We start from the raw sequence: 67,371 nt of genomic DNA on the forward strand, positions 1-67,371 counted from the left end.
GCAACGGCTGCTTCTGTATTAGGGATGGTCATTCTTGTAGTTGCATGTTTAGTATGTCACACCAAACAGAGAAAGAAGATCTCGAATGATTCAAGAAGGAAGGTATTGGAGGATTCAGCACAACAGTATCTAAAGACCATTATTCCACTGAAACATTATAGCTACGTCCAAGTAGAGAAAATTACAAAGTCATTCGCTGAAGTGGTGGGGAAAGGCGGATTTGGAACTGTTTATAGAGGAATCCTTCGTGATGGTCGTAGTGTTGCGGTAAAGATCTTAAAAGATTCTCAAGGTAATGGAGAAGACTTCATCAACGAAGTTGCGAGCATGAGTAAAACTTCTCATGTCAACATTGTTACCCTCCTAGGATTCTGCTCTGAAGGCATCAATAGAGCAATTATTTATGAATTCATGGAAAATGGGTCTCTTGATAAGTTCATATCTAGCAAGAGGTCATCAGTTATAGATTGGGGAGAACTATATAGAATCGCGCTAGGAGTTGCTCGTGGTTTAGAGTACTTGCACCATGGCTGCAGAACAAGGATTGTACATTTCGACATTAAACCACAAAATGTACTCTTAGATGACAATCTTTGCCCCAAAGTTTCAGACTTTGGCCTCGCGAAGCTGTGCGAGAAGAAAGAGAGTATTTTGTCATTGCTAGACACAAGAGGTACAATAGGGTACATTGCACCTGAGTTGTTTTCAAGAATGTACGGTAGAGTTTCCCATAAGTCGGATGTGTATAGCTATGGAATGCTGGTTCTTGAGATGATTGGAGCAAAGAACAAACCAACAAATGAAGACTCTGCATCAAACCAAAGCTCAATATACTTTCCTGAATGGATATATAAGGATCTTGAGAATCAAGATCACGGAAGACTTCTAGAGAATGTCATCAAAACCGGAGAAGAGGAGATAGCGAAGAAGAAGATGACATTGGTAGGTTTGTGGTGTATTCAGTCTTCTCCATCAGATCGTCCATCGATGGACAGAGTAGTAGAGATGATGCAAGGGAACCTCACTGCTCTTGAAGTCCCTCCTAGGCCTGTTTTTCAAATTCCCATAGCACCTTTTCAAGAATCTTCTACAATATCAGAGGATGTCTCGGCTTATACAGAGGTATGTTCTGTAAATATCACATAAAGAAAGTGACTTATGGATACTATTATAGATTGCGGCAAAAACACTCAACGGTAAGATCAAGAATTTGAGATTCATCTGCAAGTAAACTCTGTTTTGTTAAACGTCACTACTTGTACTTGAAATTCTTGAACTTAAAAAGTTCTAAACTGATCATTCACATACAAACACTTGGTTGCAAATAATTTAGTCTCTGATAACAGAAATGCACACAATGTTGACTTTCCGGTCTACAAGAAATCTTTAATCTTCTATGGTCCATAAGAAAAAGGTAGCTTTTTAATGCATGGAGTCATTTTTTATTTTGGTAATGGATAGGAGACAATGTCAACATAGGAGTCATTTAATGTCTCCTATGTTTTATTAAAAAAAAAAAATTACATACGGACATTCTGCGAAAAAGAAACACCGTTTACATCATCAAGCCATATCGAGTCACAAACCTACGGACAAGCTTCTAACAATTGAAAACCAAACGGTAAATTAAACGCATAGTTCGCTAATCTGTCTGCCTGACGGTTAGCTTCCCTATACACATGAATAACCCGAACTAACCAGTTTTTTGAGAGAAAGCCATGGAGTCATGGAGATAAATAAATTCTATTTAGGGGAAAGTATGGTATAAGTTTATCGACAAATCTCTCTCATTACCACTCAAAAATTAATTTCATGTTTTGGATATCTTTCTGAGAAAATTCTTACGAAAAGACTTGTCTTTGCTACTTCTTACTATTAGTGGAGAAATATATTCAAATAAAATTTATAAAATAGGAAATATTGCAAAAGAAGTATGATTATTTAATAAATAATTAATTAAAAAAAAAAAAGATAACCGGATTATGAAATGGTATAATTTTTTTTTGTGCAGTCTTTTTCTTTAATATTATTCCCCATCAAATAATTGAAGAGAATAGTTCAAGATCTAAATATTTCTGTAAAATATTTAATAACTTTTCAAATAAATTAAACAGAAATTACTAATATTAGGTTCTTAGAAAACTATTCCAGTCTTCTTAGAAAACTATTCCAGTCTCATTTCAATGCAATATTCTAATTAATATACTGTATTTTTTGTTTTACGTAATGCTTACTCAAATCATATGAGAAGAGCTTAAGGGCATGTGCATGGTGGGTATATTACTCAGTCCCCTACCAAAAAGGAAAAAAAAACACACAAATGAAACGGGACGTACGTCCAAGAGTGACGGTCCTTTGCCTTTGTATTTCATTATTCGCGAGCCCCACTAACACGTGCCGGCCTGGGATTAGTTATCTATGCTCGACTTTGGAAGCTAATTCGCGTGTAGGCAGCTGGAAAATATCATCTTGAGATATTTAGCTTTCGACCACGGGAAAAGAAGCTGAAATAGTAGGAGTTTACCTTATAGCAGGACACTCTTTTTTTAAATCTAATATATATATATATATATATATATATATATAAAATATAAAAAATTTCTGAGAGCAAAATGCAGTCCAACCGATGCATTTGCTCTAAGGACCGTGTTGGTGGATATGTGCTTGAAAAATGAAAACCACTAAGATTGCAGGATTACGTAAAAGATACAGTGTTGTTAACGTTCTTTACATATTCTTGATTTGATTATATTGAAAAAAACAAAATATTCTTCGCAAAACAATTACAATATTTTCTTCTTTCTAGAAAAAAGAGAGCAACAATAATGACCTCTCTATCTCAATTTCGTGTTTTTAAGGTAACTTAGCATCTCCAATAAAGGTTTATAGGAAGATTTTTCGATTAAATTTAACAAAAAATAAATCAATAATGGTGAATATGTTAAAGACATCCTTAATTATGAAGTTTAAGGACCAGCTCTTAGAACTATGTGGAAGCAAAATATTGGTGAAAGCTGTAAATTTAACAACCCCTAATGAAGTTTACCATTGGAGAAAGAACGAATTAAAGTTTTCTACATAGATTAAAAATTGTTAAGAACCTTTTTATGAGTACCATTGTTGATGTTCTTATAAAAAAAGACTTTAAGACTAATCTCAAAAGGCTTATCGATAATCGAGTCAACTGCAAAGATGATGATATAGCAAAGAAGAAGATGACATTGGTGGGTTTGTGGTGTATGCTATTGAAGTCCCTCCTAGACTTGTTTTCCAAATTCCATCAGCGCCTTTTGAAGAATCTTCTACGCTTTCAGAGGATACATCGGATTACGAAAGCAGCAAAATGCATGGATTAATTTAGTATACCATCTACAAAATTAGAGTGTTCTGGTTTTGAATGTAATATTCTTATATTCAAACCATGCTACCCTTTATATACTGACTAGAGACTAGAGAGAGTGCACTAAGATCACCAACTTCAAGACAAACAAAATGAAAGTTATACATCAATATGATGATGAACTTAACAGCATCATATCATTACCATATCATCATACATTATTCTCCTACATCATATCATCATATCATAGCATGTAATATCAATCAATAGACATATTCAATCACATAATTTTCAAGGCTATACATAGAATTCATGAAGAATCATTGTGTTTCCGCGATTACCATTTACAACCCTTGCCTTAGTCTTAAGACGCTACAGTCTAACACTGATTTCCAGCTTTCTTCTCCATAACCAAAGCATAGCTTCAGCCCCTCTATTACCACAGCTCCACAGCAACGATAGAACTTGTCACCATTTACTCTATAACGAACAGCCTCGGAAACGGATGAATAACACAACAACTAACCGTTCAAAAGACAATCCCACCATTGGATAGAGAGATGGTAGTGCCACGAAGAACTCCAAAGGTTTTCAGCTCGATCGGATTAGGTTAACACATCTAAGTGTACACTTAAAGAAAGCATCTCGGATCTGTTTTGCCAGCTTCATACTTGGTATAGATTTGGACAGTTTCTGCAGTTTCTTGGCTAATAAGCAATGCAAATAACTCCTTGAACATAAATCCGTGTAAAGATCAGTCAGTTTATCTGGACTCTTGGCTTGGTGGTGATCAATCAAGTCTCTTTAACCTTGCCATACCATCATCGATTACAGCACCGGAGAGCCTCCAAACATGCCTCCTCAAAACTGTTCCCACCTTTTCTGCTACAGCTCGATCTTGTTGATGTGTAACAATCAAATGATGAGTTTCCGAAGGCGAGTAATCGAAGTCTCTTTTATATCGACGAGCCCAAACTTAGGCTATGAACAGGATAAGTACAAAAGCAGATCGGTGACCTTAAGCGTACTGGCCAAGGGCGGGCTAACAAGAAACTAGACGAGATAATAATTCGCGAGTGTCGGGAGTGTGGGTTACTCGACTACTTCTACACAAAAAGTCTTGTCACAGAAAACCACACAAACTCATTTTTAAAGAAGATTAAACATTTATTACAACATCCTATTGTCATTAATTTTCGTTATTAGGTTAGATTTTCCACATAGGTGATGTTTCGTTTCATAGTCACATGCCTTAAACGGCTGAGATTGCGACTAAAAATTGTTCATTTTACAGTAACATAACCATGCGACTAGACACTGAGTTTAATTATTGCGATTGCGACTGAATGTTTTGATAGTAGGATAAAACAATGATGCGACTGTTTAAACTGCGATTACTTGTATATATATGTATATTGCCAACTTTTAGGGATCATCCAATATATATACATCATATTTGAAAATTGCTTGATCATTACATTATAAGTCATCATCATAATTTAAAAAATTGGTAAACCAAGCTTTGTAATATCAATGAGACTAGCCTGGAATCTATACCATATACAACAACAACAACAAACAAGGAACTACGATCTATTTCCCCCTCGGAACTTTCATATACGACCAATTCCACCCAAACTTTCAGCCTTTTTCCGCATCTCCCTAAAAAAAAACGTTCCACAATTATTTCCCCCCAAATCTAAAGTTCGAAACTTATTTCTCCATATAACTAAAGTTCGAAACTGATTTGCACATGGAGCTGGGTTATTATTGGTTTACTGTACACCAATCTCTTCTTAACCAAAAAAACAAATTAAACCAATTGTGAAGATTATTCACTCCGATTGAATTCTCACAACACGAATCGAACGCAAACCAAAAGAAATAGAATCGAAACAGAGAAAGAAGAAAGACACAACGATTTAACGAGTTCACGTCCCAAACCGGGAACGCTACGTCTCGCCGGAGTTTTCTCTCCGGAAATCCACTAAAACCGTGAAGAACACCGTACAGATTACAAAGCTCTCTTCTCTCTCTTTCTCTCCGATCAACTTCTTAATCTCTCTCTAATTTGATCTAACAAACCCAGAAAACAGATTAGGATCTAAATGATTAACAACGAGAGTAAGTATATATATCGGATTAGTTTCGTCGTTTGTTATAACGACTCAACGCCCTCACGTGACTCCCACGTGACTTCTTCTTCTTGAGCTTTTCTGTAACCCTCTCTATGCTCGAGAGTATTCTTCACACTTAGGCTATTCTTAGAATCTCATCTGATTCATACTTCACAATTCTCCACCTTGAATCTGATGATCTCACAAAGCCCTGACTTGTTTTAGTTCTTGGATCTCCCCCTCCGGTTCCTGAGCACATCAGCTCAGTCTTCAGTGATCCGGAGCATTTCAAGTGCTCCTTCCAACTTCTCCACTGGTAAAACCTTCGTGAAGATGTCTGCTGGATTGCATTCTGTTGCAATCTTCACCATCTTAACCTGACCTGCACTAATGATATCTCTGATGAAATGCAACCTGATATCAATATGCTTAGTCCTTTCATGATGAACTGAATTCCTTGTTAGTGCAATAGCACTTTGAGAATCACTATGAATCTCCACCTGTTTCTGTAGAAACCCAAGTTCACCTGCAAACCCCCTAAGCCAGAGAGCTTCTTTAACAGCTTCAGTTATTGCCATGTACTCAGCTTCTGTGGAAGATAAAGCCACAACCTTCTGCAATCTAGACTTCCAACTCACAGGATTACCTCCTACAGTGAATACATAGCCTGTAGTTGATCTTCTCTTATCAAAATTTCCTGCATAATCTGAGTCACAATAACCTCTGATCAGAAAATCCTTTTGCCTTCTATAGCAAATCTTCTTAGTCTCAGTTCCTCTAATATATCTCAATACCCACTTAACAGCTTGCCAATGAGTCTTGAGTGGTTTTCCCATGTATCTACTGATAACACCTACTGGATAAGCTAGATCAGGCCTAGTTCCAATCATAGAATACATTATGCTTCCCACAGCATTTGCATATGGAACCACTTTCATCCGATCTCGCTGTTCTTCATACTCCTTATCAGTCGCAGCTCTGAGCTTGAAATGTACTCCTAATGGAGTTAATACAGACCTAGCATTCTCCATGCCAAATGTCTTTAAAACCTTCTTCAAATAACCCTCCTGGGAAAGCGTCAAAACTCCAGCATCTCTATCTCTTGAAATCTCCATGCCTAAGATCTTCTTAGCTTCCCCCAGATCTTTCATTTCAAACTCAGTACTCAACAATCTCTTTAATTCCAATACCTGAGACTTATCTACTGATGCAATCAACATATCATCAACATATAAAAGCAGATAGATATGACCTCCCTCATCAAACTTCTTGTAGTAAACACAGCTATCATAGTTACTCCTTTTATAACCAATTCCCAACATGAACTCATCAAACCTAAGATTCCACTGTCTAGGTGACTGTTTAAGTCCATATAGGGATCTCTTGAGTAAACATACCTTATCAGGATACTTCTCATCTACAAAACCTTCAGGCTGCGCCATAACTATCTCCTCATCCAGAAAACCATGGAGAAAAGCTGTTTTGACATCCATTTGATGCAATTCCATGTTAAACTGTGCAACCATAGAGAGAATATACCTGATGGAAACATGTTTAACTACAGGTGCAAAGATTTCATTATAATCAACACCCTCCTTCTGAGAATAACCTTTTGCTACTAATCTCGCTTTAAACCTGGGAGCTTCAACACCTGGAATTCCTGCTTTCCTTGTGTAAATCCATCTGCAACCAATCACCTTTGAATTCTTTGGTTTATCTACCAAATCCCAGGTCTGATTCTTCTTCATAGACTTGTATTCTTCTTTCATGGCTTCATGCCACTTCTCCCAATCTGAATCCAAAACAGCATCCTTGTAGTTTCCAGGTTCAGATTTATCACCATCCTCAGTATAGTAGGCATAACCCACCATATTTGATTCACTGTACTTCTTATTAATCTTGATGGCTCTTTTAACTCGGTCCCTAACAAGCTGATAATCACTTAGATCTTCTTCATCAGACTCATCTTCCTGACCTTCTTCTTGTACAGCATCACCTTCCTGTGGTTGTGGTTCACCAGCATTCACATTTACTTGTTCTTGATCACCTTCTACTTCATTGTGATCTTCTTGTATCTGGTTTACTCCACCTTGATCAATAGACACTTGATCTACTCCACCTGAATTCATAACAAAATTCCTCAACTCAATATCAGTGATATCAACTTGTGAATCCTTCTTCACATCCTTATACATCACTTCTTCTCTGAAAAGAACATTTCTGCTTATGACACATTTTCCCTCATCTGGTAACCAGATTTTATACCCCTTAACTCCTTCTGGATAACTTGTAAAGAAACCCTTCTTAGCCCGTGGATTCAACTTTCCCTGATCAGAATGAATATAAGCAAGACATCCAAACTTTCTCAATGAACTCAAATCCGGTAAACCCGAGGTCCATCTCTCTTCTGGTAAATCAAAATCAATTGCAGTCGATGGTGACCGATTGATCAAATACACCGCAGTAGATGCTGCCTCAGCCCAGAACTTCTTCTCCATTCCACTCTCACTAAGCATGCTTCTCACTTTATCCATTATAGTCCTATTAAGTCGTTCTGCAACACCATTTTGCTGAGGGGTATAAGCCACTGTTCTATGTCTCACTACACCCTCATCTCTGCAAAATTTATCAAAGTATTGATTGCAGTATTCCAAGCCATTGTCAGTCCTAAGCTTCTTCACTTTCTTTTCTGTCTGAGTCTCAACCATCTTTTTCCAATCCACAAACTTTTGAAATGCTTCATCTTTCCTCTTAAGAAAGTAAATCCAAATCTTCCTTGAATAATCATCAATAAAAGAAATGAAGTACTGACAATTACCAAGAGACAAAGGATTGTGTGGTGATCCCCAAAGATCCGAGTGAACATATCCAAGCTTTTCCTTAGTTACATGCTGAGCTGGTGCAAAACTAACCCTGTGATGTTTTCCATATACACAGTCTTCACAGAACTTTAAATCCCTTATCACTTCTTTCTTTAAGCACCCTTTCTTAACCAGCATGTCTAAACCCTTCTGACTCATGTGACCTAGTCTGCTATGCCATAAAGCAGTTTCATCTTGAGTTGTCTCTGTTGAATTAGACTCAGCAATTTCAGAATTGCCCTGTAGAATGTACAATGCCTCCCTTTTAATACCTTTTAGAATCGTTGAGCATCCCATTACAACTTTGAGAATACCTTCCTGTGATTTGAACCAACACCCTTTGTCTTCCAAAGTCCCCAATGATATCAAATTCCTTGACATTGTTGGCATATACCTCACATCAGTTAAAATCACATTAGTACCATCATCATTCTTTATCTTGATACTCCCAATTCCTTTCACCTGAGACATTGTATCATTTCCCATCTTTACATAACCAGATTTCACTCCTTTGAAATCAAAGAACCAGTCTCTCCTTGGGGTCATGTGGAAAGAACAACCAGTATCAAGAATCCACTCTTCAGACTTGCTACCTGAAACAGAAAGACTAACTTCTTCAGCCATTAACACCATTGATGGATCACTACCAGACCCTGACTTAGCTATTCCTGCTTCTCCTTTTTCTGAACTTTGGTTTTTCCCTTTATTCTTCTCTAACCACTTGTAGCATTGTTTCTTGAAATGGCCTTCTTTCCCGCAGATCCAACAAATCTTCTTTCCATCTCTGGATTTAGATCTTCCCCTGCTCTTGCCTTTACTAGACTGACCAGTGTATTTCTCTTCAGATCTTCCTCTAGCAAAGTTACCTTCAGATACAGATTTATTATTCTGAGTCACTTCCCTTTCCTTGTCTCTTGCAGCAACCATCACATCATCAAGTCTAAGCTTCTCTCTACCAGTACTATATTTCAAGGTTTCTACCAGGCTATCAAATCTTGCAGGTAAAGAACTCAAAAGTATAATAGCTTGAACCTCATCTGATACCTCAATCTGCAAATGATTTAGATTAGCAACAATCTTCAAGAAATCATCAATGTTGTCATCTATTTTCTTATTTTCCTGCATCTTGAAGGTATAGAAGTTCAACTGTGAATAAACTCGATGTGGAAGAGACGTAGGCATAAACATCTTGTCCAATGTTGCCCAAGCTTCAGCTGCAGTCTCACAAAGCTCAATATTCCTCAAGACCTTGTCAGCACAGTTCAAGAAAATCACATGCTTAGCTTTCTCGCATCGCTCCAATCTTGCTGCTTCATCCGTCTCTCGTTTCTTGATTACTTCCGGATCAGCCGATTGCTCCGCCGTGAGAGGAGGTAACTCCGGTTTCGGCAATAGCACATCCTTCAAGCCGATCACGCTCAAATGTGCACGAATCCTTGTCTTCCACAAGGAGAAATCGCCCGATCCATCATACACCGCAATAGGAACACCAGACATTTCCGATTCCGCCGTCGCTCAAACTCAATCCGCCAGAACCTGGCTCTGATACCAATTTGTGAAGATTATTCACTCCGATTGAATTCTCACAACACGAATCGAACGCAAACCAAAAGAAATAGAATCGAAACAGAGAAAGAAGAAAGACACAACGATTTAACGAGTTCACGTCCCAAACCGGGAACGCTACGTCTCGCCGGAGTTTTCTCTCCGGAAATCCACTAAAACCGTGAAGAACACCGTACAGATTACAAAGCTCTCTTCTTTCTCTTTCTCTCCGATCAACTTCTTAATCTCTCTCTAATTTGATCTAACAAACCCAGAAAACAGATTAGGATCTAAATGATTAACAACGAGAGTAAGTATATATATCGGATTAGTTTCGTCGTTTGTTATAACGACTCAACGCCCTCACGTGACTCCCACGTGACTTCTTCTTCTTGAGCTTTTCTGTAACCCTCTCTATGCCCGAGAGTATTCTTCACACTTAGGCTATTCTTAGAATCTCATCTGATTCATACTTCACACCAATCATAAACAAATTACTGTAGACCATTCCCCAAATCATATTATCCCCAAATCGTTGAGAGTGGTGAAACCGAAATGGCACGAGACGATTGATTACATGGGAAGATGGTGACGGAGGTGGGGAAGTCAACGGCATTGACCAGTGGTTTCCGGAGATCAGAGACGTTCAGACTTGGCGCCGGCGATGTGAAACTTGTCTTGAGGAAAGAAGAGACGTCCAAGGACGTGACTAATAATCATCGGCAGTCGTCAACGACTATGACAGAGATGAAGATGCTGTCGCCGAGTAGAGATGAGCTTAATCGAAGAGTTGAAGCTTTTATAAAGAAGTGTAAGGAAGAGAGGTTGGAGTCGTTAAGATCGAATAAAGAGTTTGTGGCTTAAGATCGGAGAATGAATTAGCTTTTTCGTCTTTAATTTATCATCGTTTTAAATTTACTTAGATGACAGATAAGACAAATTATCTCAAATTACTTTTGCTTCGTATGAGAGTTTTTGACTTTTAAAATTTTTGAGCATTGAGCTGGTCTTGTTTTTGTATCGATTTGGAGATAATGGTTTGGGGATTTTTTTCTTGTTTTTGGGGTTTTAATTCGGTTAGATTAGAGTTAAATTTGTTTATGATTGGTTTAATTTTGTTTTTTTTTTGTTAAGAGGAGATTAGTCTACAGTAAACCAACAATAACCCAGCTCCATGTGTAAATCAGTTTCGTACTTTATTTCTATGGAGAAATAAGTTTCGAACTTTAGATTTGGGGGAAAATAATTGTGGAACTTTTTTTTGAGGGAGATACGGAAAGAGACTGAAAATTTGGGTGGAACTGGTCGTATACGAAAGTTCCGGGGGGAAATAGATCGTCATTCCAACAAGAAAAAGAAAAAATATTCTGGTTGTGGTCACTAAAGTGTTTCTATCTAATCCAAGTGAGAGCTACGACTAGTAGACTACCCAATTCGTGTGATGGCTGCATATATTTAGTCATTTTCAGATAGACTCTTTTCGATTTTGTCGTACTTATATACTGTTTTAGATCAATGGTTTTGGTGATCCAATTTTTACTTCTAAATAGGAAGAGAGTTGGGTCTGTGTATTTTTGGCTTAGGACATCAATGAGCTTTACCGCTTTGGGTTAGGTTCCTTTGCTAAAGCCCTCTTCATAGACCCATCATCTTTACCATTTTGTTTTGGACGTTGATCCAAAAATAAAAAACCTATATTCAATGACTATGTAACTAAGATTTATGGCTCGTTCCTCTAAATAATATGTAGATGAACTGATTTACAGACAAATATTAAACCATTGTCTTAAAGAACAAAAGAATGAAGAAGAGAGGCATATAACTCACCTCTGTTATCTTTTTACCAAATCCGTTAAGATCCGGATTTGAACCTAGTCACTTTAAAAAAAAATGTATAATTTGTAATGTTGTAAAACAAATGAAGAAGAAACTGAAATGCTAGTTTATAGTACAAGTTTATAATGTGTCCAGGACGGGTCGGCTGTAAAGCCCGTAACATAAGCAACATAAACAATGGTTTAGGACCCAAATTTTTTTATTATCCATTGAGATAAAAGAATTATCTTTTTATAGTTTTGGTATTTTTGTTTTACTAACAAGGAAAAATGAAAACTCTTGATCCTCCCAATAGTTTGTGATAGTTAGGGTTTCTATGAATAAAAATTATTCCACTTTGATAATTTTAGCTGAAGTGGTTCATCTGTGTTCTCAAGAGAAGACGAGAAGTTGTTCATTTGTGGTTTCTTCATTAATGCTTTGTATTTCTTGAATTTTTGAACTTGTGTTTCTTTTTCAAAAATCAATTTTTTATGTTTATAATATTTTTGAAAAATTAAAACTTTTGTGGTATTTTTGGAAATGAAAACAAATTATAGTATTTTTAGAAGAAAAACCTAAAATGATGGCATCTAAGAGAATTTCTCATTTATAAATGTCGAAGTGGTAACTCACTAAATACATCCAATACTTGGTTTATCGTAAATAAGCATGTCAATTAGGGTTAAAGCCCGCGGGCTAGTTTGGCCCGGCCCTGAAAAACATCGGGTTCGGGATTAAATATTTATGTCCAGAAAAAATCGGGTCTTTTGGGCTAAGCCCATTCGGTCTAAAGGGTTTTTTGGGCTTAACCCGATCAGGCTCGGGCCGGCCCAAAAAACTCTAAACAAATATAGTTTGAATTTTTTTAATATTTTAGTTTGATTAGAAAATTTGATTAATGAATTAGTTTTCATATTTACTTACTAGCCTTACTTATTACTTATAAATTTTTTATCTATAATATTTTTTATTATTTCTAAATGTCAAAACTGAACAAAGCTAAAACTAAATATATTAAAGTATCTTGATTTTGAAATCATCAAAATATATATTAAATTTTGACTCTATCATCTACTTTAAAGTATTTTAGTTCCATGTTTTATTGGGTTAAAGTGTAAACAATTTATTTGGTTTTCATTTTTTTCGCTTAAATTAAGTTAGTTTTATTGAATATTGATAAGTTATTTAAAATTTGATGCATTATTTTTATAGTAGACTTTTAAATATTGTTTTTGAAAAATTATTATGAACTTAGAAATTGATTATCTTTTATCGGTAAGTAAAGCCCGAAAAACCCCGTAGCCCTGTTAGGGCCGGGCCGGGCTTTGAAATATAGGCTCGGAAATTTTTCGGGCCGGACTCACATATATGAGGACTTTACGGGTTTCGGGCCGGTTCGGGCCGGGCTAGCCCGATTGACATGCCTAATCGTAAACGATGTCTTAAACGAAAGTGAAAAATAATTAAAATATTGATCTATCTACTTGCAAAATTATATCAATTTACAAATATATGTATATATACATAATAAATAACAAAACAAATATTTGTATACTAAAGTTTATACCATAGAAAAATAGCTAAACAGTTATTTTCTTCTTTATACTAAAGTTTATGTTGTATAAAAATATTATCATTAGGTAGTAATATAAATGTTCAATACCAAATCTGAATTAAAAATTTTAAAGACACAATCGACGGAAGCTCCGATGTGGGAGGAGGAGGGGACCATCTTCGAAACTGACACGTGTATATTCTTTTCTAAGTGATCTCCACAGACACAAACTTTGGAACCTCTGATTAGTTCCACTAATCTCCATAATTACTTGTGATTATTTTATAACAAAAGGATTAAGAATCCCAACCATCACTAACTTGAGTTCATTGGAATCAACTCCAAAATATTTATACACATGAATATTTTTGTATCAGTCTCTCGATTTTATTGGTTGGGTTAATTCAACTATCACTAGTTAATTATGTAACTCATGTTTTATGTCCATAGGTTCGAGGTTGTGGAGCTTAACTAGATATTGGTATGTCCAATTTATACTTTCTAGATTAAATGTAAACTACTTAGCTTGTTTTCACCAGTATCATGAGCTATATACTCAATTGATTATATTATAAACGATTTTTAAACACAATAATTAAACATATGATAAATGATATACAAAATGTAAATAACTCCGTTAGCCGATAAGGTATATTGACAAAAAAAATGTAAATCTGATGAAATTTCTTCGAGAAGTTTTTTGTCGTGTTTAAATTTTGTAATTATTGAAAAATTATGAGAATTATTACATAGATGATTCGACGATTATAAAAAAAATTATATAGTGTTTTTTCTAGATAATTATACTGTTAATTATCGATAAAACAATATCTAGATGCAAAAACTAATGTTGGAAACAAACATCTAAATATGTAGTTTGGATGTTGCATGTTGGATGTTGCATGTTGCATGTTGCATGTTGCATGTTGCATGTTGCATGTTGCATGTTGCATGTCGCATGTCGCATTTAAATATTGGGTCTAGATCAACGAGAGTTAAATATCACAAAACATATGTTAAAGCATTCATACATACATTAAATTTGTAACAAGAATTTTGATAAAGGTTTCAAGAATCTTAAAAGTATTATAACTTAATTTCACTCCTGTCGTCATGCATACGATAAGTGCACTAGCAAAATAAATATAAATCAAAAAGATCCATTCGTATGTATGATTATTCTTAAGATAACCTAACTAATGTTTAATGTTATATGCATCCTCTTAAGCATATAGTATGTGTGAGGCCAAGAAACAAACACGAAAATAATTTGGAAATGGCGAATAGATTTGAGAAAGATCATGAAAATGTGAATAAATCTACTTTTACTTTTTCCAATATAAATATTTGTATAGATTACGATCCTTTGATTAGTGTAGGTACTTTAAATAAGATGCTGGTAACTTGGATACATGTTTCTCGAATGAAATGATTTGTGAAATTAGTGCATAGCCTTATAGGAATTAGAATCAACTTAACTTTTCGTACATGTGATTAATTTTATGGACCACCAAATATAATATAACAAAGCAAAAACTTAGGACCATCCAATCAAAACATCAACTAAAATGATACATACATATCTATATCTATGTGTGTGTGTTTGCTAAATACCTAATAACATGTGCATTCCTATAGAACCTATATATGTTGTATAAAGGAAGATTTTGGTAGGGTTTTAGTGAGTGAAATGAACACATGAAATGACTTGTAAAGGTAAAGATAGTGAAGAAAATAGTAATAAGAGAGTGGGAATGTGTTGTTATATATGAATCTGAACTTGTATAACTCGTGCCAAAAGTGTCTTATATCTTTCAATCAATAATTGGAGTTTATGGCACTTAGTTTATTTCAAGTAAAGAAATCAATGATGTGGGTTTCAATTTCTTCTTCTTTTTTTATTTTGGTTTTATTGATCTTTACACATGTGATAAAAGTATCTTAACCTTTTGTTATGTGTTATAAAATTTCTTTTTTTCTTTTCTTGGCTCTATGCATTATAGAACATCTTGGTTTGTACTCTTCTTTTAGTTTGTTTATCCACTAACTTTAGGAAGTGGATTTTTCCTCTTTAATCATATTTGTTATAGTTGAAATTTGTGATATCTCCCCACATAAAAACTAGGTTTAATTTTGTAATAATTTTACGACTTCAACACAATAAAATTGATAAAATGAATCCGTTAAACAATTCTTACAAAAAAATGAATGTGTGGTTGACAAAAAAAACGAAATGTATGTAATTTAACTTTAAGAAAATTAAGGAGAGAAACATGACTCAATTACTTGAGATGAAAAGTGGTCAATCATATTGAGCTATATGAAATATTATAGAAAAGAATTAGAGTTGAGCTCACATGGTCACTAAACTACTTGTAATATCTTTTACATTCAAATGGGAGTATCCCCAAATCCCAACTGTTCAAAAATTTCGATAGCTTCACTATCTTTTGTTTTTGTTATCATCATTCCAACTTGTTAAAATTGTCTTGAGAACTCCATACACTTAAATAGTTCTTGCCTTGTACTTTCATGGCTTTACATTGGGATTTTCATCATATATACCTACTTCAACAGTTTAGATGATTAGAGATTGAGTTATAACTATTTATTTGATTTCTCTATTAAATTCCACTTGTTGATGCATGTCACCTGAAGCAAGCCATACTATAATATTTCTAGTGATAAAAAAATATCTAAAATTTACAAAAACATATGTTTATAAAGTTGGTGACATGGATGCTTGCAAGCTAAGGCTTGGGCAAGAGTCCAAGCTTTATTTTGACAAAGACTCTATTTTTCACGGCCTGCAAAAATCATTTTTATAAAGTATGTGTCAGTTTTTTTTTTTATATATATCAAAAAGCATTTTAGATACAATGCAATTTGTTTTATCTTATTCATTTGCTATATGTTGGTTGAAATAAAATATTTCTTAAGAAAGCTGCGTTCCTTTAGGTTCCAAAGTGTACCTCCACATGATATTGTGTATTTGGTAGGGTACATTTTCATCAATTTTCTCAGTATGTCTATTTAAGTGTTGTCAAGTCCAAATTCGAATAATATGTTAATTCGAGTATATATAGATGAGGATCTACCATTGAATTGTTTATACGAAGAAGAAACAATCACCATTGAATTATGCATTAAAGTTATTTTAAGAATAATTATAATTAAGCTTATTTGACATCAATTATAATTAATTTTCTAACGTACATCCGCGATACTAAAATTATAAATTATAACAATAGGAGAAATCAATAGAATACAATTATTATTATTTTTAATCTATTTTACGTAAATAATAAGCTATATATGTCATTTGAAATTAGATCTAATTAAAAAAAAATTACATCATATACTGTATATGATATGAAAAGACTAGACCAACAAGTCCGAAACAGAATTTCGTCAATTCAAGAACAAGGGACAACAAGTTTAATGGGTGTATGATCACTTGGTTTGCATCTAGATAACTTTGATATCTATTTAGTCTACTGTTATTTTTATTATAAACAGTTAAAGAAAACGTTGCACTAGATGTACAAAAATATATTTTTTTGAATAAATTTTATATTTTATTCAAAAAAAAGTATATGATATGAATTATATTCTTTTAATGGTTACATCTTCTAACATTGGGACTTAGTCAATGCGATGATTAATATCACTTCATGTATTTGCTATGTACTCTTAATTGGTTACTAAATGAACAACAAAGCTAGGATTGTTAAAAAGAGAATGCTTGAAATAGGATAGCAAACTTACATTTTTTTTTTAATTAAGAACGTTCCTATAAACTTACATTTGTTAATAAAAGAGTAAAATTCATGAAAATATATATATAAAAAAAGGAACAAAAAAAAAATACATCGATCATACAACAATTTTTGTTGCATGCAAAAGGTAATTAATTTATTTAATTAAAATAAACTATAGTCTTGAAATTGGCTATCTTCCTCTTAGTGACATTTGTTTCCATTCCACGAGCCGTCTCAAAAATTCTCCTACCTATTCATCAGAACATTATTCAAAAGAAAAAAAAATATTATTCCTCAAACAAAATATATATAATAAATAAGAGAGTATATAATAAACTAAAACTCAAAAAAATAAAATTATATAATTACCTCGGAAGGTTCTTGTAGAGAATATGTAGCACTCGTTTCCTTAGGAACTTTGGACACAAGTATACCAAAGCCTTGTCCTCTCTTTCTCAATACCTGAACACAACATAAACTCTAATTAATCATCTGTAAAAATAATAATTAAGATTAGGTTAGTTTTTAAAATAGTGTTTTGAAGATGTTTTACCTGAAAAGCATCCTCGTCGGTACGATCATCTCCAATATAGATAGGCAAAACATCTTTAGAGTTGGCAAACCCTAAAGATTCAAGCAAGAACTCAAGAGCTTTGCCTTTGTCCCATTTCACGGTTGGTCGAATCTCTAAGACTTTTCTTCCTTGTGTTAACCTTAGTTTCGGATACTCACTCAAGATTGTGGTTACGTGTTCGGCTACTAGTCCCCAGTTCTTTTGGTCGACGCAACGGTAATGAACCGAGACACAAAACTTGTTGTTCTCGACGCTTGCTCCTTGTACATCTCTCATTTTCTCGACTAGACACTTTGAGACCTGTTCAAAAACATATTTTGTTAGAGACCAGTATTATTAAGTAGCTTGAGTTTGACGTGTATGTAAAATAGAGAAAAGTAATGGACCTGGTCAATCATAGGCAAGAACTCATTGGCTGCTTGGAATAGAACACCTTTGTTGTTCTGTTTTGTCCGAAAAAAACTTGTTAGTCTCTATCAATCTACATATATGTTACATATGAGTGTTTATGATAAAGTACCTTGTTATGTTTTGTTTTCTTGGAAGGTCCTTTGATGTCCATACCATGGCTACCGGCATAGTAAAGTCCAGGGAGTTTAACAAATCTACGAACCTTATCGCGGCATCTTCCAGTGACAATCGCGGTTGGGAAGTATCTAGCCGCGCCTTTTACCGCGTCTCGCATCTGAGATAATGAAATGTTATTAGAAAACCAAGAAACCGCGAAAAACAGAGAAATCAAGAAGTAAGAAAGAGAAGCAAACCTCATCAGTCATGTAAGCTCGTTCCGGGTCTTCAACAATGGGAGATAATGTACCGTCGTAATCAAGAAACATGACGATTTGTTTCCCTTTCGAAGCTTCAGCTATTTCTTCAAACATCCTTAAAGCTGAAGGGTGTTGAGCCATCCAAGAAGAGTGTTCATCCTCCTCATCAGACTCTGGCAAGGAAGATATGTTTCCCGGTCGGGTTTTGGTAGGGGAAGAAGCCCTCATAGCTTCGATCCAAGTGTTGATCCGGGTTTGGCTAGGGTCAGCCTCAAGCTTTTGAACAAGTTTCTTCCGGGGAATGCTGATGTAACGGCCACCTCCGGGAGAAAAGAGAGATTGGTTTGAAACTCTAACCGCTACACCGATGCTGGCTTTCGCATCGGAGATTAAGGCATTATGGTTAGTCATTAGGGACTTAGAGAGAAAGAAAACTAAAATGAAACACAAAGAAGAGGAGATTAAAGAAACAGAGGAGAAGAAGGGTTTGGTGTGAGAAAGACAAGTTGTCAAAGTCTTAATACAATGTAATGAGAATAGACTTAATGGTGAGGTCAATTTATAAACTTCTCTCAACGAGTAAAAGAGCTTCCTTCTTGTACTTGTCCTGCCACATCATTTCTCATATATGTTAATTATTTTTTTTTCTAGTTAATTAAAGAAAAAATAATAAAATAAATTTATTCCTATTTTTTCTTTTCTTTGTGCGCATATTCCTAGTTTTAAGTTGAAGTTGATACAAATTTGATCAAATATAAGCCTATACCGATTTTGTTATAGAATTTATATCATTTTTACAAACATAGTATTTAAACTCAAATTCAAATTCGACAGCACTGAAATTATCATTTTAAAATCGTGTGTTTTTGAAATAAATATATCATTTCCTAAACCAAATTTGTTTTAGGTGTTATTGAGTTGTTGTTGTTGTTGTTTTGTGTGATATATTAATGTGTTGTTTTGAGGTTTTGGATGGTAATGTGATGTATAATAAAAAAATAAATGAGTGTTTACTAAAGTTGTAGCTTTTGGTGCAAGTTGCGTTCTCTGTGTATTCTCTTCTTTTCTTTGCTTAAATGATATTTTAATTTGTTATATGGTTAGAAGAAGTTAAAAGAGAATAATACTTTAAAGACTCCGAGCTTTGGTTCCATAGTGCATACACAAACCAAATATAATACACATGAAAGTGGATGTTAAAGCTAACCGTTTTATACCATGTTAGCATTTTTGTATATTCCTCACAAACTTTTGTTCATATGTTGTAGTATATATAAAGAGATCACAAAGAGATATTAAGAGATATCTATGTTGAAAGATTGATTAGTTAAAGAAATGAGATATGAGTCACAATTTTTTATTAATTTTAAGGTGTAAATATATGGACATAGAAAGATTAGTGGAATTTGATCTCTATATCTTGTTTAGGTACTCTAATTTCACAAGGTATATATTGTTAACTGCAAAGTGGATGTATATTGTTTTTGTGACTAGCATTGTTCACATTGACGAGGGAGTAAGTTTGGCAAATTTGGTTTTCGATCTTTTGAGCTTTTTAAAAGTTTTTTTGGGAATTCTTTCGTATTTTGTGGTTTGTATTACGATTTCAATTAGTTTCTCTCTAACTTTCTATAAAAATAGAATTTCGGGTTTGTAGGTATTACAATTTCAATTTTTTTTTTAATTTAGAGTTTCGTTTCGTTCTTTCGAGCTATCGTTTCCTTCTTTTGGGCTTGTAAACTTTCAATATATTAAATGTTTACACCAAAATATGTACCTCGACAATGTATCCTTCCATCGCGTTATTAGTAAAAGCTGATGACAAAAAAAAAAAAGCAACAATAACAAAAACATACAAACCTATTGTAAATTCAGTACTTGGTCCATTTTAAAGTATCCATTCTAACTAAATGCTCAAAAGAAGTATACTCTCTAGTCACTAGTCTCTAGCTTTGAAGTTAAAAAAGAACACTCTAGCTAAAGCCTTCACAGTTACTATCAACGAAACTAAACTGTTGGAATCATCTACACATATATGATTGCATAGATTATAACATCTCTTGGAACTATATTAGTGCTGTCATATCATAATTATACAACTGTTTTTATACAATATTGTTCTGCTGCGTTATATATATATGCACTAAATCAATATTTTCTCTTTTGGTATCCATGAAGGGCACTTACTTTAAGTTTGTGGACCATCTAGTTATTGGTTTATAACTCTCTCTTTTTGTTTTGTCATTATTTATAACTTTTGTATGAAGAATTCAAAAGAGGAAAAATTGAGTGTAAATGAGTCAGCACGTTTTGGCTTACTATGAAATATCACAAAACTATTCAAGAAAAATTTAACATCTCCGTCCATGAAAAAGACATACGAATGCGACATGTTAATTTCGTTTAGATAATCATATTTTTAAAACTATATAATAATCAATCATTTTCGATTTCTCTTTCGGCACACGGTTACAAATTTGTTAGGATATTAATGTATACATCAGTAAAATGTAACGAAGCTTCCTAACATTTATATTAATATCTAAAGAGAATGCAATTGTTGTTTAATTAGCTTTGACTTAGACTCCGAATGGTAACTGCGTTTTTTATTGCGAAGAAGTTTAGTGCGGTTTAAATAGTAACGAAAATACATAGATATATATGTATATGTAGATATTTTGATATTGTTACAGTATTGTTGCGGTGCGGTTTTGTAGTAGGATATAGTTACCACTCAGAACCTTAGTATATAATGTAGGTTTTACATGTGACAATATTCATTTGGATATATATATATAAGGTAAAAGAAGAAAAACAAAAAGGTGATCATGCACGCGTGAAAGTGTAAAACAAATACAAAAATACTAATAGTCAAACTATGAGGCATGCGTGTACATATTCATGTGTATGTAAACTTTGCTATATGATGAGAGAGATACATACAAGTCTTTAGTCTATACGCATATGATATCGAAATCCGAGTTCTATGTACATTTTTGTCAAAAAGGCGTTAGGCAAAGGTTTTATATAAAGTAAATTATTCTCAAATCGATTGTCATATGTATATATGTACATGTGCAACAAATGTAGCTTCCTAGTAACTTCACAAAAAGAAGACTTTTTAACGTCGGTCGGTCAAGGCAGACCAGTTTAGTTTCTCTTATTGGTCGATCGTATTAGTTTCGTAAACGGTCATAAGATTCTTACGGTCTAAGATTCGACAAAGGAATAATGTTCGTACAATAATCATGGGAACAAAAGCTTTTGTCTAAATACAAAGAATGGGGAAAGAAGGGGTCTCCGTGAAAGTATATATATTTTGTTACGTCATGTCGTGTTGCATGCATGGAGCCACGTTAGCATGGTCTTAATTCTAACTATGTACATATACCTATAACTATATAAGAACATCTTCATTGGGGGGGGGGGGGGGGGGTTTAGGTAGTATCTTAGGTAAATTAGAAAGTTAAATTATATCAAAAAGTTAATTAAAATATATGACACCATATCTTATATAAGATACAGACGAAGGATTAAGAGGCTATGACGTGAATATGATTGAGTACATGCGGAATCTTCTGGATTTTACCTATTATATATATATGCTTTCAAATCTTGTCGATATGATGGTCACTAGAACTCGAATTCGTGATCGAGCTATGCATAAACAATTGAAAAACGATTTGGTCGAGCACATATAGACAAAATATTCCACAAATTATGTTTAAATTAATTGTGTTTTATGTTATTTATGCAATAAACCGTATCTCATATATGTTTTCAAATTTTTATTTTGTAATTATTATTATGTTTTCAATAATGAAAATTGTTAATTTTTTTTTTATTATTATTTTTCCTTAAAATACCCAACTTAAGAAGCTACAATAATCATACATAAATCCGTAAAACAAAAATACATATCTTAAACTCTTTACTTACTAAATTAATTAACTAAATTAATCATAAGATACATTAACTAAATCCCCCAATAAAAATCTCAAAGAATCAACCTAAAAGAGAGACTTTATTGACAAAAAAAGATTATGCTATACGAGAAGGTATATAATTGGCCTTCGTTGAACTACTTGTCGTAACGCAATTTTAAAACTGTAGAATCCACGTGCGTTTTGATTTTACTATATTGTGTGTGTCGTGAGTATATATATGACTATTGACCATTTAGGTTTCTTTTACGTGTAGAATCATTTTATTGACTTCTCTATAGGAAGTGATGATGCTTCGATGGTCTTGACTCTTGAGTTTTGCTATTTGTAGTAGGTAACTAATTAACGAGAACAAGTGTCATTTTGTGAGGACGTGCTCGTCTTGGGTTACGTACCTAACCTCTCTAGGATCGATCTCTCTCGTGACTTTGTTGGGTTGTCCGAACACTTTTTCACACATCCCTAACTTATTGGTTAAAACGAATGGGAAAAGTAATGTAGTTAAAGAGACCATGGTCATTTAATATATGAGAAAATGATTCATTGGTTATGTTAATTGGTTACCTAGTTAATTTGTGGTTAGACCACCTCATTGAGGGTATTTTAGATGTATAATTTTTTTAAGAAAGTATCTTATATACGATACCTTCAATGAGGATGCCATTAGTTTCACGTTAGATAAAACCCAACTGTAAATTCAATTTGATATAATGGTCAATGGAAAACTATATATATATTCTAGTCATTTAGAGTTTTCTTGTTGTATAATAGTTTGAATTATTTGAGTTTAATTTGTTTGTTATGTTTAATCAGGTATGTTTTACATTCCACTATATGTTTTAATTAAATTTTATACATTCGTCTTTGAACATAGTTTTTTTTGCTGTCAACAATGTGAAATCAAAAGTTCCTGAATTTCATAAAATATCGTAAATGAACAATCTGAATCCAAAATTTTAGGTACATAATATGGTAAAACAATTATGCATTCTACAACACTACGGTTATATAAATCAACACTACAAAAATTATTAATTTGAGAAACTAAATGTATCTAAAAAGATCACCATTTAAAAGAAAAATTCATTAATTAAACAATTTTAGTATAATAAAAAAGAAAAAAGTCAAAATTCTCAAAAATCAAGCTTATTTCAACAAAATAATAATATCATTAAAAATATAATTTTTAATGAATTTTATTTCTAAACAATATACGGGTTTAAACAATATTATGATATACTTCAATCTTATTTACTAAGATACAATTCTACTAGTTAAGGCAACTTTTATGTGTATAAATACTACCTTTAGCATATGGAATAAACACACTCTTACATTCTATTTATTCTATTTCATGGTATTAGAGCTAACGATTCTGACCTAATTTTTTTTCTTTCTCTTTCGCTCTTCTTTCGCCGACGTTGCATCGTTTGTGACCGGCGTTTCTCTTCTCAATCAATACTTACTTCTATCTTATATATTGTTCTCTTCTTCATGTCAGGTATTCACGATGATGCCACCTCTGGTTCTAATCCTAACCCTCCCGCCGTGCCTCCCACGTCATCTAATCCTTACTCGTTGAGTCCTTTCGATAATCTGGGGTCTCTCATCTCTTATGTTGTCTTGAAGGAAAATAACTACCCTGAATGGGCTACTGAACTCCGCAATTCTCTTCAAGCAAAAATTAAACTGGGTTTCATTGATGGCACAATTCAGCTTCTGAACTCGAACTCTCACAATGGCTTGCGGCTAATTCCTTAATAATTAGTTGGATCCGAACCTCTATTGATCCACCAATCCGTTCTACTGTCTCCTTTATCGATGACGCTACAACACTATGGGAGAGTCTTCGTGTTCGTTTCTCTGTCGGGAACGGGGTTTGTAAGCAGGTTCTTAAAGACGAGACAGCCCTTTGTAAACAATACGACCAACCGGTTCTCGAATACTACAAATGTCTTTCTAAGTTATGGGAAGAGCTCCAGAATTATAACATAGGTCGGGTCTGTCGTTGTGAGACTGCTCCTGATCTAGCTAAAGAACGTGAGGATGAGAAGATTCACCAATTTCTTTTTTTTTTTTCTTGATCTTCCTCGGTTTTCTAGCATCCGTTCTAAAATCACAGATGAGGATCCTCTACCTTCTCTTAACCAAGTGTACTCTCGGGTATCCGAGAAGAACAAAACATTGAGGTTGCACGCACGAAAGAAACAACTCAACCCGACGCCATTTGTTTTTCTGTTCAATCTACACAACCATCGAAGGTTGCTGTTGTGGCTACTTCCAAACCTCGTGATCGTTCGTGCACCCATTGCCATTGTCAAGGACATGATATCACTAAGTGTTTCTTGTTTCACAGTTTTCCGGATTGGTATTATGAACAAAAAGGAGGCAACCGCAACGTATCTGACTCCAAAGATGCTCAGCCACGGTCTGACAGCAGGTCTTTTCAACGAAGTGGTCGTTCCAATAAGAGAAATAGGCCGTGTCCACAGTGCTCAGGCTAATGCTTCTTCTGGTTCTAGCGATGACGAAATTGCGCATTTGATTTATCTTCTTCAGGCCCAACTTCCAAACGTTTCTTCCGAACAATTATCGGATTATTGACACCAGTGCTTCGCATCATATGACCGGAGACTATTCTATTTTGCACAATGTTTGTGACATAATTCCATCGACGGTTACCAAGCATGATGACAGTTGACAGTTGTGATATTTGTTTTCAAGCTTAACAAATAAGAGAGGTGATTCCTATTAGTCTAATAAAACTTCCGAATGTTTTTCTCTGGTTCATTGTGATGTTTGGGGTCCATATCGCACTCCTTCTACAACTGGTGCTTTTTACTTCCTCACACTTGTTGACGATCACTCTCGTTCTATTTGGAAATACCTTATGTCTGCAAAGTTTGAGATCTCTCAATTACTCAAAACATTTTGCGCCATGACAGAGAGACAGCTGGTAAACCGCAACGCACGATTCGGAGTGATAATGGTACGAAATTTATGTGTCTCACTTCGTACTTCTAAGAACTTGGGTACTTCTAAAAAGTCGAGCCTAGGGTATAAAAACAATAGGAGACGAGTTGGATCTGTTTCGGATCGAATATGGGCCAAAATCTGCGTCAGAGGTAAGGGACCGATCGATCCAAATGTAGACCGATCGGTCTAATGCTCCCAGGTTTTACTTCTCCATCAGCTTCAACAACTCGTCAGAATGACCTCTCTTCACGAATCAGGTGTAACTCTTGAATGCACCGTTAGATTTTCTTGAAATCACTTTCAAATGAAAGCTAACATCTGTCTTGATCTTGTGTCAAAATATGAGAAAGATCTAACGGTGTAAAAGCATTCATATGATCCCAAACATCGGAAACTTCTACTTGAATCTGCATCTCCAAAAGTGTGTTTGCATCCCAAAACGGCTCATTTTATTCCAAAGCAACCTAAAACCTGTAAAGACTCTAAAACGTACTAAAGAAATCTAAAAACACACTTTGACTCAATAAAATTTATAAAATGAAAGAGAAAAGAAAGACTTAAAACCGATAAAAACACAATATATCAATCCACAATCAAACCTCTTGTGTTGATACTCAACAGAATGGCCGTGTAGAACGTAAGCATCGTCATATTTTGAATGTAACTAGAGCATGTCTCTTTCAAGGAAAATTACAAATGAAGTTATGGGGAGAGAGTATTCTAACTGCCCCCTATCTCATTAATCGCACTCCATCCTCAGTATTACAAGGCAAAACTCCTTATGAGATTTTGTTTGGTACACGACCTTCTTATGCCATGCTCTGTACCTTTGGTTGCTTGTGTTATGTGAGTATTCGACCACGGGATAAAGACAAATTTACAGCCTGCAGTAGTAAGTGTGTTACATGGATACCCCCATGGCAAGAAAGATTGGCGTGTATATGATCTTGAAACCGGAAAGATTTATGAGTCGAGACGTTCGTTTTCAAGAGGATCCTTCATGTTTGCTACTCTGGATCGTCCATCTATTTTACCTTCTCCACCTCTAGTTGTTGCTAATGATGATTGGTTCTCTCCAATTCTTCCTATTTCTCCTCCACATTTGGTTGAAAGTGCAACTCACATCTCTGGACCGACCACCCCTAAAGTTGGATCGATCGATCTGCACGCAGCTGTACCAGATTCTTCCCCTCTTTCTACCGGATCGATCGATCGGCTTTCTGGATCAACCGATCGATCTTTTTCTGATATACCCGCGACGAGTGGACCGATCGATCACTTTCCTTGACCGATCGATCCTCCTTCTCCGACAGCAGCTTCTACACCTACTCGACCGCAAAACCTCATACAGCCACCGATCAATCGTACTGTTCCTAAGGATGATTCTATGGATTCTACTCCTCTCCTTCACCTGGACTTCCTGAATTGCTTGGTCAAGGTCACCGTATCAAGAGACCCTCAGTTTTTCTCAAAGACTATGTTGTTCCTCCCAAAAGCTCTCTCAATTCTTCTCACATTCTTCTCACATTCTCACCCCTGATATGCCTCCTTCAAGTCCTTCGATATCTATTTCTAGTAAGATCTTGTATCCTCTCCCTGATTACTTAACCGACTCTGGTTTTTAGTAATTCATGTCGCTTTCGTCGCTGCCATCCTCGATAGCACGAAACCTAAGCATTTCAAAGATGCTATCCTTATTAAGGAATGATGTGATGCAAAGCAGAAGGAAATTCAAGCTCTAGAGGCTAATCATACGTGGGATCTAACGGACTTACCTACTGGGAAGAAAGCTATCAATAGCAAGTCGGTTTACAAACTTAAGTTCAACTCAAATGGGACACTTGAACGTCACAAAGCTCGCCTTGTTGTTATGGGTAATCACCAAAAGGAGGGTACCAACTTTAAAGAAAATTTTGCTCACGTAGCTAAAATGACAACGGTTCATTCTCTTTTGGCGGTTACTGCTGCAAAGGACTGGGAAGTACATCAAATGGATGTTCAAAACGCATTTCTCCATGGTGATCTTGAAGAAGAGGTATACATGAAGTTACCTCCTGGTTTTAAATGTCCTGATATGACTAAGGTTTGTCATCTTCGAAAGTCCTTATATGGTCTTAAGCAAGCCCCGCGGTGTTGGTTTGCCAAATTACCCATTGCTCTCCGCCAACTTAGTTTTACTCAAAGTTATGAAGATTACTCGTTATTTTCCTTTAAGGATGGCTGCACCTACATTCACGTTCTTGTCAACGTCAATGATTTTATTGTTGCTGGCAACAATCTTGATGCTATTAACCATTTCAAAACTCATTTACATAAGTGCTTTCATATGAAAGATCTCGGCAAGCTAAAATATTTTCTGGGCATTGAGGTATCTCGTGGTCTGGATGGTTTCTGTCTTTTTCAACGTAAGTACGCGCTGGATATTATTAACGAGGCTTGTATGCTTGGTTGTAAGCCTTCTGCTGTCCCCATGGAGCTCAATCACGAGCTCGTTTTGGTCACTGGTTCGGAATTCGATAACCCCGAGCAATATCATCATCTCGTTGGTCGGTTCATCTACCTCACTATTACCATACCTGATCTCACTTATGCGGTCTATATTCTCTCTCAATTTATGAAAACTCTGTTTGTTGCTCATTGGGAAGCTGCTCTTCGATTGGTAAGCTATCTAAAGGGGACTCAGGCACAAGGCATATTTCTTCGTTCTGATAGTCTTTTGTTTCTCACGGCGTACTATGACTCGGACCTAAGTGCTTGCCCACGTACACGTTGTTCTCTCTCTGCGTACGTTGTTTATCTTGGCGACTCCCACATTTCTTGGAAGACCAAGAAACAAGACATAATATCCTCCTCTTCCTCTTAAGCTGAATACCGCACCATGGCATATACTCTTACAGAAATCAAGTGGCTAAAGGCGCTTATATCAACTCTCGATGTCAACCATTCTCATCCCATCCCGTTGTTTTGTGATAGTCAGGCGGCTATCCATATTTCTGCTAATCAGGTGTTCCACGAGCGTACTAAACACATCGAACGTGACTGTCATCAAGTGCGTGATGTTGTACAAGATAAGCTTATTTCTAATGAACACATTTCTACCAGTGACCAAGTTGCTAACCTCTTGACGAATTCTCTGCCTTGTCCACAACTTGATTTTCCTATGTCCACGATAGGCATTCGGAATTACAACATACCAACGTGAGGAGGGGTATTAGGATATACTTCAATCTTATTTACTAAGATACCATTCTATCCAGTTAAGGCAACTTGTTTGTGTATAAATACTACCTTTAGCATATGGAATAAACACACTTTTACATTCTATTCATTCTGTTTCACTTAATTAGAACTTCTACAATTTTCTTTGAAATGTACCTAACATATATTCTTCCACATTTTGTAATTATATAAATGTAGTTATTCTTGAATATAGTATGTGTGTTCTATTTGCGATATCTATTTTTCCCCTTTAAGTATAACTAGGGATGGACCCGCACGTATGTGAGGGGTTGATTTCAGAACCTAAGTTTATCATAAAATTTACAATATTCGGATCGACATGATAAGAGACCCGGATCGAGTGTGAACCGGATTAGTGATAAGTTAGAAATCAATTTAATCCGCCTCGGCCAAGTCTGCCCAATAACAAAGTATTGTGTCAATCTAAATTCGCCTAAGAAAAAGATTAGTTTTGACGCGTTTTTAATTATTATTTTTGGTCGGAAAATTGATATTTATCTTTTTACTTGGTAGCTTATTTAGCAATTAGTATTATTTATTTTTCCTATAATGCCTTTTTTAATAAAAGACTCTCTTAAAATACTCGCCTACATATACTTTCAAGAATATTATAGATCATATTGATTATTAACTAACATTTGCCTTTTTCATTAATCCCTCAAAATTAAAATAAATCAAATCAAGTTGTGAAGTACTGTACATCCCTCAAAATTGCCTTTCTATATTAATTTGCTTGGTACAATTTTATTTAGCAATTAGTATTATTTACTTTTATTTCGAGATAATGCCTTTTACATATCTACTAGGGATGGACCCGCACGTACGTGCGGGGTTGATTTCAGAGCCTAAGTTTATCATAAAATTTACAATATTCGGATCGACATGATAAGAGACCCGGATCGAGTGTGAACCGGATTAGTGATAAGTTAGAAATCAATTAAATCGGTAAACTATCATATCACATAAAAACAATGAAAAAACATTTAATTTTTTTAATAAAATGATATAAATTTAGATGTCAAGAGTGTCAAACATGTTCACTATGCATGTCCTGCAACAAATTAAAATATCTTGGCCCACCCACATGAATAAGTAATAAGTATTATGCTTGCTCATTACCCGCAATTTCCTTATGTATACTATTAGAAATAGTTAAGATAATAATTTTTTATTTTTTTAAATTACCCGTTCTCTTTCCGTATCCGTTTCTTCTCTTGATATTTGAAATACATAAATAATTTGAAACTTAATTTTGCTATTTTAAAATTTCATATTCCTATATCATACCCGTCTTTTGATATTTGAAAGTTGAAATTGAATTTAAGTTTCCAATTTTCTTTATATCGTCTTGTTTTTTATGAGAAATAGTTTTTTTTTTTTTTTGAATTACACGTTTTCTTTTTATACCCGTTCTTTCCCTCTAAGATAAGATCATATTTTTTTTTATAAATGACATCATTTACATGTTTTTTATAAAAACAGAACATTATATAGCATATTATTAACAACATTAAAAAACCAATACAGTTAATTATTTGGCTGTAAAAACATATAACTTGTAATTAGAGTATAATGATCTATTTTTATTACCACAAAATTTAAAGAAATGTAACCAAAGAGTCATATTTATAAACTACGAACTTATCTCGATTTAAATCTTCAAAAATAAATGAATTCATTGAATAAAATATATATTAAACATTTTGGTAAGTAGCTATGGCAAAAATATATATTAAGTAATGTAAATTCAAATAACTATTTTATTCAGTTTTTAATCATAATTATTTGATTTTATTTATATATTTGTAACATACATAAACTGTTTAATTTTTTGTGTGGATTGTTAATTTTATATTATATGAAAAATATAATAATCGTGTGATATAGTTTCCCAAACCTTAAAATTAATAAATGTTTATTGCATATTAGTTAATATCTAGCGAGGTTGGTGGATTAATATATTATTAAATTGATGTTAATAATAAAGAATGTTTATTTGACTATTTATTTTTGGTCACATAATATTTTTTTAATAGTATATATTAACTTAATAACATAAGCTATATATTAGTGGAATGTGTTTTTGGTTGCCTTTTGATGTGATGTTACAATATCGTGCTAGTTTATAATTGGGGCCACGAAATTATGTTCGAGAAGTGCTAAGCCAACTTTTTCTTTAACATCCAAATTCGCACCTTTCATGTTTATACTTCGCATATCCCACCAATTTATTTTTCTCTTCTCATATAAACTAATCAACGAGTTCGATGTTAAGAAAAAGAATGAAAACCTATTACAAGAGTTTGCTCTTTTGTCTTATCTATTCATGTTAGTAGGTATATATACAAAGCTAAGTTATGAGATACGATAAAATCTTGAATTAAACTCTCTAATATAATGATATGGTCTAGCATGATATGAAACAACAAGTGAAAACAAGTTATTGTGTCTATAAGAAAATATATAATCAAAAATACTTTGGAAGCAAACTCTTTTCATTTTTATAAGAGAGTAAAACTAAAACCAATGCCATTGTATGTTAATTTGGAGAATTTGTTTACCATAGTGGATGTTATAGATCACAAGCGATGATAGTATTATTATGCAAAATATGGTTTTTATAACTTGGGCATAGATCTCGGATCATAAATCATTAATCATGCTTTGGTGAATATATTTTGCAATTTGATCAAATATGACATTAGTAATTTGGTTTGTATTTAAAAAAAAAAAAACAAACGACAACAAATTATCTATCGGCGATATCATAGACTACAATCTACGATTTGTTTTTATATATATATGAAAGATCTTGCATTTACTTATCGAAATAATTTTTTACTACATTACGGTAATAAATTGAATGGACATAGTAGAATTGGCTTCTCTTTGTATTCATAGTAGATTGATTAATATACAGTCTATCTTTCGATTAAAAATAAAATGTATTTTATGTCACTTATTTATTTTTGTATATGTGTTTATTATTTACAAGGGATGTAAATAATTCTAACATCAATATAAAAATGACTATGAAATTTATGATATAAACATATGTAATGGTTGAAGTAAATATATACATCAAGTTTTGTACAGTATTTGTTTATTTGTTAGCTAATTATTTATTGTTAGAAAACAATATATATACTACAGTTTTTGATTTATCCATGCATTGACACGAAAGTTAATGTTCCAATACAAAAGTTTTCTAAATATCCATAATGTGAAGCTTTAGATTTTATTTTACGTTGTTTATGTTGCAAGATTAGTATATACTATACTTTATTTGTTCTATACAAAATTTGTCGGTTATGAAGTTGAGGTTAAGATCTTAGGCCAGATAGGGACATTTATTTGATATGCTCTTGGATTTTTTCATTATTTAATTTTCCATCGAAACAGATTATTATGGCTCTTGAAATAAAAGAACCTTTGATGATCACCAAATTCCATACTCTTTTTTTTTTCATTCTACATGTATTTAGGAAGAAAAACTTTTTAGTTTGTTTGTTGCATTATTAAGTTTTTCATAATGTTAACATATTACTGGAAAACTCTCTTATATTATTTACAGAATTTGAGAAAAAATACTTGTCGTCTTCACATAAAAATTTGTTTCAAGTATTTTACAAATGAATATTTGACAAATAATTGAAAAAGAAGTTATATTGAAGTGATTATAATGACATTTTGCTATAATACTGCGACCTTAATTAGAGTCTTGGAGGAGGTTAAAAAAATGGTTTACTTGGAGGATGTTCGTAAAATGAAATATTTTAGTAGATACATTGTAATTGTAATCATGTCTCTAGCATATAACTATTGATATACAAAACACGCGATATACTAATTAATAAAGTTAAGTGTTCGGAAAATCTCAAAATAAATTTTTGAAGAGATTCAAAAATATGTGTCCATCAAAGTGATAAATATGAAATTTGTAGTAAACTACCAATATATATTTTTGAATCTCCAATTTACATAAAATTATTTATTTACCTTAAAATATCAACCATTAATTAGTTATAAATATCAATTCAATCAGTTAAATTTTACAAAAAAACCTTATTGAGATTTTTCATTTATATACATAATATTATATATATATATATGAATGTTAACTTAGTGTTTATGTTGTAATGGTATTTATTATTTTACAGAGAGACTGATTAGTTGAGCATGTGACTGCAAAATTGTTACTTTAAAATGTTGGATGAAGCAATTTTAGTTTTAAAAAAAAATCAATCCCTGATCATAAAACAAATTATCTATATTAACAAAAATAAGGTAACAAGAACAAAAAAAAAATGATATGAGAACTGTAATAGATTTTTTAGAAATTTTGATAAACTGAGAGAGAATATTAGGATATTTTAATTGTTCTCAATTTAGACAAAATTAAACGTTGTTCTCAATTTATCAAGAAGTGTAAGTTTGTGACCAATGTTTTTATTGTTTTCTTAATGAAAATAGAATATATTCAAATCTTACGTATTGTTCTTGTGCATGTTAATTGTTAAATTGGATATATTCTATGATAACAGAACTAATATATATATATATGCAAAAAAAAAAAAAAAAGAGAGTGGACACGGGAATCTTTTGTTCATGTAACCTTATTTTTGATTGGTTCCACACCATTATTTTTATATTTTAAATCAATGACATATATAATTTTTAATATAATATCATATATATAATATATTTATATACGATATAATTACATACTAAGACTTCTTTTAAAATGTTAACCACTAACTCGACTTTTAACAAACTTAGTAATATATCATTTTGTTGAAAAAGGCCTAAGGAAAAAAAGAATTTGACGGTAAAATTCATTAGTATCATCTGTATGTATGATTTCTTTTGTAAAAAGAATATGATTATTACTTTTTAGTGTGTTCTACATCTATTCTTGGTACAGTCAACCTCTGTTAATGGGTACTACGTGTACTCCTGGTTCGTGGATCCATTCATATCTGACTGTCGGTTTGTTATAAACTTGTTTACCAACTATACATATTATCACATTATCCTTCCCCGTATTTTCTTCTCACTTGAATAGTTCCAACCATTACTTTCAATAAAATCATGTATCCTAAAACTACTCTAACTCAAATACACTTAGATGTAGAGTTTTCTCGGAATAGTTGACCGAAAAAAATTAGTGCATTTTGATAATATAAGTGAACAAATGATTTCCTTTAGAAGTTTCTGCATACACCACTATATTGTCACAAAATCGACACTCTTGAAGTAAGGCCTTGAAAGTTTAGTAGATTTTGGAAGAGATTTTGGTTTTTGTTTTTTAAAAACTTATTTTCAAACAATTAAGATTTTAATTTTTGGATTTCCTAAAATTTAGTAAAACTATTTTGTTGTAATCTTCCATTCATGATTTTAAATTCTAGTTTTTAGTTTTTCTATGTTATTTTTATCAAAAACCAAAAACCATATTTTTGAGATTTTTAATACAAAAAACTAACAGAAAAATCTAAAACTAAAATCTATAATTCAAAAACTAAAAACCAAACCCAAAAACTGAATTAAAAAATCAGCATCCATTCATGGCCTAAAACATTCATGAGTTAAAAAAAAAAAAAAAGTAAAACCCCTAGGCCATAGTATTTTTTCATGGATCACATTTGGGCCTAGCCTGCTACTATAAAATTACGCAATATATGATCCAATTCAAAAAGCCTCTTAAGCTCTAGAAAGTTAAAGAAATCAAACGACGACGTTTACTCCAATAGAGGAAGACGGCAAAACACAAACGGGGTTACGTAAACCGTTACTCGCTACTCCGTCCGACGGAGAAGGAAGAAGCAAAAAACCAAACTTCTCCATCGATCAATCACTCTCTCCGGGATCTACATCGTCGGAAGAATCTCCCTTCCGACGACGTTTCTGCTCTATCCTTCATAATCATCGTTTCCGCCGAATAAACTCCGGTGCCGAATTTTGAATCCGGAGAATCGAATCTGAGAAAATCTCGTCTCCGGCGGTGTTAAATTATGGCCGGGATCTTGAATAAATTGCGGAATCTAGACGCTTATCCGAAGATCAATGAGGATTTTTACAGCCGTACGTTATCCGGCGGCGTTATCACTCTCCTCTCCTCCGTTGTTATGTTCCTTCTCTTCTTCTCCGAGCTTCGTACGTTTGACTATCCTCTAGATTTCGTTTCCGATTTGTATATGGTTTTGCATTGATGTATGTATTGATTTTGTTTAGGTTTGTATCTTCATACCGTCACGGAGACGAAGCTTATAGTGGATACTTCAAGGGGAGAGACGCTACGAATTAACGTAATGTTATTGCAGTTTCTTAAATAGTGATTTTGACTTGTCCTGTGTTCTCATAAGATTCATTGTTGATGCAGTTTGATATTACTTTTCCTGCACTAGCATGTTCGATTCTTAGTGTTGATGCTATGGATATTAGTGGAGAGCTTCATCTTGACGTGGTATGGTGAATTTTTGACTGCGTTAGTTCAGTGACTCTTAAGGTTTTTTGTGCTTGAAAGATGGTGTAAGGTTGTTTAATGTGTGGATTGCAGAAACATGATATCATAAAGAGAAGATTAGATTCTAATGGTAACACTATTGAGGCTAGACAGGACGGAATAGGCGCTACTAAGGTATGTTCTCTGTTTTTATGGACTGGTTAATGTGTGATTTCGTAAGTAGAAGATTGAAACTCTTTTGGTATGCTTTTCATTATATTCTCTGGGATTTTATAGTCATCACGCTAGAATATAAGGCTAGGATAAAGTTGCAGGAAAATGGCTATTTGACTATATAATGGAAAGGACTGAAACAAGTTTGTTTTTGCTTGTGCAGATTGAAAAACCATTGCAGAAACATGGAGGCAGGCTGGAACATAATGAGACTTACTGTGGTTCTTGCTATGGGGCTGAAGCGGTATCTTTCTCTGTCTCTCTGCGTATTTCCTTTGGAGCATGGTTTCTCCGGTCCATTTGCGGATTAGCCTTGATTTTTTAGTGCTAGAATGGGATGTCATAGTGGATCTTATTTTCTGTACAATATATATAGACTTATCATGTCAGGATAGGTGATGGTACCTTTTTAATTGGCTTTTTATCATGTCGGGATAGGTGATGGTAACTTTTTAATTGGCTTTCCTACTAGATCTTTTTGCTTTCATGTGACCTATGTTGTTTATCCTTACAGGAAGAGCATGACTGCTGCAATTCTTGTGAAGATGTTCGTGAAGCATACAGAAAGAAAGGTTGGGGGGTTACAAATCCAGATTTGATTGACCAGGTGAGTCACTGAGAAATAAGTTCCTCACCTTTTGAAATCTTGGCATATGTGTTTCATTGTAGTAGTAACAAGCTCAGTTTCATTTCTTTCTTTCTTTTTCCGTCTTCTTCATCCTCCCTGTTAGAGTCTTAAAGGCTTGTATTCATTTTTTTTTTATTTGGTATGCACTTGTAAAGCTCTAAACTGATATATGCGTCCAAGAGTTTCTAAATTTTCTATCTTCCCACAGTAAGCTGATAGTTTCACTTGTCTGTTTGTGATTCAGTGTAAACGAGAAGGGTTTCTACAAAGAGTAAAGGATGAAGAAGGTGAAGGCTGTAATATCTATGGGTTCTTGGAGGTAAATAAGGTGGCTGGAAACTTCCACTTTGCTCCTGGGAAAAGCTTTCATCAGTCGGGTGTGCACGTTCATGATCTCCTTGCGTTTCAGAAAGACAGTTTTAATGTAAGAAATGACTTGTCCTATTTGACTTCATTTCATTCGTTATGTTTCCAATTCTATATAATTCAGTATGTTGTGCCTCCCTGCAGATAAGTCACAAGATCAATAGACTGACTTATGGAGACTACTTTCCTGGTGTCGTTAATCCTCTTGACAAGTAATGACCATTCTGGTCTATTCCATTCATACTCTACTTATCTTGTCATGCTCTCTAACATACTTGAAATTGCAGAGTCCAGTGGAGTCAAGACACACCTAATGCTATGTACCAATACTTTATCAAGGTTTGTTCCGAGACAAGCATGATATGCTAACTACATTTATGTTTAAAATCCCTTCTTTACACCGTTCTACTTTGTCTGCTTTTATTAGGTTGTACCAACAGTATACACAGATATCAGAGGACACACAATTCAATCAAATCAGGTGAAGATAGACTTTCAAACTGTTCAAACTTATAATCTAAATATTCTCATCCTCGTATGATATTAACTTCAAAGTAAAATGTGCAGTTCTCAGTGACCGAACATGTAAAGAGCTCAGAAGCAGGTCAACTACAATCCTTACCAGGAGTTTTCTTCTTCTATGATCTTTCACCAATCAAGGTGAGTGTTTATTCCAACTCCAACTCAATAAACCGAAAAAAAAAAATATACATTCGTAATCCTAATAGAATTGTGTTATCTCTCGGCAGGTAACATTTACAGAGGAACATATATCGTTCTTACACTTCTTGACGAACGTTTGTGCCATCGTCGGAGGTACTATAACCTATCTCTCTCTCTCTATAAACACCCTAAGTCCATAAACCATAACATAAATCTGCAACGAAACATGTAAAAAACACGCAGGCGTATTCACGGTATCCGGGATCATAGACGCGTTTATATACCATGGACAAAAAGCTATCAAGAAGAAGATGGAAATTGGTAAATTTAACTGATCTCTTTTTTACATTTACAGTTAGTTGAAAGCCTTTTTTTGTGGGTTTGGTCTCTCTTTCATAAACCCTACGCGTCAAAATGTATTTTATTTAATTCTTTTTGGTTAAAACTGATATGACTATATAAAATATATACATATACGTTACGAGTCTTTATAATGAAGTTGAAGAGATAAGTCTTTGGTTGTATCAATCCAGCTGTGTGATAGCAAGTTCATGCGTGCGTTACAATTATCGTCTTTTGACTTTGTGTCTGTTGAAGATAGTATTATGGGTTTCGATCAGAAGTTAAGTAAGTATTGAGTCTGTCTTTGAATGGTGTGTATGGATTCAATGAATGGGTTATGGAAGAAAAAGAAGCAAAACAGTCTCCATAATAAACGCTAGTGCTAGTGTATAACATTGTTTCTTCCTTTGGTCTACCGAATTTGCATAGGGAATTTTGGAGAAATACCTCTTTTGGTGTACTTTTTTCAAAAATGATCTTTTTGGTGTACTCTTTTCAAAAAAAATTTTTATCTATCCATTTTCAAAAATATTCATGCTTAAATATAAAAAAAATTATAAAGTTTTATATGGTTTATAAGGTACTTCTATATAATAACTACTACTTAAAGATTCAATACAAATATTTGATAATGTTTTAAAAGGTTTTAAATCGTTTTTACAAGTTTTATAATGTTTTTAAATGGTTTTTAAAAAGGTTTATAAGGTATTTAAAAAGTTTTTATAAGTTATTTTTACGCTATTTATGAAAGATATATAAAAGTTGTGTATCTTATGAAAGGTTATGTATATATTTATAAGTTTACACACATATTTGAATAAATTTCAACATTTTTAGTGGTTGTTTTTTATAAAATTTAAAATGGATGTATTTTTAAAAAGTGGTATTTTTGAAATTGCTCTAGAAACTTTTAGCCATTTTTTATTATTTTGAAAGATTTACTACGAATATGCTATTTTTTGCTAAATTTTATGCTTTTGTTATTTTTGAATACTTAAAAAAAATATCTATATTTATGCTATATCTAAGCATAACGGGTAAAACACATGATTAATCATATTTCTGTAGTCAGAAAGTTAGAAAAAAGAAAATCATGTTTCTTTAGTCTGAAAATAAAATCTAAAGATAAAATGGCAAAATCTTTAAAAAGCCACTAAAAAGTGGTAAATTCATCATTGATTCCATCTTTAATCATTGATAGTGAATTTGCTCGTTAAAAACTAACTTTTCTCAATTCAGAAAAAAAAAAAGAATATATCCTGTTTATAGTTGTAACTTATATAAACTGGATAAAATATCTTTACCAAACAAAAAAATAAGAGTGGATAAAATATGAAATTTATCTTTTACAAGTCTATTCTAGAGTAAAAGCATTGGAATGTCATTTGTTACATCATTTTGATACCACCTAAAGTTTCACTAAAGGATCCTTTTCTTACACTCTTGTCTTCTTCTTTTGACTTCTTTGAAACTTGACTAAAATTTCCAATATTAAGCTTGAGCTTTAGCAATTTAAATTTTAAGTTTTCACTCTATATGGATTCCTTTTAGGTTAACTTTACCTTTAATTTTAATCATTTCTAATCTTAGCATAATGGTCCTGTTACAGAATCGAACTTAACGATCATTATGTATTACAACATATTCATAATAGCCTTTCTCATTTTTCTAAGTAAAAAGAATGTTATATTTAAACCAAATTCATTACAATGAAGATAAAGAAGAGAGGGAACAAAGAAAAAAAGCTTGAGCTGTCCATAATTTACACACTTGCATTAAATTCATACAAAATGCTAAAATTACAATTTTTTAAGCAAAGCTAATTAATAACCCTAAGTTTTAAACATATAAAATACAAACATGTTATAATGAATAAAAATGAATAGAATCCTAATACTTTTTTTTTTCACGATAAAATTGTAGCCCAGTCGATTTCGTAAGAGGGACACTTCCCAAGTATGAAGTTTTCATTCCACGGCATCTCTGGCTCTTCGCACATCTCCGTCACCATAACATCATCCGACGTCGGTGAACCCGAACCGTCACTTTCACCCGACCCGGAATGTTGCTGTGTTGCTGCTGGTTGCTTGACCGAAGAAGCCGTAGCTTTAGCTCGTTTTCTTGATGTCCTCTCTGTTTTGCCCGGCTGGTTCTTCGGCTCAGCTAATATGGCTTCAAGCTTAGCGTCAACGGCGGCTTGAATAGGACCGTATTCGCCGGAGTCAGATGGAGACGAGCCGGTTTGGTATCGAAGTGCGGGGAAGTTTAGCCGAGCCGAGTCGCCACGAAGTTTGAACGCAGCGCGGTCATAAGCCAACGCGGCTTCCTCAGCCGTGTCGAATGTTCCGAGCCAGAGTCGGGTCCGGTTTCTGGGTAAACGGATCTCCGCGACCCATTTTCCCCAGTGCCTTTGCCTCACTCCACGATAGAGCTTAGCAGGCTTTGAAACCGAACCCGAACCCAAACCCGAAACCGGACTTTGTTGAGTCATAAAACCCGGCTGACTCGGGTCGATGAAGTTGAGCATGCAAGTATTGTCTTGGTGAGGGTAAGTGATATTGTCTTGGTAATGGAACTGAGATTGGTAGTTTTGTTCAAAAGAATCGGGTTGTTGGAGATCCGACCCGAAAGAAGATGGATAGGTCATGGATCCGGAATAAAGATCCGGGTAAGAGGTTGTGAAAGATGCATGAGGATTATAGTAAGAGGAATAAGAGAATGAGTCGTTTGGCGCAGACGCAAACGCAGCGTTTGAAGATGCAAACGCAGAATCTGAGGCAGACGTGGAAGCACTTTTATAAAAAGGTTGAAGTGCTTCCATAAGCTCGCCGCCTTGGCCGCCACCGAAGAAATCCGCCATCGGAGTTTCCTGAAATACAAAAAAAAAAAAATATATACTACAAAAAATATAAAAATTAGATTTAAAAACCTGTCTTTTTAGAAAAAAATTTCAAAGACTAGTTTTTTTTCTTTTTACAGAAAATAAAATTTGATCAACAAGGTTTGAAATAAGCAACCTCCATAGATCAATAATATAAATAAAAAAAGAGGATCAAAAAACTTGAGGGAACTAAAAAATGCCCATGAACAAGTTTGATCAACTCTTATAAATGAATGAAAAATAAAAGAATATAACTAGACAAAAAAATTCATTTTTTGGGAAAACAAAGATGGATCTCGTTTTCTTGAAAACAAATTTTTTTTTTTTTGGTCACAAAAGTTTGTGGTTTAGATGAGTTTGGACAAAATATAAACTCATAAAGCAACACTTCATAAGAAAATCGTGATTTGTGTTTTGTTTTTCAAGAAAGACTAAGACAAGACCAAGGAAGAGTTTTGTGTTTTGTTTGTTTGGTTTGGTTTGGTATGAAGATGAAACGAAGCAAAGAAAACAAGAAGAAGAGAGATATGAACCCTAGTTTTTTTTCTCACTCAAATCTTTTTTTTTTCTTTCTTCTCTCTCACTCACAACACTCACTCTCTCTCTCTCTCACACACACTACTCTCTCTCTCTCTTTTGGAAGATGCTCTCAAGCTCACCTTGGAGATACCCACCCAAGTCTCAGCGTTTATATAGAGGCTCTTCCAATGAAAGAAAATATTAAAGTATTTCATGTACCAATTATAAAAGTAATGTATTTGACTCACGCTATATATATACAAGAAGCGTATAATCAATATATATTTGAAATGAGAAAAATGAACTCTAAAAATGGTTAAAACACACACATAAATTTCGATTCAAGAATTAAATTTATATATTTTATCTTAAAACATGTATTCATACTTCGAAATGTCGTCGTTAGAAGTTACAAATTTAGCTTTTATTACCAGAACCAAACTAATTTCGTCGTTAGAAGTTAAAAATTTAATTCTTAATACCCGAACAAAACGAATTTCGTTGTTAGAAGTTAAAGATTTAATTCTTAATACCCGAACAAAACTAATCTCGTCGTTAGAAGTTAAAGATTTAGTTTTTGTTACCCGAACCAAACTAATCTTGTCGTTAGAAATTAAAGATTTAATTTAATCATTTTCGAAATGTCGCCGTTCAAACTTATAAAATATTTTAATTTTAAAACATCTATCCTATTGAAAATTTAAATCTGAAATAATTTGAAATAAATAAATCTCAATATATTTTTTAAAAAGATATTAAATAAAAATAATACTGAATATAAAATCCTTAATTAGTACTATATATGTTTAAAAGGACAGTTATATGATAAAGTGTTTGGGTTCCACAATTAAAGTGCCCATATTGAAGAATCCGTGATATTAACGTGACTAAATTTTCATAACTTTTTAACATTTTCACGGCACTTGGACTCTCTCTTGAGATTGAAGATTCCATGCAGAAGAGTTGTCGAAGTACATAGCCAATAAAACCAAGTCACATCTCTTTAGTGCCACCACTTGGCTTCATATTCTCTTAATATTTGGCATCCATTCTCGTTTCTCATGCCACTTTTGCGGTATTACTTTTGTTTTCTTCTTGCAACCATCGAAAGAATCGTTTAGTGGAACAAGTTTCTATAAAACAAGAAGTAACAACATCTCACAAGATACTGCCTTGTGGGATAGTTTAGTACAATTCTATTGTTCCATTAAATAATAGTTATATCAAAATTGTTATAGAGTTTGATGGAACACTAATCTTTTCACATACTTTGTGGAGGGTTTTGTAGTATATTCTCCTTTAGATTTACTTAAATATTTGGCATGTGAGTGAGATGTGATTGATATAGTTATTGTTTCTAGTACTAGTAAGATTTGGATGTCCTAATTCGTTAAAAAAATATTGCTTTAAGATAAAGGATTGAAATGATACTTATACTCATGATTGAACGATTTGTATTTGAATTTTTGTCAAACTTAAAGATGCATGTTAGACTTCATATATACAATGAAGACCGTTTGATAAAAAGATTAAGAAGAGTTGAACACTTACAATGGATCGTTAGAAATGAAAAAGATGATGTAGGTTAAATTTATATTGAATCTAGACAAATTTAAAAACACCACAGAATTTGTGGCGTTTGCTAGTTAGGTAAAGAATTGTTTTTAGATTCATATGACCATTTTTACCAAATAGCTTTTGGGGCAGTGGCGTGTGTCAGACCTCTTGAAAAGAGTGAGAAGTCTGAGTTCGAATATATTTGGGAGGAATTGCAATTTTGTTTCGACAAAGTTTATAGAAAGACAGGTTCCAGCAAAAAGAAATTATCAGCCTTGGCTAGATTTTGACCAGTGACTGCGATAGCAACACAAAATTAAAAAGTCAAAACTTCTCTAGATTTGCACCAAAATAAAACCCTCTCTATATTAGACGCACTATTAGATTTAATTCCGAAACCCATAAATTCAACAACCGTTAGTTTGTAAAATTGGTCGCTGGTTTATATGGTGTTTCTGAAATCATCCGACGGATAATGAAAGAAACTTAAGATTTTTTTACCTGAACTATTTAATATCAATGATTTTATAAATTAGCCTAAAGAGTGGATATTGTTGTATTTGTTTTGGCTTTTTATTATAGTAAACTCTTTTAATTATAAGAATGTGTATTCTAAACTTTTGTTATCATTTATTTACAATTTCTGTATATTTTTATTTTATTTTTGTTAGACTCCAACTGCCAACAACTACCGTTGGAATAATAACAACGGTGATAATTAGGTGATAAGTTAAGTTAATAATGAAATAATAATAATAATAGAGATCAATACTAATTAATAATTTAAGTGATAATTAAGTTTTGGGAGTCACGTGGGGAATGAAAGCATCACGTGATCTCAGGCGCAATTTGCTGCAAGTGGGGAAATTGGACTTTACGTTGGCGTCGTCTTGAAATGATGAAGACTCCTCACGCGTTGCCTCGGCGCGTGTGTTGTTTTCTGTTTTCTCGTAATTAATCTTTTTTCCTTAATCAACTAATTAAACACATGCTTATGAGTTCTGATATGTTATGAAATTGGTAATTCTCTTAAATACCACTAAAATATATATTTTTTAAAAATAATACTATGAGTTTTATGTTTCAAAATACCATTAAAATACATTTTCTACAAAAATATCACAAAATTATATATAACACTTTTAGCATTCAAAACTAATTTCTAAATCCTAAAGACTAAAACCTACCCCTAAAAACTATATCGTAAATATAAATAGTCAAACCAAACATTAAAAACAATTATACACCTTCAAAATCTGATTTTTATGTTTATGGTATTTTTGGAAAAATTAAATTTTTGTGGTATTTTTGGAATAAAAAACAAATTGCGGTATTTTTTAAAACAAAAACTTAAAATGTGCTATCCAAAGTTATTTCTCTTATATAATCATAGTAAAATTTTATAAATAAGATATGAAGGAGATTAATTGGGAAAACACAAAACTACACTATTCATAATGTAAGAAAAGTGTAAGAAAATTTAATGAAAGTTTGATATAATAAATCTATATGACTATTGAAGGACTTATAGTTAACTTCTCATAAACTAGTGATCTTGTATAAATAACGAGACTATTCATAATTAATAGTAAAACACCATTTTTTCTAACTTGAAACACTTTTTCTAAAATTTTGTTTCGTAAAACTTATAAGTCAAATTTATATCTCTAATTTAGTTATGATCAAATAAATACTAAATTTGCGAGTCTAAAAAAGTTTTTTAAATATTTTTTCTTAGATATAAACCCACCTAAAACACATACAATAATAAAGTAAAATGGTTTAAAAAATACTGACCCAATTATTAAAACCTGTCTTGAATAATTTTACAAAATACAAAATTTTCTTGTTCTCAAAAATAATTAGCACCCTAATTTTTAGAGTAAAAAGTATTTTTGTCCAAAAAAAACTATTTCAAAAGAAAGAAACGAAGATCTTTTAAAGTTCAAATTTCTACATCAGGAAACCTTTCTAGCATGAGTTGATCTTTTATAAATCTCCAACTAATCTTCTTGAAAAGAAGTTTCCCCAAATATATATATGAAAATGCTTGAACAAAATTGCCCTTTCGATGAAATTTAATAGTGCAAAAATAAACTAATAGTGAAAAAAATAGTGCTAATTGATGAACATGATTCTTACTTATATAAAGATAAGGGTCAAAAGAGAATTAGTGCTAATTGAACATGATTCTTGGACCGTGTTGGACGGGAGGCCCCAACACCAATATCAAAAGTTTACTATAATTGTGTATCATTACTATTATATGATATGATCAGGAATTTATTCTTCATTTTTTATCAAATTATTTATCAAATGATCGAGATACGCTCATAACTAGCGTCTAATCGCAATTAGTGACTGATTTTATAATTTATCATCATCTTCGACTTTTCGATTGTTTAAATATTTGAGTGGCGAAATCAATTTCTGTATGTAATTTGAGTATAGCAATTGTAACTCGAAACGACCTAAACCCGAAAATACCTAAACCAAAATCAAACCAAAAATCTAAAATTACCTATTAGGTTTTATTTTCCTAAATCCGTATAACCCGGAACGGGTTCTATCCGAAACCGACCCGAAAACTCGAATGCCCAGACCTAGTTTAAAAAATAATATAACTAAATAAAAAACAGTTTAAATAATATTTACTTTCAGAAAAAACGAATAATAGTTTGCAAATTATTTTAAATGATTTATCTGAATGATTAAACGAACAAAGTCTATTTATATTTTACATTTCAATTGTTTTGGTCAATCCCTTTATATAATATATTTGAGTATAGCTTAAGTTAAAGAAACACTTGTGTAACTAATAGAATTAAGGATTGTAATGTCGACATTTCTGTCTGTCATCTTCTTGATTTTCTTAGGTTGGGTGGTATAATTGTAGAATACCAAAAACGCGTTATTTGTATTTTACAAGTCAAACATACACAACTTTTACCTGTCACTAGTAATGAGAATTAAGATATTTTATCCATTGCCATTAACCATGTTATCTTATGAAACTTTATGGCTATAGTGAATCCATCATAAGTTAATAAGTGAGCTTGTATATTTATAATGTAATAATCAATTAAATAATTCTGTTTTCTATAAGTGTTCTTTAATATATGGAAGTTTATTTTGTTGATTGGTTAAATAGTAAACTATCATATGCTTCATTTTTAATAAGCCTGAAAACTTAAACGATTTATTAATCTATATTCTGAAACTTTAAAAACAAATAAAATGACATTGAAAAAGTATCTTAAATGAGAAACTATTTATTTTAGAAAAAAAAATATTCATTCCGTTACTAATTGATACAATTTTCGTTGAGTGTCATCCTTCACTGTAAACTCTTCTTCATAAGTTTTATTGGTAAATCAATGATTTCAACATGAAATGTAACAAATTCTAAGTTAGTTGAATGATTAGCAATGTTCCATGTTTATATACTATGTAAAAGGACGTAAATAGCTATTAACTACAAAGAAAATATATTTTTCGACCACCCTTTTTTACAAAAATTATGGTAAGAAATATATCTACGAACTTCCTACCAAATTTTAATCAATTTCCGATGATTAAAAGTTAGTTAGTGTTGTTCAAAAAATTCTGACAAAATAAATACGATCAGAAATTTGTCAAAATCTTTTGTCGGAAACTTTGTGATCGTCGGAATGTCGTCGTAAATTGTTAATTTTCTAATTGTTGTATTTTTCATTTCTAAAAAACAAAATGATAGATATTCTCCTAAAACTACTAGTATATATAACAAAATATAAGCCTAAGTATATACACTAATTAGTTTTATTCCGTCAACTTATTGTTAAGGAATAAAGAATTACTCAAATATTTAGGGAATATGATGAATAGAAAATTTCAACTATGTGGGTATGCATTTATGAAATTCGAGTCGAGTTTTTGTAAGAATAAATTTGGTACGTTGAACCTTATACAACTGCATAGATTTCTACGTTCGAAAATGCATGCCAGCACGAGATGTTTAATTAGTCGATGAATTAATTTTAATTAAACATTATTTACAATACGGTATTATTATATTTGCCGTCAACGTCATAGTACATATAATCATATAAACTATACTACTACCAAAAAAAAAAAATCATATAAACTATACTATATATGTTCAAAATACTTCAAAGCTAACTTTCTCATGAAACTATTAGGTAAACAATATTAAGTGAGTGTGGTTGGTTGTCACATGACAATTTGGTGTATAATAAAACAAGATTCCACATTTACTTAATCTTTCCACGTTGCCCTAAATCAATCATTATGTGGATTTATATTATCTACACTATTAAAAGGGAAGCATTTTTTATAAGTCAATCATAATTTATACAATCAAAAAAAGTAAAAAAAAAAACCAATATGCTTATAAGAAAACTACATAACCGAATCTCTTAACTATTGAAATAATTATAGAAACAAATTAAGCTGATAAAATTTAATTCGACATCATCATAACTGAATCCCTTAATTATAAAAACAATTATAGAAACAAATAAACTCATAAAATTAAGAGAATTTTTGAGAAATACCCCTTTTGGTGTATCCCTTTTTAAAAATACCCTCTTTATCTATCCATTTTCAAAAATACCCCTATTTAAATATTAAAAATTATAAAATTTTATATAGTTTATAAGGTACTTCTATATAATAACTACTACTGGGAGATTCGATACAAATATTTTAAAATGTTTTAATTAGTTTTAAATCGTTTTTATAAGTTTTATAAGGTTTTTAAAGGTTTTTATAAGGGTTTATAAGGTTTTTATAATTTATTTTTACGCTATTTATGAAAGGTATATAAAGTTTTATACACATATAAAGATAATTTGTGTATATATTTACAAGTTTACACATATATTTGGATAAATTTCAACATTTTTATTGGTTTTTTTGATAAAATTTAAAAGGGGGGTATTTTTAAAAAGAGGTATATGAAAAGGGGTATTTTTGAAATTCCCCCTAAAATTAAATGCACCTTCATCGACATAAATTTTGGAGAAGATTATATAATATAATCACTCTTTAAAATACATTACTAAAATATAGCAAACAATTTATTCATTAGTTTGGATTCATCGACTAATGTTTAATATAGTTAATAAATTAATTTAATCAATAATTAACTAACCTTCCTAAAATAATGCAAGCAATTAATCGTTTTCTAAATACACATTACACAACAACTATGCTTACAAGAAACAGATTTCAATGAATCAAATTCGGTAAATCAATAAAATAAATCTAATCACTTATAATGTTCATTTCCTAATCCATAATTATCTAATTAAATTTTGCTTGCTTTAAATAAAATTAATCAAATCACGATTAATGTTTGTTTCCTATTACAGATGAAGAACGAGTATATCTCAGTTCAGATTCTATAGATCCGTCTGATCTACGTTCTGCAAAAAATCCAGTGATGACTCCAGAGTTTTTGAGCAGCATTAAGGTATCAGGAATTCCTAACCATCGTATTCGGTTGAAAGGTTGGTTGTCCAGTTATGCTCTTACGGAATATAGAGGCCAGAGGAGGCCTCATGAATGATACAAGGTTGCAAATCACACAATTGGCTGAGTTTGTTATAGAAGCAATCATAATAACAGGAGATCGAGTTGGAGATAAAGTGTTGATTCCACGTACAGTATATTGTTAACTCCATCAGACACAAAGCTTCCTTTTTTGATGCGTCGAAGACAATTGCCGTTAGCTGTTTCGTTCGCCATGGCAATTGATATAAGTCAGGGACAATCTTTGAGTAACGTTGGTCTTTACCTCCCTAGACCATGTTTTTCACATGGACAACTATATGTTGCTCTTTCAAGAGTTACTTCCAAAAAGCGACTGAAGGTGCTCATCGTTGATAAAGATGGCAAATCAAAAAAGAAAACAACCAATGTGGTCTTCAAAGACGTGTTCAAGAACCTTTAAATTATAATTCTGCATTTTTTCTTTTCATTTCCTGCAAGTATGACTTCGGTTACATTTCTTTCAATACCATCTTCAAGACTTTCTTATTATAACTTTGGTTTTCCAATTCAACAATTTCTATTATACTACTCCAGTTAACAAATGCAGTCATTAATCCTTCAACTATATGAAATAAAAAAATTATAAAAAGCCAAATCACATTACATTATTTAAGAAAACTAAACCAGCAAACTATGCTTTGAAAATACACCCGCACGTACGTGCGGGTCATCATCTAGTTCTTAATTAATTCGTGTGCTCATAATTTTGCGACTCGACCTTACGGTAGAGCAAACGACGTTACTTAGTGTGTATGTTCGTTTTTGCAAAACTAAGAAGTTGGATTAATTTTAAGTGGTGTTTAGATGTAGATTTTTGTTTTATTAGACAAGTATTAAGCAATAAAACTAATGGTTTAGACGATGTAGTTGCATAGAAACCATACTAAGTTAACTTATATATGTTTTATGATAAAAACTAGTCACATATCATCATTCTGATAACACATATTCACCTTTTTGTGAATTTCAAATGATAACACAAATTCGGAGAATCCTAGTTAAACTTTTTGATAGATACAATTTTTTTGCCACATGCTCGTTTTATTGCCGCGTTATGTTGTCTACCTCAAAAATAGGACGGACTAAATTGCTAACATATTTGTCCATCTTGACCGTTGTAATCATTCGTACCCTAATTAAGTCATGAAATTATAAGAAAAATATTGACGAGAATACAGTTTATATATATACATTTTAATTGTTAACTATATAAATATTTGTGATTCATGTTAATTAGCACCGAATTAGAGTTAACGACCACAACATGACTTACACACATTCAACTTAAACCGTTTAACCGTCCAAATAGTAAGGTATTTCAACATGATCTTCAGAGTTTTTAACTGAGTCATCTAACACCAAATTGAAAGAATCTAATGCAACAAGTTTTGTAAACTAGACAATACGATTTTAACCTCGGTTATTCCTAAAAATTTCATATACAACGTAACTAACTAGCCGTATTGGGCTTTAGACTTTTTCCACAATGCCATCAGAGAGATATATTTGTATACATTGTGTGTATGTGTTTTTGTATGCAAAGATTAGTTTTAGAGATTATACAAGAAACCATAGTAATTTTTGATTATCGAATTATTTGAAAATTGTCGGAAACAAGTAATTATCAAAAAGAAATTGTAAACAAATATTTTCGACGAATTTCCGACTAAATATAATCTTTGGAGATCATTGGTCGAAATCAACTACTAGTTGGATAAAATTATCGAAAAATCGTTAAAAATATTTCCGATTCATTTTTCGACTTAATTTTCGATGCCATTTCAGAGAATTGATTTTGTACCAATACCATTACACCTTGATAGTCTTTCCGTACATGAACGAACTCAAAGGCCTTTATGTCCACCTGCATTACACGTGGGATGGGGTTGACTTTTCTTATTCTCATTTAATCACATTGATTCTAATGTCTCCCGAATCATTCGATTTTTTGCGTCTACTCTAAAAATTAAGATTTGCGTTCTATAAATTCTTAATATACAATTGATGTCTTTGTATACTCATGACATTATTATTTACGATTTGTTTCTCGTTCGTGAGTTGGTTGGAGGCTTGGAGCTGTCATGACATTAATTTGACTATCGTTTATATATAAAGAGTTAAAAATTTGATAGGGAAAACGTCTCCCGATAAACTATGTTACTTTTATCGTATTGTTATATGAAACTTTGTCGCGTGTCTATAACTACATAAACTTGTATTAAATTTGAACTTTATACACGAACAAAACAAATCCGACATACACAATTGATGTATTATCCTCTTGTGAACAAAATTTATTAGTGTAATAGTAATTTTGTTAGATTTTACTAGATGAAAAAGAGATTGTATATATACATATTTGTAAACTGTGATACAAATATTAAATATAGAATTTATAAAGAAAAATAGAGGTTATGAATTTTAGTATAATACACACATGCATGGATTAGTATTGGTATAAACCAATATATTCCATTAATTTTGGCTAACATTTAGTATTTCTACCAAATAACATATTTATGAAAAATTGGAAATAGTAATACTAACCTACTATAGCATATGGTCTAATATTGATGAAACATTGAAACCAAAAACCATTTATCAGTTAACAATAAAAATAAGAAATAATCATGGCAAAAGAAGAATATTTGGGCAAATAAAACTGAATACATCACACATGCATGGACAGATGTAATTAATTTACAAGTTATGGAGGATGCTTAAATGTTGAAATAGGTATATCCGAACATATGAACGTATCACAATTCATTACAAACGTGGACCATGTCTTCAAAGTTATACATCTCTAAGCATCTCTTGTATTACTATGTACACCACAAACAGACTTCAAGAAAGGAGTCTTAAGAGCATCATTATTGGTAGATTCTTAGTCAAATCTTAAGCTAAGAAAAATTAAGAAAAGGTAAAAGATGTCTTTTATATAAGAAACCAAACATGAATTGCAATGGTGGTAAGACATAAGATCCTTAAAGAGTTTGGCGAGATAAAAAATAATGGTAGAGTCGTAGAGACTAGAAGGATTACATACAGAAACTGATTAGCATGTTGTGTCTTGGTCTTCTAAGTTTTTTTCTTTCAATCAGACATGTTATTTCAAAGTTAAACATATCAAAGGAAGACAATATTTTTTAAATAGAAAAAAGTATGCAATATATTATACATATATATACCATAGTAAAAACTAAAAAACCACATACCATAGACACAATGATCCATATTTTTTTGTTAGGATTACCGTTTTCTAGTATACAATACATTGCTTATCTTATTTTTCTATTAATTAAAGGAAAAAGTGATAAGAAAATTATCAAGGAAAAGAAATGTTGGAATTGGACTTACAATAAGATGTAGACTACCCGCATGAATGGCTACATTAATAACGCAACAAATTATTCCGATTATCATTGTGTGTACGGTCAATGGTTAACTCTAATAACGTCATTAGGAAGCACGCGATGATGGCCAATGACATGAACTCCGTTAAACAGCAAGTAGGATTATCCGCTTTTTGCCAAATATTACAAAAATGTTGATGTATGCAAATGCAAGATGAATCAATATTCCAATGCCATTTACTATATATCTCATCAATATGGTACGATGGAGATGAACAATTGGCCTTCCGTATAGAAACCAGACTCATCATATGGAGATACTTTTCCAGTGGAACGATTCCTCACCATGAAGAGATAAACACTGATTACAGTCCCTATTATTCCCATAACTCTTTTGCATATGTAGATTTCATTATCGGTTATTTGAAACATGAATAAGTATATCACCAACAAGTGTGATAAAAAAACTGTAGAAGAAACTGAAAATACAGAGCAAACGAGAGAATATCATTATTAATGTATGAACTTTCTTTAATAAGCATATAGTTTTGCTATTTGTTTCTTATATTTGCCTAGATTTTACTTATGTATTGCTATTTCATTTGTTTACATTTGCTTAGATTTTACTTATGTTTTGCTACTATTTATTTTTCTTTTATTTTTAATATCCAAACGTATGAATGGGATCATAACTCCAAAACCAAAAGAAGTGGATCGAAATCAGAACAGAGCCTTGTTTTTTTGGGTACCTTATTGAATCATAATCTTTAGAAGCAAAAAATTTGGAACCGAATGGAATCAAACTAAAACCTTTGGTACTACGATGCTCATTACTAACGGGATAGGAGTGAGTATAATGGCCATCTATTTAGCCGCCTATTTTAGGTATCACGACCGACCTAGACATCGGTTGTTGATCATTGTGATCATGATAGTCGAGGTCGTGTTTGTGGTTGCACTTGCAACCCTGACCTTGACTTTGGTAGGTTCTCGAGGACCACAGAGATTCATGATTGATGAAATTTGTTGCGTATGCAACATCATCATGTATATCGCTCCCATATATGTTATGGTAAGTTTAGTTTCTGAATTTGTAAAATTAATAAATATCCCTTATAAAAAATGTAAAATTAATTAATTTGTGGTTTCAGACAGTGGTCCTTGTTCTTCATTCTTCTTCACTTGTCTTCTCAATGTAAAATTCTCTAATAACTATATTATTGATATCAATGTAAAATTATGTAGTAATTTTATTATTGGTATCAATAGTTTAATGAAATTAATAATATTTGGTCTTTCAAGACGTTTCCTGTTTTGTGTGTTTGAATAAACGTATGTACAGTAAATTTGTTCTAATACTACTACATACATAACCAAAACAAATTTCAATAAATTAGGTGAATTATAGCTATGGCCGTTTTCTTATTTGATAAAAAATACATTCAGCTTTGATTAAATGAATAGATCTATGACAAGTTTAGAGTTATATTAGAGCATCATTATGGGCATAACCCCAAAGATGGTTCTTAGTGAATGTTTAATATATTTATAATGTAATAGTTAATTTTAAGAACCAAAGAAAATGTGATAGTTATTGGTTGAACCTGTAGGTTCTTAAAATTATAATAATTAAATAATGTAAAACTAATTAAAATTTTTATTAATTAATTTAATAATTATTAAAAACAAAAAAAAAAAGATACAAATTAGAAACATCAAATATAAACTTAGAAAGATATAAAAATAGAAATGAAAGCACTTAACATTTTATTTAAATGATACAATATTTAAAAACGTATTTAATCATTTGGAAGATGTCCAAATTTTGTCCATATATTCTCAATCAAATCCTCTTTTAATTGGTGATGTGCTTGTTTATCACGTATTCTTCTGCGACGATCACCTATACCGTCGAGATTTGTAGCCATGTTGTTCGAAAACGTTATATCTGGGGCACCTTCTTCGAATTCTTGGTTGTCAAATAGAGTGTATGAATGTCGTTTATCTTCTACTATCATATTATGAAGTATGAGACATGCTCTCATAATATAAGCGATTTTTCCTTTTTCCCATAGAAGACATGGATTCTTAACCATGGTGAACCTTGCTTGAAGGACTCCAAATGCACGTTCAACATCTTTCCGTGCAGATTCTTGACGTTTTGCAAACAAAGAATGTTTCGGGGTTTGTGGTAGTCGGATAGATTGAATAAATGTCGCCCAGTCGGGATAAATACCATCCGTAAGATAGTAAGTCATATTATACTCCATTCCGTTGACATAGTAGTTTGCTTGAGGGGCTTGACCTTGTATAATGTCATTAAATACCGGTGATTGATCAAGAACATTCAAATCATTACAAGTACCTGGTGCTCCAAAAAAAGCATGCCATATCCAGAGATCTTGTGAAGCAACCGCCTCCAAAACAATAGTTGGCTTTCCAGTTCCTCGAGAATACATACCCTTCCATGCGGTTGGACAATTTTTCCACCCCCAATGCATACAATCAATGCTTCCAACCATCCCTGGAAATTCCCGTTGTTCGCCAATATAAAGTAGTCTTTCGAGATCTTCTTGTGTAGGACGCCTTAGGTATTCATCGCCAAACAAGTCAACAATTCCGACGACAAAATTTTCCAAACACTTACGAGCCGTGGTTTGACCAAGACTTGGCAATTAGAGTGTCAAGAATTGCCAGCTTTTGGAGTTTTATCTTCGCATCGTTATCCTTCTCTTTGTTCTCCCACAGCTGAGGATAGTCTTTAACAGGTGGAGCTTTGTCTTTTCCCCTAAACCTTTTACTTTTCATCGCCTTCACTCCTTCGGGTCTGGTCTCTGTTTGATTTGCAATCGAACCATGTGAAGATTGTGGAGCATCCTCACCTCTCCTTATCTTGCTTGATGTGTTGCTACTAGGGTTCATAACACCTAGACTACACCATTTCTGTTCTTGTCTCAACTCCACCCAAGCATGCTCGAGACCAAACTTTTTCTGGTAAAGTGACATGTAGATTGTATGAGCATTCTTGAGAACGTCTACATCATTCATGCCACTTGCTTTTTCAGCCTCAACAGTACCATAAGCTCCACAGAAGTGGCTGACTTCTTTGCTTATCCTTCCCCATCTCTGCTTGCAGTGATCAGGCAGTCTTCGTTCTGCACCATTCAACACATGCTGACTAGCTCCATAATAGTCAGAAATCCTTTTCCAAAAGGTCCCTGACCTTTGGTCATTGCCCACAATCACATCTTTTGATGTGTTCAGCCACCCACTGATCAACACAAGATCATCAGAAGTGTTCCACTGCCTTCTCTCCCTTAACGGATTTGGGTTTTGGTTAGGAGAAGGGTTTTGGTTAGGAGAAGGGTTTTGGCTACCAGAAGGGTTTTGGTTAGGAGAAGGGTTTTGGCAGCCTTGAGATGGTTGTTGGCTAAAAGGTGGGAATTGGGTGGGAGGAGTAGCCCCAAAGTTGACATTTTGGGAGAAGCTGTCATAAGGGAAATTGTTTAAGCTAAAGTACCCCCCTGAACCCCCATAAGGATTGTTTGAATCCATTGTCAAAGTTAGGTTGCAGAAGAAGGAAAAAGTTGGTTGAAAGAAGAAGCAAATCAGTGAAAACAGTGAAACAAGAAGGAAACAGAAGGATACATATTTGTTAAAAGGAAAACAGAAGGTTTGTTAATAACAAAACAGAGAAGGTGAATGAAGAAGCAGAAGGTGAAAGAAGAAGCAGAAGGTGAAAGAAGAACCTAACCAGAAGGTGAATGAAGAAGCAGAAGGTGAAAGAAGAACCTAACCAGAAGGTGAAAGAAGAACCTAACCAGAAGAAGAAAGAAGAACCTAACCAGAAGGTGAAAGAAGAAGCTAATCAGAAGGTGAAAGAAGAAGCTAACCAGAAGGTGAAAGAAGAAGCTAACCCGAAGGTTTAAAGAAGAACCACATGATTAGGAAGAAAGATTGGTTTAAAGAAGAAGCCAAAAAAGGGAAATGATATTCGAGAGATGTTTAGGAGAGATGATTCAAGAGAGATAAGAAAGAGAGGATCAAATCTCTAATGGTTAAGCTTCAGAAGGTAGATGGAAGAAGTTAATACAGAAAAGTTAAAGCTATCAATTACCTACTTCAATCAAATCAACATTCAAATATCATTAACTAAATAGTTCTCTAAACAATAACAAACGTTTCTAATTGTTTGAAGTGAAGAAAACATATTAAGATTGTTAAGTCTAAACTGTGAATAAATATATTCTTCAAAGAAGATCAATTCATTACACAGTAAAGCAAGACAATGACTTCAATGACGAGCCAATCACAAAGAAAATACACTAGGTAGAATTAACAACTACATAGTACATGCTCAGACAGCACATTTACAACTACAATTTCTCCCAAGACAACAAACTCGCAATCAAATCAACATTCAAATATCATTAAATATATAGTTCTCTAAACATTAACAAAGGTTTCTAATTCTTTTAAGTGAAGAAAACATATTAAGATTGTTAAGTTTAAACTGAGGATTTTAATATTCTTCAAAGAAGATCAATTATAAACTATATACAATGTTGACAAAGCATAGAAGACGGTTTACTGTAATGTACTTAGAATTATATATTCATTCAGAAGTAATTGGAACAAAACAATTATCATCACAATAAAGCAATACAATGACTTCATTGACGAACCAATCACAAAGAAACTACACTAGGTAGAATTAACAACTAGATAGTACATGATCAGACAGCACATTTACAACTACAAGTTCTCAGAAGACACATAAGACACCATACTCGCATACATACTTCAATTCACATAATCAAAGTCGCATTCAAGATCATGTAATACATTAACTATGAAGTAAAAGGATTGACTCACATACCTCTTAACTTTGGAGTCAAATGTGATGTATGAATCCTACTCAAGTTTCCTTGCTATCGTAAACAGACAATCCTCAGAAACAAAGAAAACAAGAAATAGTTAAGGTTCATCAAAACACTATTATCATATGCATTAAGGTTAAGCATATCCTTTCTTAAACCTAATAGATTTCTTAAACATATATTTCTTATAAGTAAACCTACATCGAGTTGGAAATATAACAACAGATCTAAACCATAGCAATGATACCGACACCACATACAAATCCTCTATCAAGTTGTAAACAACAGATCTAAACCATACCAATGATTAATTGTACAAATCACAACTTAAACCAAATATCCAACGCTTAAGCAAAATTGTAAACTTTACAGAGACCATGGTTGAATCAACAATTGTAAACTTTACAGAGAACAAGGTTGAATTAAGCGAAATAAAAAAGTTCAGAAAAAATTAACAAGACTGAAAATAGACTTGCATGTACCTGAGGACGATGGAGAAAGATGAAGGATTTAAAAGACGCTGAGGAGGAAAACGCTGAGATCCAGAAGACGATGCTGACGAGACGGGAGGGTGAGACGACACGGTGAAGACGGTGACTTCTCCCGGAGAAGACGGTGACTCAATCGATACTATGTGAAGACGGTGAAGACGGTGACTCAATCGTTACTGTGTGACCCAAAAGATGAGAGATCCTTTCCTTTGGCAGAGGAGAGATCACATATCGGAGTTCTCTCTGAAACAAAATCGGACTTCTCTCGGAGTCTAGGGTTCGTTTGAAATAGGATTAAGTCGAATTGGGAATTTTCTTTCTTTTGCCAAAAGAATAAATTATAAACCAAAAGAAAATTAATAATTTTGTCCTCTCCCACGTCGCCACGTTGCGTAAGACTCACACTCAAACGGGTCTTCGATAACATTCAGATGCAGCCTAATAATACACTGTTTTAATATATTGGGCTTTTAATAATCGTCCACGGCCCGATCGGTTGCACCGATAATAATGCTCTTATGAGCTCATTAGAGAGAAGCTAGTGCAAAAAAAAATATAAAAAAATAAATAAATAAAAAAGAGAGAGAAGCTAGTGGATGTGGATTTTTCTTGTTCATAAGTTTGAATGTTTGATAAGGAACAAAGACAATAAATTTGGGCCTTTAGTTGGAAATGTAGAATAAACTAGCAAATTAACAAAAACATTTAGGCTTACTAATGGGCCAACTATCTTGCTATTTAGAGATTATATGTTGTACACAATCGAATAATTCTTTTTTGATAAATACACAATCGAATCATTGAAATATAATTTATGTTAAATATGTAAATTAAAGATTGTGAGGAATGAAATCGATCGAAAGCGATAACAACAAAGATAGATGAAACTGAAACTAACATATTTTCACTTTGATACTGGAAACGTAAAGAGTATTATTTTTTTATTTTATATCTTGGTATCAAAATCTAATGTCTTATAAATATTTATAAAATGTTATAAAATACTTTACAAGTTTCATAGTCTTATCTTGATATTTTTTTTCGTTTATTTTTCTTGATGTTTAATCTTTAATTTAAAAAACATATATTTTCGATTAACTTTCAAATTTTGAAATCCACCAACAATCTTTAAAAACAAACTCTACAATCTCGACCTCTTAAGAGATAAAACAAAAATCTAGTGTAACTAATACTTAGATAAACCCAAATCAAAAACAATCTTTCAAATTACCAAACTAAAACTCAAAAAATAAAAAACAAATAAATTTTACCCAACCTTGAGTGAACACATTTCACTTTTTATATATAAAGCCTCTAAGGACATTTCAAGCTACGAGAGAACAAAAAAAAAAAAACCCTAATAACACACTAACCCTAAACACACCAAAAAATGAAGTCATCATCGTTTGTTCTGCTCTCTATCGTCTTATTACTATCATCATCACTAACCCATGCAGCCGCCGTCGACGTTGGATCGCCGACACAGTCACCGTTGATGTCTCCGACACCGACACCAGAACCATCAAACTCCATCGACTGTTCCAGTGTCATATACAGCATGGTGGACTGTCTCTCCTTCTTAACCGTCGGATCAACGGATCCTGCTCCGACCACAACATGTTGTGTTGGGATCAAAACGGTTCTTGGATATAACCCTAATTGTCTTTGCTCTGCGTTACAAAGTGGTCGTGATATGGGATTTGTATTGGATGATACAAAAGCTCTTGACATGCCTAAGATTTGTCACGTCCCTATTGATCCTCATTGTGGTATGTATATTTCATTTTTTTTTTTGGGTTTTTAATAGTGTGAAATATGAATTTGAATGATTTAAAATGTTAATTTTTGTTTTTTGTTGTTGTTGTTGTTGTTGTTGTATATGTTTGATTTGTAGATGTATCTACTCCTGCTCCATCAACACCAAGTAAGTCTCATCATATAAATGTTCTTAGAATACTAATAAGTATTTTATGTTGTTAATTAAGTTATTATTTGAAGAAAATGGAAATTTTATTTGTATAATGTTCTTAAAATACTTGTGTATATATATATAATGTTTTGAATTATTATTATTTTAAAATAAAAAATGTACAGGTTTTTGTTGATAGGAATAAAATGTAGAATTTATGTCTATAATTTACATGGCGGGTTAATTAAAATATTGTAATATATATTTTATATTTTCTTCATTATATTTTTATAATAAAATAAAAAAAATTATTTGTATATTGTTCTTAAAATTCTAATGTATATTTAATATCTCTAAATTTTTTTTTTGTCTTTGAGTAAATATAAATTTATAATTTTTTTTTTTATTAACAAGTGGATCATTTGTTTTAGTGTCTATAACATACGAGTAATTAAGTTTTGTACTTATGAAAATGTGCAGTTTCTCCACCCATAGAGCCACCTACGACTTCACCATCATCAACAAAGTCGCCGGCTAAAACCCCTCCATCACCGCCCGTTAGCCACTCAGCACCGGTGGTCGCCGCTTCACCACCGGCACGGGGAGTCTCATCAGCGGATGTGACAGCTTCATCGCCTTCAGCAACTTCACCAGCACCGTCACCATCATCTAGTAGCGGGATTTTATCAGTATCAAAACTGTTCGTAGCTGTTGTGATGGTTTCTTCATTTGGTTATATCTTAGCTTAGGTTATTATTATTATTTTTACTTATTTAGATAAGTTGAATAAGCTTCTTTTATTTTTATTTATTTATTCTGGATTTTGGACAAATTAATAATTTCTGATGATTGTTATGGATTTAATTAAAGAGTTTATGACGATTAATTTTGTTGTTTCGGAAATGTTAGGGTTTTCACTTTCATATAGATCCATTAAAATTCACTTCCATTTGTAATTCAACAAAACTTCAAGTTTATAATTCTAGGAAATATTAGGTTCTAGTTCTACGTAATTTACTAAAATATTCAAAAACCTGAATAAATCATAATAGTGTTTTTATGGCCGACCATTATCAGTAATTTAACTTCAGATTTTTAAAATATCAAGTTTTCAGCTAACTTCAATTTCTTCTATCTAATACACATAAATATAATTAACCTGTTAAAGATTTTTATGAGAGATCATCAACTATTTTCGCATTATTTTCTCAGTTATTATTTTAGCAACTAATATCCTAACTATAATATATAAATTTAAGTGGTTGCTCAAAAAAATAATTTTGATGACTTTTTAAGAAGCGGAATCAACTAAAAAAGAATACAAGATCCCAACAGAAAATATTAGGGAAAAATGCCATTAAAATCCTGTAGAGTACGATTTCGTTGATTTAAATCATGTACTTTCCGACTGTTGATTTAAATCACAAACGTTTTGTTGACTCTCTATTTATTATGAAACTTTGGTTGACTTTGCCAATTTAGACACATCGTTAAATGGTAAGACGGAACAATTAAACGGGGTTAATTCTCGTTAACGACATATATCAACTACAAAATAAAACCGTTTTAACAATAACGCAAAACACTTAATCGATTAAGATTTTCCCCCAAAACAGTTTCGTTTGTATTTGTGTTAGGTTTAAAACGTGCTTTGTGTTAGGTTTAAAACGTTTTTTTTGTATTTGATGGAAATAGTTAACAAGAAATTAATCTCCTTTACTTGCTTTGTCTGGCCATTTAACGATGTGCCTAAATTGACAAAGTCAACCAAAGTTTCATAATAAATAAAGAGTCAACAGAAAGTTTGTGATTTAAATCAACAGTTGGAGAGTACATGATTTAAATCAACGAAATCATATTCTACAGGATTTTAATGGCATTTTTCCCGAAAATATTAGTATATAAACTACAATTTATTTTTACCGTAGGCTAAAACAAAAATGATTATCTTTCTAATTTTCAAATAAGTTTTTTGCAGTGCGCAAATGATTTTTTAAAAATCAGATTATTTGAATAGTATGGTTTACGTGGCTGTAAGAAAATTATGTATAAATATTTTGGGGTTTACGCTACATATATAGGGTCCAACTGGTGACCAATTTTTTTATAAGGAATGAAAAGGAATAAGTTATTCCTCCTTGTTCCTCATTTTGTTTACCATTTAGCAGTAATATATATTCCAAATTTTGACACATGGACCCCACACTATTCCTATACGTTCCTTTTTTTTTTGAGGAATCACATAAGAAAATTGTTCCTCTTCAAATTTGATGTGGAACAAATAGGATAACAAATTATAAAAAAAAAACAAAATCATGCAAAAGTTGTTGATAACGTATAAAACCAATGCAACTATTATCTCATGTGATAACGTCAAACTCTTTTAGGTTCTTTTGATAAGTACAACTAATGTTTAAACAATTCGTTCATATCTTATATAAATTTAAACTAATCTTTCGATGTCTCATAATTATCTCATAAATTATTTAATTAGGTTTAAAGTCTTATGCAATACAAGTATAAATAGTCTTTAGCACCTTATTATTTTTTTCTAAAGAAATAGAAGCTATCTAGCATAGAAAAATCGTCTTATTGAGAGAGCTTAAGGTAAAAAATGAAAAAATCATCACGGCAAGTTTGGTTTTGCTTACGGTCTTCGATCTGTTTGGTTTTATTATTTTATCAAGCCATCTAATATATTTTGCTTACAATCTTGTGTTTGGTTTTGTTATATTATATATTTGATCTTTAGAAAGTACTTGGACTATGGCAAGTTCCGGAGAGAATGGATCATCACGTCGTGGAGGTCTTTCAAGAAACAAAAGCAAATCTACTTTTTATATTTGAACATGATTTTTTTTTTTTGGATGAAATGTTAAATTAGTTAAGCACCAAAATGAGAATTATATAAATAATGAGTAGAAAAGAAAAAATGTTTCAATCAAAACTTTTATTAGGTAAGAACCAGTCGAATCCAACCCAGATCGCTCACATTCCATAGAGGTTGTGGTCAATCAGCTCAAGGTTGTCAGCTCATGTTTCAAACTTTTGGGTTAAAAGATGTCATTTTAGAACATAGAGTAAAATCCGTGTAGAATTCTACACAAGCAAGACTTGTCCAATTTAATTTAATAATTGTGGATTTTTATTAAGTCTTTTGCTACGGCGCTATCCGTTTTTCTTAATTAACATAATTATTTTCCAATCAATTTAAACATGTTTTACAAAATTCAAAGTAAACTAATTAATACTACGACGCATGTATGAATCAAGCACCAACGTAAACTCTTCAATGGAAACCTAAGGTCGCCGGTAGAACCGGCCCAAAGTTATGGGATGCTTACAGCAAAAAAAAAAATTGTCCTAAAATTAAAAAATGCTATAAGGAAAATTTGAACCGCAGCCTCAAACTCTAACTGGACTAAACCACTGTATTAAATGATCTTTCAAATATTTGCCGGCCCTAAACATTTAATATTATGTTGCTGACAAACGTCTTTGCTTGTTGGGCTTAAGCTCCGGACAGGGCATGGTCGCCGGAGTGGTAAGAACACTACTTATACGATAATTTATGGCATTAAAGCTACCAGATAACTATATTCAAGTATTTGATTATTCTTAATGATTTTTTTTTCCAACCAAACTATTAAAATAATGTTTCTTGATTGATAATCCAATTAGGAAGAGAAGAGTTTACAAACGAGATTTGAAAATTTAATACTCTAAAGTAGCGCGCTAAACATTCTTGATGAATTTTTAAAACTTTAATCAAGTAAAAATGGACACCTACAAGATTTCAACAGAAATTATCATTCCAGAACATAAGCCAAAATCCGAATAAGATCCTATGCAAACGAGATTTGTCTATTTTAAATTAATAAAATCTTGAGTTTGATTTAAGTCTTACACTATCCATTTTTCCTAACAAAATTAGTTTTCAGTCAATTCAAATGATTATAAGTATCACAAAAATGATTTTACAAAATTTTAAGTAAATTAATACTCAAAGAATATTGTCTGTTCTTACAATCGTTTTTTTTGGTCAAGATCTTACAATCTTTGAAACTAGTTAAACCCAAGAAATTTTGATCTTATTTGTTCGTTAACAAATCGTAATTTTTTTTTTTTTTAATTTTTATTAATTAACCCCGAAATGGGCTGGGCCCTTGACGGGCCGGGCAAAAACTTTACAGAAACGAAACTTCAGAAGTCCAAAAGAGGAAAACGGAAAAACTTCCGACGACGAGGTTAACGGCTCGGATCTTGCTGTATAACCGGAGGCAGAGAGTCAGGGTACCAAATCCGGCGGAATCAAGGAGCACGGCGTTGCGGCAGAGCCAAGGGGAAGGGGAGATCCGAAGGGAGAAACCGGTTCCCGACATCGACCCCAACCCACCGGCCGACCAACCTGCTACACTCCTCCCGGAGTACCCAACCAACCAACAATCGGTTCCGAGAAACCGGATCCCACGCCTAGCAATCCGACCACCGGGAATCTAACCCCACCAACCAAAACCAAAAGCCTCGAGTTCCCCTGAGCAGAAAACTTCTCAGCCGGACCGAAAGAAACCACTTACGGCAGATCCGGAGGTTGATGGCTCAGACAAACACTCCTGACCCGGAACCCGCAGCGGTCGTCAAAGGATCAAGAGATCCTCCGTAAACCATTGAATCAAAACAAAAACCCACCTCTCCTTCACCGACTTCCGCCGTAGCCGGAGCGACCAGAAGGACGGGCGAGCCATGCAGAAAGTCGGATACAACCACCAGCGTCTTCAAACCGGGGTCTAGCGCATCAGATCCTCCCCCGCCCGATTGGAACCGCCGCTACATCCGTGAAGAAGATCTCCACCACCGTTGTTGGAGAAAAGAACAAATTGTAATTTTCTTTTTTGGTATTCTCTGGTGGTGATTTATTTTGACAAAATCATCACTAAGTTCTTGTTTTATCAGGTTGAAATCAACTAATTTTAACATTTAATACTAGAATGATTCCATACAAATAAGAACATTTTGTGGGTACGAAGTAAATAATTTGTTTTTATGTTTTTTTTTTCTTTGTCTCATTTGTTTCTATGTTCTAAAAGGTTGAAACATGTCAACGATGATTTGTTAATTTTTGTTAGGTGAAATGAGTGGTTCATTCAATAAGGTTGCCATACAATAGAGTCCATACCTAACTCCCAACAATATCTCAACTCCCATTCATTCATATAAACCCATTACTATTTCGTTCCTTGGTCAACGATTCATTAGGCCCATTACTATATTATCAAACAAAATGAAGAACCATAATTTTTTTTCATTCTTTGGTGATGTTAAGTTTTGTTGAATTAAAACGTACCATGTAACTATTGAATTTGATTGATGTTTTAAGAGGAATCTCTTAAAATATCATAATTTTTTCTTTTTTTTCCAATAATATTACTATTTATATATTTTTCTAAAAATATAAAAATATTTATTTTTACGAAAATACCATAAATAGAAAAAATAACTTTAAAGATATAAAATTTATTTTGTAAGTTTAGATTGACTATTTTATATGTAGGGTATAGTTTTATGGAGTAAAGTTTAGTGTTTATGATTCAGGGTTTAGTTTCAAATCTCTATATTATTAAAAGAGAAGTACAAAATAGAATAAGGGTCGGGTCAAAATTGAAAAATTAACCCGATTTTAACAATTGGATACTTCAAAATTGGATATTAAATAGGATTTGGATACATACATCGAATACTTTCCAAATCTAATTTTAAGATTATATTATTTCCATAACTAATTTTATGATTTCCTAATATTTCTCTAACTAATCAATTATTATTTTTCTTTAAATTTTATTTAATATTATTTTTAATTTATGATATTATACTATATAAAAAAAAAAAATTAATATATATATTTTTTTTGCATATGTTGCAATTTGAATTTTTCAAAACGGACATATAATATTCAACTACACTCGGTTAAATATTTTGGAAAATGGTTTAAAATCAGTATAAGTATGACCAATATTAAAACCATTGTTACATGAGCATATTTATAAGTTTAAAAAGTTTCAAAATATTATAATTAAAAGGTTCAAATATATATATATAATTTAGGATTTTAAATATTTTAAATATTGTTTTGGAGACATAGATGTAATTTTGGAGACATAATTTTTATTGATAAAATATATTATATATTATATATCAAAATATGTAAATTTTAAATAGTTCGCGGGTATTTTTTTTAAATCACAATTATAATGGTAAAGCGAGTTATAAATAATATTTTTAACAAAATGAATTCTTACTGGTTGGTACGTCAAAAAATATATTGTAAGTATGTAATTTTTACATATATTCCTACTTCTACTACAAAATAGTCAAATCGAATAATTTCTCGATAAATATTCTTTCGTGCTGTTAAATTTTCACCTTTTTCATTGCATTAAAACTCAATGTATTATTATTTACACGCTTTTTCGTTTATTATTTTGTTTAAAACTATTACACAAATATATGATTCATCGTAATCGGCTATGAAATTAAAATGTAATATATTCTAATCCGTTAAAAGTTATATATAAGTAATTATTTTTTCCGCGCTGTAGCGCGGGTCCAAACTTAGTGTTAAAATAATTAGTTTAATTTTGGGGAAATATTGTTTTTATTGATATTTTAAAAAACTAAAATAGTATTTTTTTTTTGAAATTTATCTATTTTAAACTTAATTCCTATAAATAGTTAAATATGAAACTTTATACTGGAAAGAAAAACTTTCAAAAAATCATTAAATAATTATAACATAATGTAACCACAATTTAAAGATTTATATGGAACATGCTTGATACGATGTGCTAAATGTTATTATTCTTGGCTTAAACTAACATAGCCATGCAAGTATGCAACATACTATGCATGCATGAGTAGGAATTTATGAGGTACGTAGATGAAGGATTGGTAAAAAAGCTATAAATTGATTTTATGAGTAACTTGATCTTTGGTAATTTTTTATATTTCATATGATGGATGGCTCCAACACTAATCTAGATAGAAACCCCAAAATAGAAAGAAAGAAAGCAAAAAATAACATTTATAAACAGATAATTCACAAGTTAATAAATTAAGAGCAACATAAAAAGTTTGGTCGCCTAAACCACCAAACCTTATTTGTCAACCAACGACTCAACAAAAATGTCAAAAAAAAAAAACACTTATCCATGGCTTTAACCTATATTATTCTATTGCACATTCATAAGATAAGATGATAATATAAAGTTTATTAAAAATATGAATAGACCGACCAAATAAACTAAATAATAAATCTCATGCATTGCCTCATGTGACGTATTTGAAAGTTCATTTATCATGGACGGTAGAAATTTACTGTCTTCTTCATAGCTTACCTAATTCCATTTTAAAATAGTTATCTTTCATTGCTCAACAAATTTATACTATTCTATAATTTGACACAAATCTATGTTTTGCTATTATTCAAATAGATGTCTCGGTCAATAATATAATAAGTACTACATCCTAGAGAGGTATCCTTTTGTTTTGTTTGCATACAAATGTAAAAGCTTAAAGATATAGCTAGTTATTATGTAGTAAACCTTTTATTTTTTATTTTTGTCATCGATATATTAAACAGGTCTGGGCGTTCGGATACCCGTTCGGGTTCAGATCGGGTATTTCAGATTTTCAGGTTTTCGGGTTTAGTGATATAGAACCCGTTCGGGTATTTCTACATTTTGGGTTTGGATTGGGTTCGGATCGGGTATTTCGGGTTCGGGTTCGGGTTCGGGTTACCCAGAATTCTCAAAATTCAAAATTTGAGTATCCAAATATGTCTAAATTAATAAAAAATTTCAAAACCTATATAATTTTTGACTTAAATTTATTTAAATAGGAGTTTATAACTTTAAAACAATCCAAAATATACAAAACTGGATAATTTGACATTAGATTATTACAAATACATATATATTATTAATAAATTATAATTATATATTTATATTATGGGTGTATTCGGATATCCGTTCGGGTCGGGTTTGGGTTCGGATTTTCGGGTTTAGAGATATAGAACCCGTTCGGGTATTTCTAGATTTTGGGTTTGGGTTCGGACCGGGTTTTTCGGATCGGATTTTCGCATCCGGGTATTTTGCCCATGCATTTAAACTGAAAAAAAAAATGATCATAAAATAACAGTATAACTAGAACATATAAAAAGGATAAATCAATGCAAGAAAGAACCTAAAATGGATTACCAATTGGGAAATGATCTAAATCTTTCCTCCCAAATCATATTTATGAGTTCTGACTTTATTTCGTATGATCATTTTCGTTTGAATGGATGAAAGCTTTAAATCGAAATAGCAAAAACCAAAAATAAGATGTTGAATATCTTTCTAACAAGGCCAAGCTGACAAGCTAACTAAGCAATTTATCAATAATAGTTTTACAAATCTTAAATCTTGTTAATTATGAAAAAACCCGTTAAATAAACTCTCGCTATCATGTTAACGACCGCAAAAAGCATTCCTAACATGATACAAATAATCTCATCTAAGTGAGTTCAACTAACATTTTCTAAAACACTTTTCAATAGTCTTAATTTATACTAGAGGATGGCCCGTGCTTTCGCACGGATGATGTTTTTTAAACTAAAGATATAATTGGATTTGTATTAATATTTGGTATTCAATAGTATAGGATAAACATATTAGTCTTGTATATTTTAATTTTAATTCTATAGAGTTAAATCGCGTGTTGATTTGTATATTTTAACTGTATAGAAAGTAAATAATATATACAATAGTAATTAGGTCTGGTTTTAATATAAGTACGTATATATTATATTTTCCCTAAAACCGTTAAATTTATCAATCACGAACATTACCTCAACGGTGTATAAGAAAATGCAATCTTTTAATATAATTTACAAAAATGTATATCGGTTGAAAGATAACATAAGTGATATATAACAATTTCATAAATTTGGATAATCTATTTATGAATACCTTATGAATAAAATTTAACTATTGGCAAAAGTATATGATAA

At 32.3% G+C, this 67,371-nt stretch overlaps 6 protein-coding genes across 6 annotated transcripts in view; 3 read left to right on the forward strand and 3 right to left on the reverse strand.

Annotated features, from left to right (window-relative positions):
* The window catches only part of LOC17900515 (LEAF RUST 10 DISEASE-RESISTANCE LOCUS RECEPTOR-LIKE PROTEIN KINASE-like 2.5), a 3,133-nt gene extending 51 nt beyond the window's left edge, over window positions 1-3,082 (forward strand). Inside the window, exons 1-2 of the mRNA XM_023788674.1 lie at window positions 1-1,122; window positions 2,966-3,082. The exon at window positions 1-1,122 is cut by the window's left edge and continues 51 nt beyond it. Coding sequence (XP_023644442.1) covers window positions 1-1,122; window positions 2,966-3,082 — 1,239 coding nt within the window. The remainder of the gene's footprint in view (window positions 1,123-2,965) is intronic.
* A 13,981-nt stretch (window positions 3,083-17,063) lies between these two features.
* LOC17900751 (probable trehalose-phosphate phosphatase D) lies at window positions 17,064-18,843 on the reverse strand. Its single transcript, XM_006305069.2, has 6 exons — window positions 18,336-18,843; window positions 18,092-18,256; window positions 17,958-18,014; window positions 17,551-17,871; window positions 17,367-17,459; window positions 17,064-17,247 (listed from the first exon to the last, which is right to left on the reverse strand). Exons 1-6 carry the CDS (start codon window positions 18,747-18,749, stop codon window positions 17,188-17,190), a joined length of 1,110 nt encoding a protein of 369 aa, XP_006305131.1. The 5' UTR covers window positions 18,750-18,843; the 3' UTR covers window positions 17,064-17,187.
* A 15,438-nt stretch (window positions 18,844-34,281) lies between these two features.
* LOC17897918 (endoplasmic reticulum-Golgi intermediate compartment protein 3) lies at window positions 34,282-37,397 on the forward strand. Its single transcript, XM_006304989.2, has 13 exons — window positions 34,282-34,654; window positions 34,733-34,806; window positions 34,881-34,964; window positions 35,058-35,138; window positions 35,341-35,421; window positions 35,692-35,784; window positions 36,050-36,229; window positions 36,316-36,383; window positions 36,459-36,510; window positions 36,599-36,652; window positions 36,739-36,831; window positions 36,921-36,987; window positions 37,078-37,397. Exons 1-13 carry the CDS (start codon window positions 34,513-34,515, stop codon window positions 37,167-37,169), a joined length of 1,161 nt encoding a protein of 386 aa, XP_006305051.1. The 5' UTR covers window positions 34,282-34,512; the 3' UTR covers window positions 37,170-37,397.
* A 1,512-nt stretch (window positions 37,398-38,909) lies between these two features.
* On the reverse strand, window positions 38,910-40,583 carry LOC17896866 (ethylene-responsive transcription factor ERF055). The gene has a single exon (XM_006303175.2). It carries the CDS (start codon window positions 40,034-40,036, stop codon window positions 39,083-39,085), a length of 954 nt encoding a protein of 317 aa, XP_006303237.1. The 5' UTR covers window positions 40,037-40,583; the 3' UTR covers window positions 38,910-39,082.
* A 12,209-nt stretch (window positions 40,584-52,792) lies between these two features.
* On the reverse strand, window positions 52,793-54,600 carry LOC111832364. Its single transcript, XM_023788675.1, has 2 exons — window positions 53,792-54,600; window positions 52,793-53,712 (listed from the first exon to the last, which is right to left on the reverse strand). Exons 1-2 carry the CDS (start codon window positions 54,598-54,600, stop codon window positions 52,845-52,847), a joined length of 1,677 nt encoding a protein of 558 aa, XP_023644443.1. The 3' UTR covers window positions 52,793-52,844.
* A 3,206-nt stretch (window positions 54,601-57,806) lies between these two features.
* LOC17898653 (non-specific lipid-transfer protein-like protein At2g13820) lies at window positions 57,807-59,095 on the forward strand. The gene is made up of 3 exons (XM_006306316.2): window positions 57,807-58,185; window positions 58,311-58,340; window positions 58,806-59,095. The coding sequence occupies exons 1-3, from the start codon at window positions 57,807-57,809 to the stop codon at window positions 59,072-59,074; spliced, it is 678 nt and encodes a 225-aa protein (XP_006306378.1). The 3' UTR covers window positions 59,075-59,095.
* The last annotated feature ends 8,276 nt before the right edge of the window (window positions 59,096-67,371 follow it).

Source organism: Capsella rubella, unplaced genomic scaffold (genome assembly GCF_000375325.1).
Source record: "Capsella rubella cultivar Monte Gargano unplaced genomic scaffold, Caprub1_0 scaffold_1, whole genome shotgun sequence".
Classification (NCBI taxonomy): domain Eukaryota; kingdom Viridiplantae; phylum Streptophyta; class Magnoliopsida; order Brassicales; family Brassicaceae; genus Capsella; species Capsella rubella.

Coding starts and splice junctions, on each gene's coding strand:
- LOC111832364 (XM_023788675.1), bottom strand. CDS start 54,600: ATGGATTCAAACAATCCTTATGGGGGTTCAGGGGGGTACTTTAGCTTA. Junction 53,713..53,791: donor GTTAAAGACTATCCTCAGCT/GTGGGAGAACAA, acceptor CTAATTGCCAAG/TCTTGGTCAAACCACGGCTC.
- LOC17896866 (XM_006303175.2), bottom strand. CDS start 40,036: ATGGCGGATTTCTTCGGTGGCGGCCAAGGCGGCGAGCTTATGGAAGCA.
- LOC17898653 (XM_006306316.2), top strand. CDS start 57,807: ATGAAGTCATCATCGTTTGTTCTGCTCTCTATCGTCTTATTACTATCA. Junction 58,186..58,310: donor CCCTATTGATCCTCATTGTG/GTATGTATATTT, acceptor TTTGATTTGTAG/ATGTATCTACTCCTGCTCCA. Junction 58,341..58,805: donor TCCTGCTCCATCAACACCAA/GTAAGTCTCATC, acceptor GAAAATGTGCAG/TTTCTCCACCCATAGAGCCA.
- LOC17897918 (XM_006304989.2), top strand. CDS start 34,513: ATGGCCGGGATCTTGAATAAATTGCGGAATCTAGACGCTTATCCGAAG. Junction 34,807..34,880: donor GAGAGACGCTACGAATTAAC/GTAATGTTATTG, acceptor TTGTTGATGCAG/TTTGATATTACTTTTCCTGC. Junction 36,384..36,458: donor GTCGTTAATCCTCTTGACAA/GTAATGACCATT, acceptor TTGAAATTGCAG/AGTCCAGTGGAGTCAAGACA.
- LOC17900751 (XM_006305069.2), bottom strand. CDS start 18,749: ATGACTAACCATAATGCCTTAATCTCCGATGCGAAAGCCAGCATCGGT. Junction 18,257..18,335: donor GAGCTTACATGACTGATGAG/GTTTGCTTCTCT, acceptor TCATTATCTCAG/ATGCGAGACGCGGTAAAAGG. Junction 17,872..17,957: donor TCTTGCCTATGATTGACCAG/GTCCATTACTTT, acceptor GTTTTTGAACAG/GTCTCAAAGTGTCTAGTCGA.